We start from the raw sequence: 69,379 nt of genomic DNA on the forward strand, positions 1-69,379 counted from the left end.
AAGAGGGGGTCCCTCATGTCTCCTCTGTCATCCCTGGACCAGGCCATTGCCCTCATGGCCTACACGGTGCCAACGGACTTGCACAAGACCTTCAACCCGGCCGTGCGCGAGGCTGGGTCTTCCGGCAAGAAATACCAGGACAAATTCCACTTCAAAATGCTGCATTTCCTGCTGACCGACGCCCTGGCCACGCTGAGGGTCACTCAGGGGCAGCAGTGTCGCCATGTGTTCCGGGGGGTGAGAAAAAAATTGTTCAAGGCAGAGAAGGGCGATACAGTCCGGTTCGGTCAATTCGCATCAACGTCGCTGAGCAAAGAGGTCTCCGAGGGATACGGGACGGACACGATGTTCCAGGTCTACACCTGCCAGGGCATGGACATCCAGGATTTCTCCTTCAATAAAAGCGAGAAGGAGGTGCTGATCCCACCCTTTGAGACCTTCAAGGTCACCAATGTCACCAACAAAGGGGGCAAGATGCAGATTTGGCTCAGCTCCAGCGGGAATTTCAGCAACTACAACTGCGAGTGGCTGAAAGGTGACATCATGTGGGCAACCTGTTGGTCTGAGGACATTTAATGAGGGTTGGGGACAGAGACAGCCTGGGGGGAAACCCATGGCCAGGAGAGGACGAGGACACCCACTGTGGACAGAGGGACAAGGAGAGCCCATGCTGGGGAGACCCACTGAGGGTGGGGGGACAAGGACACTCATGGCTGGGGACAATCGGCCGGGGCCCCATTACGGCCCCCTTTCAGCCCTGACCCTCTCATGGCTCCCCTGTCACCCCTGTTGACCCCCAACGCCCTCAATGTCCCCCCTCATGTCCCTCTTTCTACCCACAGGTGGAACCATCCCCAGGGACACCCCTGTCCTCGGAGGGCTCCTCTTGGTCACAGCAGCCCTGGGAGTGGCCACCGGGATCTTCTAAGCCACAAGGTCACCGTGGTTACTGTGGTCACCATGGCCACTATGACCACTGTGGCCACCGTGGCCGCCATGGTCACCAAGGCCAGCAGAGCAACGAGGTCGACTTAGGCTACCAAGGCCACCTCTACCTCTATTATCACTTTGGCCACTATGACCACCATGAGGCCACTGGGACCACGTCTGTCACCATGATCGCTATGGCCAGCATGCCACTCTGGCCACAATGGTCACTGTAACCACCAAGGCCACCAGGGCCACAAGGGTCACCAGGACCCCCTGAGCCACAAGGCCACCACAGCCACTGTGACCATGGTGGCTACCAAAGCCATTGAGCAAAGCAATTCTATTAAATAATTCCAATAAAGCAACTCTATTAAATCATTCTTACAGAGCAATTCTATTAAATCATTCTAACAAATAAATATTTTTATTGAATAATTCTGTCAAAGCCAGCAAGAAGACCCAATTCTTAAGCAGAGCTCGATGTCACTCCCCACACCAACACTCATAGGAAGGTCTCTTTCTCAGCCTTCAGAAGAATCCATGGAGAACATCTCCTTCCTGAAGGAGGAATCTCACACCCATTTCATTCCAAGCAGGAATATGGGAGAGGAATCTCTGTCTGAGAGGGGATTGGATTTTTCCAGGGTCAGGTGATCAACTGTCCTGCCTGGCTCTGGTGCTCTTTTTATCCTAATTTCCCAGCCTCATTTCCCTTTCTCTTTCCCCATTGGCTGAGGTACTTGAGAGGCACAGACTTCCTGAAACACCTAATGCAATCCCCCTTCTAATACACATCCCCCCTTTTTCTTATGTCTCTGTTCTTGTAGTTCATAAACACCATCTAAGGCAAGTCAATCTGTGGAATTCCTACGGAAATCCTTCCCATTGTTTCTTCTATCTCTCAGTATTGGTCTTATCTTACCAGCAGATTCACAGTTTATTTGGAAAGACATTCCCTTATTCCTTTCACAGCATTTTCCCGTCTGGGATTTTGGGAATCTGGGAGTTGTAGTTTGGGAATTTTCCACCGGAGGGCACCAGCGAGCACGGGGAAAACAGCCACACTGTCCATGCGCCACATGCAGCTGCAGTTTGGTGCTGCCAACACCAGGCGGCAGCACTGATGGCACTGCCAAGCTATCACCCCGCCCCATGCCGGCTATGGGGCTCTGGAATGGTTTGGGAGTAAGTGACATTAAAGCGACATTAAAGCAATATTAAAGCGATATTAAAGCGATATTAAAGCCATCCAGGGCCATCCCTGCCATGGACAGGGACACTTTCCCTGGGCCAGGTTGCTCCAAGTTCTGTCGAACTTGACCTTGAACATGGCCAGGGATGGGGCAGCCACCACCTCCCTGGGACAGCAGAACACGGATATAGTCCATAAACAGATTTGATGGATCTTTGTGACCAGAGCTTAAACCTCTCCGTGTTTCCACTGCCAAAAGGATTTGGTTCTGTTATAAATGCATTTGCTTTCATAGGCCAGTTCTGTGTTATGAGATTTACAAATTAGTTGGGTTGTATCGGGGCTGAGTTTGGTTAATTGATTTGATTGCTACTCAATTTAAGTTATCACACATCATGGTCGGGTATAATGCCCCTGTAAGAACACTAGGTGGCAATACTGAATATGGGGAATTGCAATAGGCATTTTCTAGAAGCTGTCCACAGGCTTGACGACATCAACTGGAAAATGGATTGGTGGACCGAATGAACCAACCAGATGGACTTATGGAGAAATGATTGGACAGGAATGCCACAACGAGCCAATCAAGAAACCCCTTGACGAACCAATCGTGTCAAGAATCAAGAAATGGGCCAACCCGTTCTGCAATTCCCTTTCAGAATTTTGGTGGTGCTTTGCACCCCATGTCCTCCTGATGCCCTCGAGTGACTTAGCTTCCTCTGATTTGCCACTGAGACTCTGGAATTATCCCAATTTCTTGTTCCCAGTTGTTCATTTCTTTTTTTTAATGAATTAATGGAGCATAAGTGGTGTCCTGCCATTTATTGCAGGTTGCTTCCACATTTATTTGAACTGATGCCTTAAAAGCTGGTAAAGGTACAAAAAGAAAGGACAAAAATCATCAGGCATCACCACTTCTTCCTAGAATTCCTGCTGAAATTCCTGCTGACATTCAGCTGCTACAGACACAGCATCCCAAAATCACTAAATCCCAAAAATCCCAAAATCCTAGCTGCCACTGAAGCTGTGCAGATTTTTGCATTTTTCTTTTATGCTTCACCTACAAGTTGATTAAATCCTGTTCAGCGTTATTCCTCTTTTAAATTCTTGAGGTTAAATAATAAATTAAGTTTATAAATTCTTAAAATGTATTGTCCAAGTGTCTTGGTTGGGAAGACAGGTGTCTGCTAAGAGAGGCAGAACCCTCTCTTAGAATAGAGAATGTGACCCCACTTCGCCCCAATTTATTTTAACTTTGGAATCAAGGGCTTTCAGGCAAAGGTATGGGGAAGAGGAATAACAGTTCTTTCCTAGTATCCATAGCAGAGTAAACAAGCAATAAGAATGGCAACAACAAACAAAACCAGAAAACTGGTGGCAGACATCTCTGGGCTGCCAAGCACTTTCCCATTTGGTGTAATCTTTTCCCAGCAAACGTTCACCCAGCCAGGAGGAGAAAGCAGAGCACACTTGGATCTCCCGCAGTCGTAGCCAGAAGCCAAAAGCAGTTGCTTTCCTCCCGGTGTCCCCCGAGAGAGTGTCAGTCCGGCCAGAGAGCTTCCTCTCCTCACCACACCCAGCCAGAGTCTTTGTCTCTTACAAAAGACTTAATAGCTCTGAGCACCTAGATACTTGTTTCCTAGTAACAGGATGGAGGAAAATTCTAACCCCCCCAATCTCCAAAATTATCCAATCCAAATTTTTCTCCATTCCAACATGTTACATTGAACTTAAACTTTTAAACCATATACATACATGCTTTTCCCTGATTATATACATTGAGATATGGATACAGGCACAGTGTTATGGGCAATTCAACCCCAAATAAGGTCCCCCTGAGGGATGCATCATGTCTCTCCATCTTCTTGCATCACCCGCCAGGTGCACCCTGAGCGAAAACAACCCCACGGGTGGGTTGGTCTTTTCTCAAAACAGAATTAATCCAAACAGGTTTCCCTAGCATGCCTCTCATGTGTACCACTGGAACCTTATCCCCGTCTGCTGCTTGCAGGGGTTCAGATTGGGCAGGGCCAGCTCAATGGATGGAGCCTCGGGTGTTAACCGGCCAGGTGGCCTTGGCTGAATGTTGTTCCCAACTCTTTGAATACCTCCTGCCTAGAGCCTTCAAAGTGGTTTTTAGCAGACCATTGCATCACTCCACTTTGCCAGCAGCAGGTGCATGATAAGGAATGTGGCACACCCACTCAATGCCATGTTCCCCAGCCCAGGTGTTTATGAGGCTATTTTTAAAATGAGTCCTGTTGTCTGACTGAATTCTCTCAGGGGTATCATGCTGCCACAGGACATGGTTTTCAAGGCCCAGGATGGTGTTCTGGGCAGTGGTGTGACGCACACGGTAGGTCTCCAGCCACCCAGTGCTTGTTTCCACCATTGTCAGCACGGAATGCTTACCCTGGCAGGTTTGGGACAGTGTGACATCATCAATTTCCCAGGCTTCCCCATACCTATATTTAGACCACCTTCCACCATACCGCAGGAGTTTCACCTGCTTGGCTTGCTTGATGGCAGCACACTTCTCACAGTTATGGATTACCTGGGAGATACAGCCCATGGTTAGATCCACCACTCAGTCCTGTGCCAATTACAGGTGGCATCTGATGGCCAGAGCCATCATGGGCCCACCAAGCTGGAAATAACTCTCCTTTGCGCCACCAGTCCCAATCTACCCTTTACACTTTAATCTTGCCAGCCCAACCCACCTGTTCGTTGTTTCAGTGTTCCTCATTAGCCCTACTCTTAGACACATGATGGACTTTCACCATCAGCTTCTCTACCCGAAGCCATTCTTCAGCGGCACAGATTGGTCTTCCCCTAGGCTCCCAGTTGGCCTTTCTCCACCTTTCCTGATGCCTTAGGGTTTTAGCTTCTACATTTTTCGCGGATCTGGAATTTTAGTGTATAACTCTGGACTTTATATAGGATGCTAAAGCTGCTGTGCTCAGCATTTTTAGACAAAACAATTCCTCTAGCATGCTGTGCAATCCGTTTGCTCCATGTGGCATCGGTGGCATGGTGAGTAGAGGGAACCTTTCCCTTGAACATCCAGCCCAGCACTGGTAGTCGGGATGCGAGGAGAAGTTGTTCTTCCATGCCAATAACCTCCAAGGCAGCGTGGACTCCATAGGCTGCCAGGATCTCCTTCTCTGTCAGGGTGTAGTTGGTTTCAGACCCTCTGTAGCCTCAGTTCCAGAACCCCAAGGGTCATCCTCAAGTCCTCCCAGGCGCTTTCTGGCCCCAGGACCCCTTGTGGCCACAGGACACACAGCCAGCCCCACTGCTCACCCACTAGCCCCATCAGGTCCTTCTCCTGAGCTGCTCCAGCCAGGGCTGGCACTGGGGGCTGTCCATCCTTGCCCTTGCCCTCTTGAACCTCCCGATTTTCAGACTTTAAGGTCACCCTGGACTTCAGCACATGGCAGGATGCTCCCTCTGGAATGTGGCCAAGGGTCAATGCACCATTGTGCCCATCAGGGGTGCATTGAGAGGCGTCCTGTGCTGATTTTGGTGCTGAATTGGGCTAAAACCAGTCCAAATCACCAACCCCAAATTAACAGCCGAGGGTGAAGCACCAGAGCCAGGCCAGAGAGTTGATTGCCTGACCCTGGAAAAGTCCAGTCCCCTCTCAGACAGAGATTCCTCTCCCATATTCCTGCTTGGAATGAAATGGGTGTGAGTTTCCTCCTTCAGGAAGGAGATGTTCCCCATGGATTCTGCTCAAGGCTGAGAGAAAGAGACCTTCCTAAGAGTGTTGGTGTGGGGAGTGACACCGAGCTCTGCTTAGGAATTGTGTCTTTTTGCTGGCTTTGACAGAATTATTCAAGAAAAAATATTTATAAAAATATTTATGTAAAAATAATAATAATAGAAATATTTAATAGAATTGCTTTGTTGGAATGATTTAATATAATTGCTTTGATAGAATGATTTAATAGAATTGCTGTGATAGAATTATCTAATAGAATTGCTTTGCTCAATGGCCATGGTGGCCACAGTGATCATGGTGACAGTGGTGGTCCCAGTGGCCTCATGATGGCCACAGTGGCCAAAGTGACAATAGTGGCAGTGGCAGTCTTGATAACCTTGGTCCTGGCCATCTTGGTGACCATGGTGGCCACGGTGGCCATGGTGGCCACAGTGACCACAGTGACCTTGTGGCTTAGAAGATCCCGGTGGCCACTCCCAGGGCTGCTGTGGCCAAGAGGAGTCCTCCGAGGACAGGGGTGTCCCTGGGGATGGTTCCACCTGTGGGGACAAAGAGGGATATGAAGGGGGCCATGGAGGACGTTGGGAGTCAGCAGGGGTGACAGGGGAGCCATGAGAGGGTCAGGGATGAAAGGGGGCCGTTATGGGGTCCCTGTCCTTTGTCCCCAGCCATGAGTGTCCTTGTCCCCCAAACCTCAGTTGGTGTCCCCAGCATGGGCTCTCCTTGTCCCTCTGTCCACAGTGGGTGTCCTCGTCCTCTCCTGGTCATGGGTGTCCCCCCAGGCTCTCCCTGTCCCCAGCTCTTACTGAGTGTCCCCATTCCCCTCAGATTGTCCCCATGATGACACCTTTCAGCCACTCGCAGCTGTAGTTGCTGTGGGTCCCGGTGGAGCTGAGCCGTATCTCCACCTTGTCTCCTTCCTTGGTGACATCGGTGACCTTGAAGGTCTCAAAGGGCGGGATCAGCACCTCCTCCTCACCACGATAGTAGGAGAAATTCTGGATGTCCACACCTGCCACTGTTTCCACCAGGAAAGTCGTGTCCTCTCCGAACCTTTTGGCTACCCGTTTGCAAAGTGACGTCGATGCGAATTGACCGAACCGGACCGTATCGCCCTTCTGTGCCTTGAAGAATTTGTTGCTCACCCCTCGGTACACACAGGGGATTTTCTGTTTCTGAGTTTCCCTCAGAGTGGCCAGAGCGTCGGTCAGCAGGAAATGCAGCGTTTTGAAGTGGAATTTGTCCCGGTATTCCCGGGGGGAGCGCCCGGCCTTTAGCACGGCCTCGTTGAACTCCTTGTGGATGTCATCCATCGTGTAGGCCATGAGAGCGATGGCTTGGGCCGGGGACAACAGAGGGGACATGGAGGTCCCCTTACTGCGCCACACAGCCGCGGCTGCCGTCCAGGCAGTGGCGAACAGAGGATTCTGCTGGAATTCAGACTGATTGAGGGCCGGCAACGCCTTCATCATGGCAGAGCGGCAGCCTTGGTATTGGTCATCGAAGGAGTTCGGGGCCATGTCCAGGGGCACCTCCTCGATAGCCACAGTGGCCACGGTCATTGCCAGCAGTGCCAGGGTGCAAGCCAGGGGGGCCATGGAAGGGAGAGGCCACAGCGAGCAGTGTGGAACACTGAGACCCTGAGGGGACACTGTTGGACACAGGAGGAATAACTAAGGGACATAGGGGGACACTGAGGGACATGGAAGGACACCAGGGGACACAGGAAGGGTCCCTCAATCAGGGGCTGGGAAGATAGAGTGGGGTCAGCCGGGGGGTGGGGGTGGTCAGCCCCATCCAGGAGACCCCTGGACATTTGGGACCCTGATCCCAAATCCTGGGGTCATTCCTGGACTCCCCAGTGTCCTCCAGCCCCCACCAGGAGCTCAATCCCACTCCCACAGTCCCGTGTCCCTCCCCATTGTCCCCTCAGCCCCTCCAGGAGCCCAACCCAAATCCTATGGTCAGTCCCTGTGTCCTCCCAGTGCTGCAGTGACCCCCACCCCCCTCCCTCAGTTCCATGTCCCCACTGGGCCCCCCCAGAACCCCAATCCCATGGCCCCCCACATTGTCCTCCCCAGCAGTGCCCCCCATGACCCCAATCCCAGTCCCCTGTCCCTCCCCCCAGTATGCCCCCAGTATGCCCCCAGTGCCCCATGACCCCAATCCCGATCTGCCCCTGTCCCTCCCCAGTATGCCCCCATTATTGCTAGTGCCCCACACTTGACCCCAATCCGTCCCTATCCCTTCCCCCAGTATGCCCCCCCCATGTCCCCCAGGACCTCAGTCCCACTCCCAGTCCCATGTCACTCTCAGTGATCCCCAATCCCAATCCCATGACATCCCCAGTGTCCCCCCAGAACCCCAATCCCACAGTCCCTTGTCCACCCCCAAGTGTCCCCCATTGTCCCTCCAGCCCCCTGATACCAAAATCGGTCGGAGTGAACTTCCTGACAAAACTGGAGGAATCAGAAAGCAGAAATTCTTTATCAGCACCGGAAGCACAGCAGATCTCTCCTTGTCCTGCACGTCAGGGGAGAATTCACCATAGGCTATTTATCCCCCATGATTATGCATATTCATTAAACTGGGCTTCTTATCTAATCCAAAAACTTCAGTTTCCCACATCAAATTTGCATGGCTCCGCCTGGATGACCTTTTATGGTCTGGGAGAGCCCTGAAAATGGGGTTTCTGGAAGTCGTAGTCCATGAGCGTTTCAATATCACAGATGACCTCGCCTGAACTGTTGCTTTGGGCAGATGCTGCTCCTTCTGTGTCACAGAAATTGTCAAAAACCACCGGAGTTCCCTTTATCTGTTTCTCACAGGTTCCAGTCACGTTCCTCCTGCTGTGTCCACACTTTTACATCCTTTTAATCGGTTTTGCCAGCTCATCTTTAGGCTCAATTCACAGTTCCTGCACAGGAACTGAAACTTTATTTAACTGAACTGTTATTTCCCACCGCCCAGGACCCCAGTCCCACTCCCACGGTCCCTTGTCCCCCCAGTGCCACTCCCCACTGCTCACTGAGTTGCTGTCACACTTCAGATACAAAATGGGGTCCCCTATCAGATGCCACCCCAAGCCTGGGGATGATCTCTTTGGGGAGTGACTTCCCTGGCCTTGTTGGTGTGGCAGGAGAAGCTTCTGGAGCCCCAGAAAAGGGATCCACCAACCTCAGGAGATACCTGAATCCTCCTTGGTGTGGTAGCTCAGAAAATCCATTTGCCACTGTCTTGGTTTCAAAGGTGTCTGCTAAGGAAGTTGAAAACCTCCCTTAGAATAGAGAACGTGTCCCACACTTCCCTCTGAATTATTTTAACTTTGGAATCAAGGGCTTTCAGGCAAAGATATGGGAAAAGAAATAACATTTATTAATCTCTATAACGAGGTAAACAAGTGACAACAACAGTAGCAATAAAAAAAACCCAGAAACTCGGTGACAGATGTCCCTGGGCTGCCAAGCATTTTCCCATTTGGTGACATTCTGGGGGTCACTCTCTGTCCCCCATTACCCCAATCCTGCTCCCATGATGCCATGGTGACAGATATCCCTGGGCTGCCAAGCATCTTCCCATTTGGTGGCATTCTGGGGGTCTGTCCCTGTCCCCCTAGCAGTGTCCCCCTTGACCCCAATCCTGCTCCCATGATGCTGTGGTGACAGACCTCCCTGGGCTGCCAAGCATTTTCCCATTTGGTGACGTTCTGGGGGTCACTCCCTGTCCCTCCCAGCAGTGTCCCCCTTGACCCCAATCCTGCTCCCACGATGCCACGGTGACAGATGTCCCTGGGCTGCCAAGCATTTTCCCATTTGGTGACATTCTGGGGGTCACTCCCTGTCCCCCTAGCGGTGTCCCCCTTGACCCCAATCCTGCTCCCATAATGCCACGGTGACAGATGTTTCTGGCCCAAGCATTTTCCTGTTTTGTGAAGTTCTGGGGGTCACTCCCTGTCCCTCCCAGCAGTGTCCCCCGTGACCCCAATCCTGCTCCCATGGTGCCTTGGTGACAGATGTCCCTGGGCCAAGGATTTTCCCCTTTGGTGCAGTTACAGTCACAACCAGCAGAGGATAGGTGCAATGATTCCTCCACAGCTGCAGGTGGCGCTGTGGCGGGAGGTCAGGTCTGTCTCAGGTGGGTAACATGCTGGACAACAGGGTGTCACACAGCAGGACAGAGCACAGAGGTGTGATAAATGAGTGAATAGTAAATTCTGGCTTTCCCCTACATTAATTTAATATTTACAAGTGATAACGTGCCACTGTTGAACCGCTAGCAGAGTGTAAGAACCGAGCCAAATCAAATGTGGCGAATTTCTTATTTATTGAATTAATACTAAAACTTATATAGACTTTCAAAGATCATCCGGATTGGGTTAGTCCAAAACCTCCCCCTAGGCCCATTGGCCAGGCTTGAACTGTCTAACTTTCCAAAGACCATTTCAATAACATCCAAACTTTATCTTTGTTTATAGAACACAAGAAGAAGAAGAGAAAAATTCCCATGGGAAAGAATCTGTGTTGCCACAATAACGTACTGGGTAATCGGGATAAAATACAGTTAAGTAGAAACAAGGTTAGGGTGAATTACAACTTCGAAATAGTAGTAATATGTCAGAAAACATAGTAAGAAATACATGGTAATAAATGTCTTTTAAGCTGATAAGCCACAAAGTCAGAGATCAAGACATCCTAAAGAAATGAAAAAGATAAACCACATCCATCCCAGAAATTCTGTTATCTCCATTCACACCTCCCTGAGGAGCTGTCAGCTATAAATTAAGTTGGAGCTGAGGAAACATCGAAGGAGAATTTCTACCTTCAACTCTGAGACAATCCAGAAGACCCAAAATGGTGCCGCGATGGCAGAAAGGGGCAAAGATCGGAGAGGGAGGAACTAAGGAAAGTGGAAATGGTCCTCAGGGCTTAATGAATATGTAACAGTGAGAGAAAGTACCTAAGTTCACAGTAAAATGAGTAGAATTGTGCTTCTGGCAAAATTGATTAGCACCTGATTTCTCAGATATTTTATACAGTAAAAATACATAAAAATATATTCAGTCAGCGTTCATTGGTTTAAAGTTGAGCAAACCTTCAGTATTCAGTTTCCCGTTGGATTTAAATCTCCTTGCCTCTGATGTTAATTAGATTTTTCATTCTTTAATTTTCCTATTTAATTTTAATTTTAAAATTAATTTTTTAATTTTCCTATCAGTCTTTTCCTGACCAAATATCTTCACCCCTGCTGGAGACAGATATTTGTAGATAATCACTGATGTTCCACTGATAGCTTTTTATCTTTTGGGTTATTTTATCTTTATTTTTTTTACTTTTATTTTTGGGTTACTTTATCTTTTACCTTTATTTTTGGGTTCCTCCCAGTCTGTTGATATGCTGAGTCCACCAAACCTCACCTGGTGGAAAAATGTCCTGGAAGAAACCTAAAATTCCTTTTCCTGGGGTAAAGACAAAAAAACCCCCTTTGACTAAAGTTATACAAAAATTTTTAACTGCTGTATTTTCTAACATCCTCAGTCCCTGATCCCAAATCCTGGGGTCACTGTGTCCACCCGGCCACACCCCATGACCCTGACCTCAAATCCTGGGGTCTCTCCTGTCCACCAGTTCTGTGTCCCTCCAGGACCCCAATCCCAAATCCTGGGGTTATTCCTGTCCCCCCAGTGTCCCCCATTGATTTAGGGTAAAATATAAATTATTAATTTAAAAGAACTAGAAGCTGGATAATAATAATAATAACTTTTGAACTGATTTAGAAGGCCAGAGATTGGATAATGATTTACTATGATTTGCCTGCTGAAGACAATTTATTATTCGCTTAATGATTTTGTGCCTACCTAGTATCAGGGAGGATAGAGAGAAGAGAGTCAAATAATTGAGAAAAACCACTGAGTGTGACCAAACATCCTGCCCTTGGACCCCGAATGGTACAGGTGGGTTCTTGTCAGGGTTTGACCCTGACTAAACGCCAGGCACTTCGACTTTCTCTTGCTGCAGGAAAAAAACTGCAAAACCACACACCAATCTCATGAGTCAATTGAGATAGGACACTGGTAGGAGGACGCACAGAAGAAAAAAAAGGGGCAAACAGGCTCTAACTTAAAGTTGCAAAAAGTGATTTAATCACCTAACAGAGTTGGAGGGTAAAGTGCAAGGCAAAAATAAACTTTTCATATACTATATTGTTTACTCACCCCCCTCCCTCTTACAAACCCATTTTATTCACCCCCTTTTTTCTTTTATAACCAACCAGCCTGGGTAGGGAGGCAGGGTGTGGGGTATTTACTCAGTCCACAGAGCAGATCCATAAATCTATTCATCACCACAATTCTTCTACTACAAATACTCTTTATTTCTACTTATTTCTCTCTCTCTCCAGACAGTTTTTCTGCTCTCACCCCGCACCCTCTTAAGAAGCAGTCTCTGCACTCACCCCCCTTCCCTCTTTCCAAACCAACAGCACGGGCAGGGGGCAGGGTGAGAGGTTTGTTGTCTGGTCTGTCCATCAGGGAGAAAGGTTCTCTACTTAGCCACAGGGTCTTTCCCACAAGAGACAGTCCTCTGGGAACTTCTTTGCCGTGGCTCCGATCTCACGAGCAACATCCTGCCCAAATTCTGCTGCAACAGGAGTCCTCTGGTCCATAAGGTGCTGTGCAGACTCTCCCAAGCTGAGGCCAGGCTGCTTCCATGCCAGGAGCAAGGAAAAGGCCTTTCTCTCCCTTGCAAGGCCTTTGTAACTTTATCTCTTTCAATGAGACTCCAAACTGGATCACAGCTTTCTCCAGGCATCCACCTGCTCCTCTGGCGTGGGCTGTGGGTGGATTTCTGCATCTTTATGGACTCCATGGGCTGCAGGGGAACCTCCTGTTCCCCCCATGGCCTTCATCACGGCTAGCAGAGGGTTTGCAGCTCCGGTGCCTGGAGCACCTCCTCCCCCACCTTCTCCACTCACCTTGGTGTCTCCATGTTTGTCGCTGTTGAGCCGCTAGCAGAGGAAAGGACCCAAGTTCTCAGTGTGGCAAGAAAGAGCGTTTCTTATTTTGATTTCAATATATATATAGACTTTTCAGAGGTCACCCAGATTGGTCAGCCAGAAACCTCCCCCTAGGCCTGATTGGCCAGGCCTGAACTGTCCAAATCTCGAGACACTGTTTTAAAAAACATCCAAACTTTATCTTTGTTTATAAAACACAGCGGAATGTTCTCACGAGAAAGACCTGTGCTAGCCACACATGTTCTCCCTTCACATATTTTTACCTTCACCTCCTCCTCCTCTAACTACAAAGAAGTGTGTGCCTACCTTGTTTTGATTTCTTCTTAAACATGTTTTCACAGAGGCGTAACCAGCACCTCCAATTGGCCCAAACTTGGCCAGCAGCATGTCCATCACTCTCAGAGCCGTCAGAGATTGGGTCTGCTAGACTTGATGTAAAAACTTCCAGAACTTTTACTCAGGACACACAGGAGCCATCTTTGTGCCACACCTCCCCAGGCCTACCACAACAGCTTCTGAGGGGTCTAAATTTCTCTTAAATGTTAAAAATACTTTACTGATGTTTTGAGCCAATCAAAACCACCGCAATTATTCTCCAAAATCTGCAGGAACTTCCCAGATTCTGATTCTCATTTGTCACTTCAGAGCCTGAAATTCCAATGTCCAGTTCCAGCAGTGTGAGGAAAAACCCCTGGAATTGGTGTTTTCCTACAGTGGGGATGAAGTTCTACAATTATTAAACTGGATTTAGCCCAGTTCAGGAGTTTCCTTCTCATTTTCCCTCACCTGATCCTGCTCTGGTGACTTTGGACAGGATGCAGGGCCAGGATAAGGGGGAATGGAATTTGGGCAATCACAAAAGGCAGAGATAGATGGGATTTTGGGAAGGAATCCTTCCCTGTGAGGGTGGAAAGGCCCCAGAATGGAATTCTCAGAGAAGCTGTGGCTGCCCCTGGATCCCTGAAGTGTTCAAGGCCAGGCTGGACAGGGTTTGGAGCAACCTGGGACAGTGGAAGGTTTAGGAAGAACACAATCCTAAAGTCCCTCCAAACCCAAACCACCCCAGGATTCCATGAAAATGGGGGAAAAAGTGCTAAGAGGATCAAACTGATGTTAAAGTTGAGGATAATGGGATAAACTAATGGATAAAGGGATAAACCAATGGATAAACCAATGGATACAGAGATGAACCAATGGATAAACTAATGGATAAATGGATGAACCAATGGATAAAGAGACAAACCAATGGATAAACCAATTGTCAAACCAATGGATAAAGGGATAAACCAATGGATAAAGGGACAAACCAATGGATAAACCAATGGATAAAGGGATGAACCAATGGATGAAGAGATAAACCAATGGATAAACCAATGGATAAAGGGATAAACCAGTGGATAAACCAATGGATAAAGGGATGAACCAATGGATAAAGGGATAAACCAATGGAAAAACCAATGGATAAACCTGAGGATAAAAGGATAAACCTGATGATAAAAGGATAAACCTGAGGACAAAGGGATAAACCTGAGGATGAAGGGGGGCTGAGGCACCCCAACCCATGGGGTCAGGCCAGGACTCCCTTTCCCCATGGTAATCCCGGGAGGATTCCCCATGAATTGGGGGCAAATCCCAGAAATCCTTTACTGGCAGGACACCGCAAGGAGCTGGAATTCCAGCTTTCCGGGGGGAGTTTAACGGGGAATGAAGGAGCTGGGGGCGATCCCCCCTGGGGAATTTGGGGGAGGAATTCCCCTGAGGAGTTTGGGGGAGCACAAACCAACTTCCAGGAGCTGGGAGAGCTGCTGGTGGGAACAGTGGGATCCCCACGGAACTGCTCCACTCCTGGGGAGCAGGAGAGGTTTTTGGGGGGCTCAGTGACCCCTCCTTGTGCGTGGTCAGCTGGACCCTGAATCCGGAGAGGGAATAGGGCTGGAATCAGAGCCAAGAATCCAGAGGCTGGAGTGGTCAGGGGGGTGGCAGGCAGGACCCACCCTCATTTTAGGGCTCAGCTCCCTCTCAGAGGGGCAGGTGGGACCTCTCTGATCCAGATCCCAAATCCCAGTGCAGGTACAGGTGAGACCCTCTGCTGTGGATCCCAAATCCCAATGCAGGTACAGGTGGGACCACCATGGCTCTGGATCCCAAATCCCAACACAGGTACAGGTGAGACCCCCTGATCCAGATCCCAAATCCCAGTGCAGGCACACGTGACACCCCTCTGATCTGGATCCCAAAACCCAATGCAGGTTCAGGTGGGACCCCCTGATCCAAGTCCCAAATCCCAAAGCAAGTACAGGTGAGACCCTCTGGCTCTGGATCTGAAATCCCAGTGCAGGTACAAGTGGGACTCCCTGACTCTGGATCCCAAATCCCAATGCAGGTACAGGTGAGACCTCTCTGCTGTGAATCCAAAATCCCAGTGCAGGTAAAGGTGGGATTCCCCTGCTCCAGATCCCCCTCAGGATGAGAGTGGAACTCCCCTGCTCCAGAATTCCATCCAAATTCAATTCCCACAGAGGTACAGTTGGGACTCCTCTGATCTGGATCCCAAATCCCAACGCAAGTACAGGTGAGACCTCTCCTGCCCCAGATCCCAAATCCCAATGCAGGTACAGGTGAGACCTCTCCTGCTCCATATCCCAAATCCCAATGCAAGTACAGGGGGGAGCCCCTGCTCTAGCTCCCAAATTCCAACACAGGTACAGGTGAGACTTTTCAGATCCAGAACCCAAATCCCAGTGCAGGTACAGGTGGAACCTTTCAGATCCAGATCCCAAATCCCAATGCAGGTGGGACCCCTCTGATCTGGATCCCAAATCCCAAGGGAGGTACAGGTGAGACTTCTTGGATCCCAAATCCCAAGGGAGGTACAGGTGAGACCCTCTGGCTCTGGATCCCAAATCCCAAGGGAGGTACAGCTGGGACCACCCTGCTCCAAATGCCCCTCAGGATGTGGGAGGAACCCCCCTGCTCCAGAATTCCATTGGAACTCAATTCCCACAGAGGTACAGGTGAGACCCCCCTAGCTCTGGAACCCAAATCCCAATGCAGGTACAGTTGGGACCCCTCTGATCCCAAATAAAAAGGGAGGTACAGGTGGGACTCCCTTGCTCTGGATCCCAAATCCCAATGTAGGTACAGGTGAGACCTTTCAGATCCAAATCCCAAATCCCAATGCAGGTACAGGTGGGACCCCTTGGTTCTGGATCCCAAATCCCAGTGCAGGTACAGGTGGGATTCCCCTGCTCCAGATCCCAAATCCCAACGCAAGTACAGGTGAGACCTCTCCTGCTCTGGATCCCAAATCCCACTGCAAGTTCAGGTGGGAGTCCCTGCTCTGGATCCCAAATCCCAACACAGATACAGGTGAGACCACCCTGCTCCAGATCCCAAATCTCAATGCATGTACAGGTGAGACCCCTCTGATCTGGATCCCAAATCCCAGTGCATATACAGATGGGACACCCTCCTCCAGATCCGAAACCCCAGTGCAGGCACAGGTGAGACCTTTCAGATCCGGATCCTAAATCCCACTGCAGGTGGGAACCCTCTGATCTGGATCCCAAATTCCAACACAGGTACAGGTGAGACCTCTTGGATCCCAAATCCCAAGGGAGGTACAGGTGAGACCTCTTGGATCCCAAATCCCAAGGGAGGTACAGGTGAGACCCCCCGATCCAGATCCCAAATCCCAATGCAGGTACAGCTAGGACCACCCTGCTCCACATCCCCCTTAGGATGTGGGAGGAACCCCCCAGCTCCAGAATTCCACCGAAATTCTCTCCCCACAGAGGTGCAGGTGAGACACCCCAGCCTTGGCCGCCAGGCTCACCTGGCCCAGGTGAAACCCCACCAGGAAAAGCAGAGCCAGAGCAGGCGGAGAGCAAAGCCAAACTCTTGAAACACACGGACTCGGGATGGGGGAGGGAGGAGGAACAGTTTTTGGGGTGGGATTTGGGATTTTCCCCCCGGGCGGTGCCGGGATGGACGGATGGAGCCCGTCAGGAGTCTGGACAGGTGGGATTGGGATCAGTGCAGGAGCCATAAAGTGCAGCGAAGCTTCCCGGAGCTCCCGGGGGTCCGGAGGGTCCGGCAGCGGCTCCGGGATTCCTGGGGGGCTCCAGTGTCCAGGGGGGGTCAGGGGACACCGTGACAGGGGGACACAGCTCAGGAGGGACCGGCAGTGCCGGGACAGTGCCGGTGACGTTCCCGGTTCCATTGCCGGTTCCACTGCCGGTGCCATTCCCAGTTCCAATGCTGGTTTGGTTGCCAGTCCCAGTTCCGGTGCTGGTTCCATTCCCAGTCCCGTTCCCGGTGCTGGTTTGGTTTCCAGTCCATGGCCAGTCCCATTGCTGGCTCCGGTTCCGGTTCTATTTCCATTACCGGTTCTTTTTCCGGTTCTCTTTCCATTTCCGGTTCTGTTTCCGGTTCCATTCCGGGTTCCGTTCCCGGTGTGTCGGATCCAGTCAGGAATCTCACATGCACATCACCTGCAACCTGGAATGAGGCCAAGGGGATGTCCTGGGGTTGTACCTGCCTCACCTGTGGCCACACCCACATGTGGCCACACCCACCTGCGGCCACACCCACCCATGCCCCCACCTCATGCCCCACCCTATCCCACCCATGGCCACACCCACCTGTGTCCCCAGCCATACCCATCAGTGGCCACACCCACCCATGACCCCACCCCATGCCCTGCCCATGCCCACCTGTGGCCCCACCCTGTCCTCACCCATGCCCAATGACCACACCTACCCATGGCCCCGCCCCTGCCCCACCCATGCCCACCTGTCCTCCTCGATGCCGCCACCCTCGGTGTCCCCGCTGTCCCCCTTCTCGGTGTCTCCTTCCCCCAGGTCCATGTCCAGCTCGTTCCCCGTGTCCGAGCGGGTGTAGGCGTAGCCGCTGCGGGAAAGGCCAGCAGGATCTCAGGAATTCCAGGGCTGGAATTCCGGGAAACCCCTCGGGAATCCCTGGGGAAATCCCTGGGAAATCCCTGGGGAAATCCTTGGGGAATCCCCCGGGAATTCCTCAGGAAATCCTCAGAAATCCTTGGGAAATCCCTCAGGAAATCCCTGGGGAATCCCTCAGGAAATCCTTGGGAAATCCCTGCGGAAATCCCTCAGGAATTCCAGGACCAGAATTCCAGGAAATCCCTGGGGAATCCCTCAGGAAATCCTCAGGAAATTCCTGGGAAATCCTCAAAAAATCCTTGGGAAATCCCTCAGGAAATCCCATGGCTCACCTGATGGAGCGGCAGGTGAAGAACACAATTCTCTTCAGCCGCTTGTTGTAGAAGAAATAATTGAAGGACCAGAGGCTGCCGTCCTCTCCGAAGGGATCCGAGTCCAGGTCGGGGTTGTAGCTGCAGGAATGGGAAAAGTGGGAATCGCCCCAAATCCTGGGAACAGGGGAGAGCTGAATACCCCGGAGGAACTCCCAAAGGTGGGAATTCCAGGGCTTTTGGGAATTCCAGGGCTTGGGAATTCCAAACAGGTGGGAGGAGATGGCAACTCCAGGTCCCCAACAAGGCAGCAACTCCAGCCATGCCTCACACCCAAAACACCACTTTTTTAGGGGAAAAAAGCGCCAGAATTCCATGGACAAGGGCCGGAATTCCATGGGAAAGGCTGGAATTCCATGGAAAATGCTGGAATCCCACGGGAAAGGCCGGAATCCCACAGGAAAGGCTTGAATTCCAAGGGAAAGACTGGAATTCCACAGGAAAGGCCAAAAAAAGGCCAGAATCCCACAAGAAAGGCTGGGATCCCACGGAAAAGGCCAGAATCCCACAGGAAAGGCTGGAATCCCATGGAAAAGGCTGGAATTCCACGGAAAAAGCCAGAATTCCAGCCGCTCCGGTACCTGTAGATGTCACACTCGGCCAGGCAGATCTCCTCGTCCACTGCGTCCCACAGGAGAGGCTTGAGAGCCTTGAAATCCTCACGGACAGCAGAGAAGAGGCTGCAGTTGACAGCGTTCACCACCTGGGAATATTGGGAATATTTATTGGGAATATTTATTGGGAATATTTATTGGGAATGTGGGAATGGGAACAGGGCTGCAGTTGACAGCGTTCACCACCTGGAATGGGAATGTGGGAATATTGGGGATGTGGGATATGGGCATGTGGGAAAGGGAATGTGGGAATGGGAAGGTGGAAATATGGGAATGTGGGATATGGTAACAGGGCTGCAGTTGACAGCGTTCACCACCTGGAATGGGAATGTGGGAATGTGGGAATATTGGGGATGTGGGATATGGGAATGGGAACAGGGCTGCAGTTGACAGCGTTCACCACCTGGAATGGGAATGTGGGAATACTGGGGATGTGGGATATGGAAATATGGGAATGTGGGAATGGGAATATGGGAATGGGGGACAGGGGAATGGGAAGGTGGGAATGTGAGATATGGGAATGGGGGAATGTGAGAATATTGGGAATGGGAATGGGGGACGGGGGAATGGGAACAGGGCTGCAGTTGACAGCGTTCACCACCTGGAATAGGAATGTGGGAATATTGGGAATATGGGAACAGGGCTGCAGTTGACAGCATTCACCACCTGGAATGGGAATGTGGGAATATTGGGGATATTGAGAATATGGGAATATGGGAACAGGGCTGCAGTTGACAGCGTTCACCACCTGGAATGGGAATGTGCGAATATTGGGAATATTGGGGATGTGGGATATGGGAATGTGGGAAAGGGAATGTGGGAATGGGAAGGTGGGAATATGGGAATGTGGGAATATTGGGGATGTGGGATATGGGAACAGGGCTGCAGTTGACAGTGTTCACCACCTGGAATGGGAATGTGGGAATATTGGGAATATTGGGAATGGGAACAAGGCTGCAGTTGACAGTGTTCACCACCTGGAATGGGAATGTGGGAACGTGGGAATATTGGGGATGTGGGATATGGGAATGGGAATGTGGGAACAGGGCTGCAGTTGACAGCATTCACCACCTGGAATGGGAATACAGGAATGTGGGAATACTGGGGATGTGGGATACGGGGATATGGGAATATGGGAATGTGGGAATGGGAATATGGGAACAGGAATGGGGGACAGGGGAATGGGAATGTGGGAATGGGAATATGAGACAGAGGAATGGGAATATGGGAATATGGGAATGGGAATGGGGGAATATGGGAATATGGGAATGGGGGACAGGGGAATGGGAATGGGGGAATGGGAACGGGAATATGGGACAGAGGAATGGGAATATGGGAATGGGGGACAGGGAAATGGGAACATGGGACACGGAAACTGGAATATGGGGAATAGGAATATGGGGCACGGGAATGTGGGACATGGGAATGGGAATATGGGACAGGGGAATGGGAATGTACGGTATGGGAATGGCAATATGGGATATGGGAATGGCAATGTGGGAAAGGGGAATGGAAATATGGGACGCGGGAATGGGAATGTAGGACGGGGAATGGGAATATGGGGCATGGGAATTGCACTGTAGGACAGGGAATGGGAATATGGGAGCAGGAATGGGAATATGGGACATGGGAATGGGAATGTGGGAGTGGGAATATGGGGCACAGGAATGGGAAGATGGGAACATTTCTTTGCTCCCAGTAATGCCTGATGATTGTTACCTCTATTTTTTATATACCCTTTTTATGTTTTTATACCCTTTTTGTATTTTCTGTTCCCTTTACACACTCTTTGCACCCCTAACCCTACGTGATTGTAATTTTTACAACCCAATATTTTAGATTAGTTTTGGGGTCCTGCAAGGCACACAGACTAAAAATTCACAGCAGGAGTCCAGAAATCTCCATTTTATCTCAAAACTCAAGGCTTCTCTCTGGAATATATTTTGTAAGTTGGACTTTGACTTCATTTAAAGGGCAATACTTAAAATAGAGAGACAATTACATCATTTATTAAGTTTCTTATCGGGGGATTTTAGGTAGATATGCTAATTTGCAAAATCCATAAATTTGTATTATGCATTAAATGGGGTGAGTGCATCTCAGCATGTTCCACCTTTGAATATCTGTGCAGCTAAAATCCAATTAAAATACCAAAATAATACACTTTTACCCCTTTTAACTGATTTGGGGTTTTAAATTTTGGTGTAGTTCTTGGTTTGCGGTTGGGTTTCTTCTTATTATTATTATTTCAATTCACTTTAATTTCATTAATTTTTCATTAATTTTACTATTTAAATTATTTCATTATTCTATCACTATTCTAAAATCAGCCAAAATGCAACACCAGGAGCATCCAAGGCCAGGCTGGATGGAGATTCCAGTGGCTGAAGGATCTCCAAGGGAGTGGACAAGGCAGGGAGTGACCACAAGTGACCACAAGGAATTGTTGCCAACTGGAACAGTTGGAAATGGGATATGGAGAAGGAATTCCTTGCTCTGAGGGTGGTGAGGGGCTGGAATGAATTCCCAGGGAAGCTGTGGATTCCCCATCCCTGGGAATGTCATGGATGGGTTTGGATCCACCTGTTCCGGTGGGAGGTGCTGAGGGAATGAGGTGGTTTTGAGGGAACGAGGTGGTTTAGAGGGAATAAAGTGGTTTTGAGAGAATAAGGTGGTTCTGAGGGAACAAGGTGGATTTGAAGGAATGGTTTTGAGGGATCGAGGTGGTTTTGAGGGATTGAGGTAGTTCTGAAGGAATGGTTGAGGGAACAAGGTGGTTTTGAGGGAATGAGGTGGTTTTAAGAGAATGAGGCTTTGAGGGAATGTGGCAGTTTTGAGGGAATGAGGTGGTTTAGAGAGAACAAGGTGGTGAGCAAATGAGGTGGTTTTGAAGGAATGGTTCTGAGGGAATGAGGTGGTTTTGAGGTGGTGTTGAGAGAAGAAGGTGGTTTAGGAGATACCAGGTGCTTTTGAAGCAATGGTTTTGAGGGATCCAGGTGGATTTGAGGGAATGAGGTGGTTTTGGGGGAACGGTTCTGAGGGAACGAGGTGGTTTAGAGAAAACTATGCAGTTTTGAGGGATTCAGGTGGTTCTGAAGGAATGGTTTTGAGTGAACCAGGTGGTTCTGAGGGAACGAGGCGGTTTTGAAGGAATGGTTCTGAGGGAACGAGGTGGTTTAGGGGGAATGATTTTGAGGGAACGAGGTGAATTCACAGGAACGAAGCGGTTTTGAGGGAACGAGGTGGATTTGAAGGAATGGTTTTGAGGGAACAAGGTGGTTTGGAAGGAATGGTTTTGAGGGAACAAGGTGGTTTAGATAGAGGGAACGAGGTGGTTTTGAAGGAACGAGGTGGTTTTGAGGAATTGAGGTGTTGAGGGAATGAGGCAGTTTTGAGGGAATGAGGTTGTTTAGAGGGAACAAGGTGGTTTAGAAGGAACGAGGCAGTTCTGAGGGAATGAGGCAGTTTAGAGGGAACGAGGCAGTTTAGGGGGAACAAAGTGGTTTTGGGGAACGAGGTTCTGAGGTAACAAGATGCTTTTAACAGAAAAGGGCAGTTTAGAAAGAATGTTTTTGAGGGAACGAGGCAGTTTCAAAGGAACAATGCTGAGGGAACAAGGTGGTTCTGAAGGAACGAGGTGGTTTCGAGGGATCAAGGTAGTTTTGAAGGAATGGTTTTGAGGGAACAAGGAGGTTTTGAGGAAACTAGAAGGTTTTGAGGGAACAAGATGGACTTGAATGAATGGTTTTGAGGGAAGAAGGTGGTTTGGAAGGAATGGTTTTAAAGGAATGAGGTGGTTTCGAGTGAATGGTGTTGAGGGAACGAGGTGGTTTTGGGAGAACGAGGTGGTTCTGAAGGAATGGTTTTGAGGGCATGAGGTGGTTCTCAGGGAATGGTTCTGAGGGAATTAGATGGATTTGAGGGAACCAGGTGGTTCTGAGGGAACCAGGTGGCTCCGAGGGTCCCTCCCACTCCCCCAGTGCCCCCAGGCCGTACCCAGTTGAGGCTGGGCTCGCGGCTGAACTCGTGGCTCTTGGCGGCGCTGAAGTCGTAGTCGGGCCGGAAGGACTCGTTGAGCGTGGCGATCAGGTAGAAAAGGGTTTTGCGGCTGCATGTGTCACTCAGAGGTCCCTCGTCGTCCCCTCCCTGGCTCTTCCCCAGCCTGGCAACGGGAATGGTGTGTCAGTGGCACCGCAGGGACACCGGGACATTGGGACATGGCAGGACAGTGGAACACTGGGACATGGAGGGACAGTGGGGGACAGCAGGACATAGGGACACAGTAGGACATTGGGACACAGTGGGACATTGGGACACAGTGGGACATTGGGACACAGTGGGAGACAGCGGGACACAATGGCATGGAGGGACACACTGGGACACCCTGGGACACAGCAAGACATGGTGGGACGTTGGGACATGGCATGACACAGTGGGTCATGGCGGGACACCGGGACACACCAGAACATGGCAGGACACTGGGACACAGGGACACAATGGGACATGGCAAGACACTGGGACATTGTGGGACACACTGGGACACAGCAGGACATTGAAACACGGTGGGACATGGCAGGACACCTGGACACACCAGGACACAGCAGGACACAGTGGGACATTGGAACACAGCAGGACACTGGGACTTCGGGACACAGCAGGACACTGGAGGATACAGTGGGACACAGAGGGACATTGGGACATGGAGAGACACAGAGGGACACAGTGGGACACAGCCACCCCCAGGGCTGGGAGCAATCCTGGGCAATTCCCCATGGAAAGGGCAGTGGGGTTGGGATTCCCAGGGGGATCTGGGATCCCGGTAGAGGTGGCACTTGGGGACAGGGCTGGGGTGGCCTTGGTGGCACTGGGGGAGAGGAGGGGATTGGAGGGATTTCAGTGATTCCAGGACCCCGTGATGCATAGGATTGGGATGGGATGGGAAAGGGATGGAATAGGGATGGAAATGGGGACAGGACATGGGGATGAAAAAAAAGAAGGAACAGCAAGAGAGAGGCTGAAGATGAGGATGAAGAATGGAGGATGAAAATGGAAGATGAAAGAGAGGAAGACTGGCAATGGGGTGAGGATGGACAATGGAAATGAAGGACAAAGGATGGAAATGGAAAATGAAGGAGGAAGAAGAGAGAGACTGGAAAGGGGATGAGGATGAAGAAGGGGAATGAAGGATGGAAATGGAAGATGAAGTAGAGAGAAGAAGGCTGGAGAAGAGGTGAGGGTGAAGGATGGAGATGAAGGATGGAGAATGGAAAACAGAAAATGGAAACAGAAGATGAAGAAAAAGGAGGAAGAGGGAGATTGAGAGTGGAGAATGTTAAATGGAAATGGAAGACAGAGAAGAAATAGGAAGAGCAAGGCTGGAGATGGAATGAGGATAGAAAATGGAAATGAAAGATGAAGGATGGAAGATGAACGAGGAGGAAGAGGAAGGCTGGAGATGAGATGAAGATAGAAAATGGAAATGAAGGATGGAGGATGGAAGATGAAAGAGAAGGAAGAGGAAGGCTGGAGATGGGATAAGGATGAAAAATGGAGATGAATGATTGAGGATGAAGGATCAAAATGGAAAATGAAACAGGAAGAGGGAGAGGGAAGTTGGAGATGGGATGAGGATTGAAAATGGAAATGAAGGATGAAAATGAGAGATGAAGGTGGAGGAAGAGAGAGAGGCTGGAGATAGGATGAGGATGGAAAATAGAAATGAAGGATGGAGCACGAAAAATGGAAAATAGAAGATGAAGGAGAAAGGGGGAGAGAGAAGCTAGAGACAGGATGAGGATGAAGAATGGAAATGAAGGATGGAGAATGGAAACAGAAGACAAAAAAGGAAAAAAAGAGGAAGGCTGGAGGTGGGATGAGGATGGAGAATAGAAATAAAAGATGAAGGAAAATGGAAATTGAAGATTAAGAAGAAGGAAGAGAGAAACTGGAAATGGGATGAGAATGGAGAATGGAAATGAAGGATAAAGGAGAATGGGGGATGAAGGATGGGAATGGAGAGGGAGAACAGAAATGAGGATGGGACAGGGATGGGAATTCCAGGAGGGATTTACAATCCCAGTGGATGTGGGACATCCACACATGGGGACATGGCCAGGTGACCTTGGCTCTGCCGGGGGAATTGGCATCCAACCCCCAAACTGCTTCCCAACAGATCCCACACCTCGCGGGGCCAATCCCGGGCCTGATCCCATTATCCCAGAGCTGATCCCATTATCCCCGGGCTGATCCTGGGGCTGATCCCAGAGCCGATCCCACAATCCTGGAGCTGATCCCAGAGCTGATCTCACAATCCCAGGGCCGACCCCACACCCAATCCCACAACCCCAGGGACAATCCCACCCCCAACCTCACAATCCCAGTGCTGATCCCACAATCCTAGAGCCGATCCCACAATCCCACAGCCAATCCCACATTCCCAATCCCACAATCTCTCAATCCCACAATCTCTCAATCCCACAATCCCAATCCCAATCCCCCAAACCCAATCCCCCAGTCCCAATCCCAACCTGCCAGGGTTGAGGCCGGAGGTCTGGGGAGGTGACAGTGTCTCCAGCACGTGACCCACAATCCCAACCCCACAATCCCAATTCCAATCCTGATCCCACAATCCCAATCCCACAATCGCAATCCCCCAATCCTGATCCCACAATCCCATAGCCAATCCCAATCCCAATCCCAATCTCTCAATCCCACACTCCTGATCCCACAATCCCGATCCCAATCCCAATCCCACAATCCCAGAGCTGATCCCACAATCCCAGGGCTGACCCCATTATCCCAATCCCAATCCCAACCTGCCGGGGCTGAGGCCGGAGGTCTGGGGAGGTGACAGAGCCTCCAGCACGTGATCCACAATCCCAACCCCACAATCCCACAATCCCCCAATCCCCCAATCCCAATCCCTCAATCCCACAATCCCAATCCCACAATCCCAATTCCAATCCCACAATCTCTCAATCCCACAATCCCAATCCCACAATCCCAATCTCTCAATCCCACAATCCCAATCCCAATCCCACAATCCCAGGGCTGACCCCATTATCCAAATCCCCCAGTCCCAATCCCACACCTGCCGGGGCTGAGGCCGGAGGTCTGGGGAGGTGACAGAGCCTCCAGCACGTGGGGTTGTCCCTCCTGGCAGAACTGCTTGAAGAGCTGCTTGTCAATCCCAGCCAGCTTGCAGGAATAGCTCTCGATCCTAACGGGAAAACAGGGAATGGGAATGCTGGGAATGCTGGGAAAATTGGGATAAACTGGGATAAACTAGGGCAAACTGAGGTCCAGAGGATGCAGGGATTCCAGGTGGCTCTTCCCTCCAAAACCCCATTAAATATGGAAATAAATCCATAAATCAGCTCCAAAACCCTATTAAATGTGGAGATAAATCCCTAAATCAGCTGCCAACAGGAAAACACGGAATGGGAATGCTGGGAAAACTGGGATAAACTGGGGCAAACTGGGGTCCAGAGGCTGCAGGGATTCCAGCTGGATCTTCCCTCCAAAATCCCATTAAATCCCTAAATCAGCTCCAAAACCCCATTAAATATGGAGATAAATCCCTAAATCAGCTGCAATCAGGAGAACAGGGAATGGGAATGCTCAGAAAACTGGGAAAATTGGGATAAACTGGGACAAACTGGGGTCCAGAGGCTGCAGGGATTCCAGCTGGATCTTCCCTCCAAAACCCCATTAAATCCCTAAATCAGCTCCAAAACCCCATTAAATATGGAGATAAATCCCGAAATCAGCTCCAAAACCCGATTAAATATGGAAATAAATCCCTAAATCAGCTCCAAAATCCCATTAAATATGGTGATAAATCCCTAAATCAGCTCCAAAATCCCATTAAACACAGAGATAAATCCCTAAATCAGCTCCAAAATCCCATTAAATATGGTGATAAATCCCTAAATCAGCTCCAAAACCCCATTAAATATGGAGATAAATCCCTAAATCAGCTCCAAAATCCCACTAAATATGGAGATAAATCCCTAAATCAGCTCCAAAATCCCACTAAATATGGAGATAAATCCCTAAATCAGCTCCAAAATCCCACTAAATATGGAGATAAATCCCTAAATCAGCTCCAAAATCCCACTAAATATGGAGATAAATCCCTAAATCAGCTCCAAAATCCCATTAAACACAGAGATAAATCCCTAAATCAGCTCCAAAATCCCATTAAATATGGAGCTAAATCCATAAATCAGCTCCAAAATCTTGTTAAATATGGAAATAAATCCCTAAATCAGCTCCAAAATCCCATTAAATATGGAGCTAAATCCATAAATCAGCTCCAAAATCTTGTTAAATATGGAAATAAATCCCTAAATCAGCTCCAAAATCCCATTAAATATGGAGCTAAATCCATAAATCAGCTCCAAAATCTTGTTAAATATGGAAATAAATCCCTAAATCAGCTCCAAAATCCCATTAAATATGGAGCTAAATCCATAAATCAGCTCCAAAATCTTGTTAAATATGGAAATAAATCCCTAAATCAGCTCCAAAATCCCATTAAATATGATAATAAATCCCTAAATCAGCTGCAAAATCCCGTTAAATATGGAAATAAATCCCTAAATCAGCTCCAAAATCCTATTAAACGTGGAGATAAATCCCTAAATCAGCTCCAAAATCCTATTAAATGTGGAGATAAATCCCTAAACCAGCTCCAAAATCCCTAAATCAGCCCCAAAATCCTCTCCCTGGAATTGTGGATCCTGGAAAAGCAAAGACCCAATTTTTTTTCTTTTTTTTCCCAGTTAATTTCCCTTTTTTTCCAGTTAATCCTGAGGATCCTATAAACCTGGAATGAGATGGAAATGGATTAGGATAATTTCCTGTTATTCCTGGAATTGGGACAGAAACCTTTGGCTCTGGGCATGGAATTCCACAAGAAAAATATTGCTTTTTAGGAAAATTAATCGCAAAATTTTAGTTTTTGGCAATATTTATCCCAAAATTTTGCTTTTGGGGAATATTTAGCCCAAAATATTCCTGTGGGTTCCATAAGATACAATAATATCCACAAGAATTATTAATTAGAAATGGTCAACACTAAATTGAGAAGGTGGAGAATGAAGTCTGCTCATGGTGGAAAACAGGATTAAAAAAAAATAGGATAAAATTCAGGATTTAGGGCAGGAAAAGGGTTGCAAGTCCAGGTGGGATTTTGGAAAATTTTGGGGGAAAAAAAATCAAAAATCCAAGTGGAAAGGATAAACTCAGGGATGGAAATTCCCAATTCCCAGGAAATTCCCTCTCAAGGATTCCAGAATTCCCAAAGAATTCCCAAATTATCCCCAAATTCCCGTTTTTTTAACCCCTCACCTGCCGATGATGTGGATTTCCAAATCCAGGTGGGAATTTGGGAAAATTTCAGAAAATTTTGGGAAAATTTCGGGGAAAAAAAAATCAAAAACGAAAAATCCAAAATGAAAAATCCAAAATGAAAAATCCAAAATCCAAGTGGAAAGGATGAACTCAGGGATGGAAATTCCCAATTCCCAGGAAATTCCCTCTCAAGGATTCCAGAATTCCCAAAGAATTCCCAAAGAACTCTTCCCAAATTCCCGTTTTTTTAACCCCTCACCTGCCGATGATGTGGATTCCAAATCCAGGTGGGAATTTGGGGAAATTTCAGAAAAATTTGGGAAAAATTTCGGGGGAAAAAAATCAAAAATGAAAAATCAAAAATATAAAATAAAAAATAAAAAATCCAAGTGGAAAGGATGAACTCAGGGATTGAAATTCCCAATTCCCAGGAAATTCCCTCTCAAGGATTCCAGAATTCCCAAAGAATTCCCAAATTATCCCCAAATTCCCCTTTTTTTAACCCCTCACCTGCCGATGATGTGGATTCCAAATCCAGGTGGGAATTTGGGAAAATTTCAGAAAAATTTGGGAAAATTCCAGGGAAAAAAAAAATCAAAAATGAAAAATCAAAAATGAAAAATCCAAAATGAGAAATAAAAAATCTAAAATCAAAAATCCAAGTGGAAAGGATGAACTCAGGGATGGAAATTCCCACTCGAGGATTCCAGAATTCCCAAATTATCCCCAAATTCCCTGTTTTAACCCCTCACCTGCCGATGATGTGGGCGTCGCCCGTCTCCACCGTCAGCTGGGAGTTGATTGCTTCGAAACTGGAGTTTTCCAGCAGCTTCATCCTCCCAGGGGAGCCAAATTCCCAGAGAAATTCCCGGGGAAATTCCCAATTTCCGGCAGAATTCCCAGGAAAATATTCCTGGTGCAATTCCTGGTGCAGCAGCTGCTGGGAGAGAGCAGGATGGGGAGGAATGGAATGGATTTTCCAACCCCAAAATGGGAATTGGGAAGTGGGAAGGGAGAAAAGGAGGAAAGGAAGGGGAAAAAGGGGAAAAAAATGGGAAGAGGAAAGGGAAATGGGAGGAGAAAGGGGAAAAAAGGGGAAAAAAGGGAAAAAAAGGGGAAAAAAGGGGAAAAAGAGGAAAAAAGGGGAAAAAAGAGGAAAAAAAGGGAAAAAAGGGGGGAAAAGGGGAAAAAAGAGGAAAAAAGGGGAAAAAGGGGGGAAAAAGGGGAAAAAGGGGGAAAAAAGGGAAAAAAGGGAAAAAGGGAAAAAAGGAAAAAAAGGGACAAAAAGGGAAAAAAGGAAAAAAGGGGGAAAAAGGGGAAAAAAGGGGAAAAAAAGGGGAAAAAGGGGAAAAATGGAAAAAAGGGAAAAAAGGGAAAAAAGGGGGAAAAAAGGGGGTGAAAAAGGAAAAAAAAGGGAAAAAAAGGGAAAAATTAAATGGAAAGAGGGGAGGAAAGGGAAATGGGAGAAGGAGATGGAATGGAATGGATTTTACATCCTAAAGGGTTTCCTGGAAATTCCAGGGATGGAAAAAATGGGAATTGGGAAGTGGGAATTGGGAAGAGGAGGTGGGAGAGGAAGGGAAGGGGAAAAGGGGGAAATACATGGGAAGAAGAGAGGAAAGGGAAACGGGAAAAAAGGGGGAAAAAAAGAAATGGGAATAGGGAAGAGGAGGTGGAAGGAGAAGGGAGGAAAAGGAGGAAGGAAAGGGAAGAAAGGGGGAAAATTAATGGGAAGAGGAAAGGGAAATGGGAGAAGGAAAGGGAAGGGGAAAGGGAAAAAAGAGAAATGGCAAGAGGAGAGGAAAGGAAAGGGAAAATGAGAGGGGAAAAAATAAATGGAAAAAAAGGAGGAAAGGGAAAAGGAAAGGAAAAGGAGAGGAAAAGGGGAATGAAAGGGAAAAGGAAAGGGAAAAGGAAAAGGAAAAGGAAAAGGAAAGGAAAAAGGAAAAGGAAGGGAAAAGGAAAAGGAAAAGGAAAGGAAAGGAAAAAGGAAAGGGAAAGGAAAGAGAAAGAAAGGAGGAGGAAGAGGAAGTGCAGCTCCCAGCGGAGCTACCGCAGCCACCGCAACCAGGGACACGGTGACAGGCGGAGAAGAGGAAGCAGAGAGGGAGGAGGAGGAAGAAGAGGAGAATCAGGAGGAAGAAGAAGAAAAAGAGGGAAGAAAACAAGGAAAAAGGCGCGGGAAAACCTTCGCCGCTCCCGGGCGGCGCCACCGGAAGTGCCATCCCGGCATGCCCCGCGCGCCGGACTACAGCTCCCGGCGTGCCCCGCGCGGCGCCTCAGCAGCCCCCATTGGCGGACTACAGCTCCCGGCATGCCCCGCGCGGGCGCACAGGGGCCGCTACCATCGGACCACATCTCCCATCGTGCCCCGCGGCTGCGCGCACTGCCGGGCCGCTCCCGGGCCGCGCGGGGCATGCCGGGAGTTGTAGTCCGCGGCGCCTGAGGCCGCGCAGGGCAGGGGGCGGCGGGCCGAGCGGGCTTACCGGCGCGTCCTGCTCCCCGTCGGTGCCTCCTGGCCGCGGCGGCGCCTTCAGGCTCGGGGCGCGTGTAAAGGGAGGAGTCTCCGCAGCAAGCTCGAGGAGGGCGCGCGCGCCGCGGCCGCCGTCCGCCGTCTGGCGCCGGCCCAGCGGGCCTCCGCCCACCTCGACATGTCCCCGAGTGCTCGGGACGGCGCGAGCGGCTGAGCGCGGTGCTGGGAGTCCCCCCGGGCTGAGCGGGCTGAGCGGGCGACCTTCCGCTGCGGCACCGGACGGCAACAGCGGCGGCAGCGCCCCGCCCGCCCCGCCCCGCCCGAGCGGCGCCCGCGGCCTGCGATCCCATTGGTGACAATACCTGTCAATCACCGCCACCCTCACCGCTGATTGGCTGAGCGCGCTGTCACTCAGCAAACCCCGCCGCCCCGCCCACCGCGGGGGCGCTCGGCGCGCTGATTGGCTGGCGCGGACAAAGCCGGGGGGAGCGGCTGTCAATCACCGCGCGGGGGGGCGTGGCCACGACCGGAACTCTTCCCTCCGCTCCGCGTTTCCCGCCGGAGCACCGGAAGGGAACCATTTCGCCGCCGCACCGCGCGGGCGGCAGGCCGGAAGTGGCGCGGCCGCCATGGCGGCGCCCGGGCCTAGCCCGGCGGCGAATCCTCCCACGGTGCTGATGGCGGCCCGGGCCGAGCTGGCCGCGCCCTGCCGCCTCCTGCCCGCCGCCGGCGCCGCGCTCCGCCTGCAGCTCAGCGTGGAACCCGCGGGAGACGGGCGGCGGCGCTTCCGGCTGGGGCTGAGGCTGCCGGAGGGGGGAGGAGCGGTGAGGGGGAGGGGAGGGTGGGGGAGGGGAGGGGGAGGGGGAGAGGGAGGGGATTACCTGAGGGGGGTTGGGAGGGAAATTCGGGGGATTCGGGGTGAGGAGGTTAGCGGAGCCCCAGAGTGACCAGGACACCCCGAGAGTGACCAAAGGTGTCCCTAAGGTGTCCCAAGGGTGACCAGGACACCCCAAAGGTGTCCCAAGGGTGACCAGGACACCCCTAGAGTGACCAGTTCACCCTAAGGATGACCAGAACACCCCAAAGGTGATCCAGGAGTGGTCAGTGGCACCCAAAGGGTGACCAGAACACCCAAATAGTGACCAGGGCACCCCAAAGAGTGAGCAAAGGTGTCCCAAGGGTGACCAGGAACCCCCAAGAGTGACCAGGGCACCCCACGGGTGACCCAGGAGTGGTCAGGGGCACTCAAAGGGTGACCAGGACACCCCAAAAGTGACCCAAAGGTGTCCCAAGGGTGACCAGGGTGACCCAGGAGTGGTCAGGGGCACCCAAACAGTGACCAGGGCACCCCAGAAGTGACCAGAGCACCCCAAAGGTGTCCCAAGGGTGACCCAAGGATCACCGGGAACCACCGAGGGTGACCAGGGCACCCCAAAGGTGATCCCAGAGTGGTCAGTGGCACCCAAAGGTGACCAGGGCACCCTGAGGATGGTCTGAGAGCACCCCGAAGGTGTCCCAGGGGTGACCAGGAACCCTAAGGGTGATCCAGGGGTGGTCAGTGGCACCCAAAGAGTGACCAGGACACCCCAAAGGTGTCCCAAAGGTGACCAGGGCACCCCAAAGGTGACCAGGCCCTCCTAGTCAGTGGGTGTAGGGTGTGACCTGAGCCCAAGGTGACCCCGAGGTGACCCTTGGTGACCCCATGGTGACCCATAGTGAGCCCATGGTGACCCAGAGGTGACCCATGGTGATCCATAGTGACCAATAGTGACCCCAAGGTGACCCCATGGTGACCCATAGTGACCAATAGTGACCCCAAGGTGACCCATAGTGACCAATGGTGACCTCAAGGTGACCCTGCTGTCCCCTGTCCCACCTGGCAGCCTGGTGACCCTGTGGTGACCCCGAGGTGACCCCAAGGTGACCCATCGTGACCCAAAGTGACCCTGAGGTGACCCATAGTGACCCATAGTGACCCTTGGTGACCCCATGGTGACCCCGAGGTGACCCATAATGACCTCGAGGTGACCCCTTGGTGACCCTGCTGTCCCCTGTCCCCCCTGGCAGCCTGGTGACCCCATGGTGACCTCATGGTGATCCCGAGGTGACCCATAGTGATCCCATAGTGACCTCAAGGTGACCCTGCTGTCCCCTGTCCCCCTGGCAGCCTGGTGACCCCATGGTGACCTCATGGTGATCCCGAGGTGACCCATAGTGATCCCATAGTGACCTCAAGGTGACCCTGCTGTCCCCTGTCCCCCTGGCAGCCTGGTGACCTCATGTGACCCATAATGACCCCGAGGTGACCCATAGTGACCCATGGTGACCCCGAGGTGACCCATAGTGACCCATGGTGACCTCATGGTGACCCCTTGGTGACCCTGCTGTCCCCTGTCCCCCCGACAGCCGCTGGCTGAGTTTGACCTTCGGGAAATCTCCTACCGAGTGCTCAGTGCCACCAGCCACCAGCTGGAGCTGCCACCAACAGGGACAGCGGGGACAGCAGCAGGGACATCAGCAGGGACATCAGCAGGGACAGCAGGGACATGGGACACAGCGGGGACATCGGGGACACTGGGGACAGCGGTGGCGCTGAGGTTCCCCGAGGAGCGCGAGGCTCAGCAGTGGTGGACAGTGCTGAGCAGCTCCCTCAGGGAGGCACGGAGAGGTGACACGGGGACAGCGTGGGGACAGCGTGGGGACAGCGTGGGGACAGCGTGGGGACATGGGGACAGGGGTGGGACAGGATGGGGACATGGATGGGGACAGGGTTGGGGACATGGGGACATCCTGGGGACAGGGATGGGGACAGGGTTGGGACATGGGGACAGGGTGGGGACAGGGTGGGGACATGGGGACAGGGATGGAACAGGATGGGGACATGGATGGGGACAGGGGTGGGGACATGGGGACATCCTGGGGACAGGGATGGGGACAGGGATGGGACAGGGCTGGGGACACGGGGACAGGGCTGGGGACACGGGGACAGGGCTGGGGACATGGCCGGGGACATGGGGACATTGATGGGGACAGGGGTGGGGACATGGGGACAGGGATGGGACAGGGATGGAGACATAATGGGACAGGATGGGGACAGGGATGGGGACAGGATGGGGACATGGGGACAGCGCTGGGGCCATGGGGACATGAATGGGGAAATGGTTGGGACCATGGGGACAAGGCTGGGGACATGGGGACGTGGATGGGGACATGGATGGGGACATGGGGACAGGGATGGGGACATCCTGGGGACACGGGGACATGGGGACATGGATGGGGTCATGGGGACAGGGATGGGGACATCCTGGGGACATGGGGACAGCGGGTGACAGTGGGGACAGCAGGGGACACTGGGGACAGGAGGGGACAGTGGGGACAGGAGGGGACACTGAGGACAGTGGGGGACACTGAGGACATAGCTGGTGACACTGGGGACAGCGGGTGACACTGGGGACAAGTGGGTGGCCCTGGGGACACTGGGGACAGCAGGTGACCCTGCCATCCCTCCCGCAGCCGCCGAGGGTGACACGGGGACATGGCGAGTGACAGCGGCGGGGACAGCAGCGCCACCCGCAGGTGACACGGAGCAGGACGCGGAGGAGGCGCAGGTGCTGCAGCTGGCGCAGAGAGGTGGGCTGGGAGCGCGGGAATTTCGGGAATTTTGGGAATTTCGGGAATTTCGGGAATTTTGGGAATTCTGGGAAAGGCCTCGGAGTCACACCAAAGCCACCCCGCTGTGTCCCCATGTCCCCAGTGTCCCCAGTCTCGCTCTGGGGAGGCTCTGAATGCCACCCTGGTGGTGGCCCCATGTCCCTGGTGTCCCCATTGTCCCCATTCCCACCCCAGGGTGTCTCTAAATGCCACCCCCCGATGTCCCCATGTCCCCAGTCCTACCCCGGGGTGTCTCTGAGTGCCATCCTGCAGTGTCCCCATTGTCCCCATTCCCACCCCGGGGTGTCTCTAAATGCCACCCCATGATGTCCCCATGTCCCCAGTGTCCCCCATTCCTTCCCCAGGGTGTCTCTGAATGCCACCTTCGTGGTGTCCCCATATCCCCAGTGTCCCCAATCCTACCCCGGGGGTCTCTGAATGCCACCCCACGATGTCCCCCTGCTGTCCCCATTGACCCCATTATTCCCATGTCCCCATTGTACCCATTCCCGCCCTGGGGAGGCTCTGAGTGCCACCCCACAATGTCCCCGTGTCCCCATTGTCCCCAGTCCTACCCTGGGGTGTCTCTGAGTGCCACCCTTGTGGTGTCCCCATGTTCCCATTGTCCCCGTTCCAACCCTGGGGGGTCTCTGAATGCCACCCCCCGATGTCCCCATGTCCCCAGTCCTACCCCGGGGTGTCTCTGAGTGCCATCCTGCAGTGTCCCCATGTCCCCATTCCCACCCCGGGGTGTCTCTAAATGCCACCCCATGATGTCCCCATGTCCCCAGTGGCCCCCATTCCTGCCCCAGGGTGTCTCTGAATGCCACCTTCGTGGTGTCCCCATATCCCCAGTGTCCCCAGTCCTACCCCAGGATGTCTCTGAGTGCCACTCTTGCAGTGTCCCCATGTCCCCAATCCTACCCCGGGGGGTCTCTGAGTGCCACCCCACGGTGTCCCCATTCCTGCCCCGGGGTGTCTCTGATGTCCCCACGGTGTCCCCTCGGTGTCCCCAGAGGAGCTGGCGCTGCAGCTGGCGGAGGCCATCGCGTTTGGGGACGAGGCGGTGGCAGCGCAGAGCGCGGTGGCTTTGGCTCGGCAGCACGTGGAGCTGAGCGTCAGCCTGAGGGACAGCGGGGAGCCTGGCCAGGAGATCAGGTGAGACACGGGCCTTCCTCACCATCCTCATCCTCATCCTCATCGTCATCGTCATCCCCATCTTCATCCTCATCATCATCATCCTCTGCATCATCCTCTGCCTCCTTATCATCATCATCCTCATCCCCATCTTCATCCTCATGTTCATCCTCATCATCCTCTTCATTCTCTGCCTTCCTCTGCATCATCCTCTACCTCCTCATCATTCTCATCCCCATCTTCATCCTCATCATCATCATCATCACCATCCTCTGTCTCTGCCTTCCTCTGCCTCCTCATGCTCTACCTCCTTATCATCATCATCCTCACCCTCATCCCTATCTTCACTCTCATCTTCATCATCCTCACCCTCATCCCCATCTGCATCCTCCTCATCATCATCATCATCCTCAACCTCATCCCCATCTTCATGTTCATCCCCATATTCATACTTATTCTCTGCATCATCCTCATCCTCTGCCTTCCTGTCATCCTCATCCTCATCCTCATCCTCATCCTCATCCTCTGCTTCCTCTATATCCTCCATGTCATATCCCAAATCCCATATCCCATATCCCAAATCCCATAGTTCCCTGTCATTCCCAGCACTCCATATCCCATATCCCATATCCCATAATTCCCTGTCATTCCCAGCACGCCGTATCCTATATCCCATTATCCCCTATCCCAAATCCCACAATTCCCTGTCATTCCGAGCACCCCATATCCCATATCCTCTATGTCATATCCCAAATCCCATAGTTCCCTGTCGTTCCCAGCATCCCATATCCCGCATTCCATATCTCACTATCCCATATCCCAAATCCCATAATCTGTTGTCATTCCCAGCATATTCCCATATCCCCTATCCCAAATCCCATATCCCACAATCCCAAATCCCAAATCCCATATCCCACAATCCCAAATCCCATATCCCACAATCCCATATCCCAAATCCCATATCCCACAATCCCTGTCGTTCCCAGCATCCCAAATCCCATATCCCCTATCCCAAATCCCATATTCCACAATCCCTGTTGTTCCCAGCACACCATATCCCGTTATCCCAAATCCCAAATCCCAAATCCCATATCCCCTATCCCAAATCCCGTATCCCACAGTCCCTGTCATTCCCAAATCCCGTATCCCCAATCCCAAATCCCATATCCCACAATTCCCTGTTGTCCCCAGCCTGCAGGTGGGGGTGGAGGACGCCACCTCCTCGGCCAGCATCGTCCTGCGGGTTCGGCCACACGTCACCATCGCCACGCTCAAGGAGCAGGTACGGGGTCACTGGGGTCACCTGAGGTCACCTGGGGTCATCCATGGTCACCTGGGGTCACTGGGGTCACTGGTGTCACCTGGGGTCATCCATGGTCACCTGGGGTCACTGGGGTCACTGGTGTCACCTGGGGTCATCCATGGTCACCTGGGGTCACTGGGGTCACCTGGGATCCCTTGGGGCCACTGGGGTCACCTGGGGTCAGTTATGGTCACCTAGGGTCACCTGGATCACCTGGGGTCACCTGGGTTCATCCATGGTCACCTGGGGGGAAATGGGGTCATCCATGGTCATCGGGGGTCACCTGGGTCACCTGGGATCATCCATGGTCACCTGGGGTCATCTATGGTCACCTGGGGTCACTTGGGGTTACTGGGGTCACCTGGGGTCACCCACAGTCACCTGGGATCATCCATGGTCACCAGGGGTCACCTGGCATCACTGGGGTCACCTGGGGTCACCTGGAGTCATCCATGGTCACCTGGGGTCACTTGGAGTCATTGGGGTCATCCATGGTCACCTGGGGTCACCTGGGGTCATCCATGGTCACCTGGGATCTCCCCTGGGTTCTCTCCTGGGATCTCCACTGAGATTTCCCCTGGAATCTCTTTTGGGATCTCCCCAGGGATTCCATCTGGGGCTCCCCTGGAATCTCTCCTAGGATTTCTCTGGGGATTTCCACTGGGATCTTACCTAGGATTACCCCTGGGGCTCACCTGGGATTTCCACTGGGATCTCCCCTGGGATTTCCATTGGAATCTCCCCCAGGACTTCCCCCTGGGATTTCATCTGGGATTTCCCTCCGGATCTCTCCTGGGATTTCATCTGGGATTTCCCCTGGGATCTCCCCCAGAATCTCCCCTGGGATCTCCCCCCCAGTCTCCCCCAGGATCTCCCCCAAATTTCCCCTGGGATCTCTCCCAGAATCTCCCGCTGATCTCCCCCGATCTCCTCTGGAATCTCCCCTGTGATCTTACCTGGGATATCACCTGAGATCTCTGGGATTTCTCCTAGGATTTCCCCTGGGATTTTCCCCAGGATCACCCCTGGTGCTCACCTTGGATTTCTCCTGGGATGTCCCCTGGGATCTTACCTGGGATATCACCTGAGATCTCTGGGATCTCTCCTGGGATTTCCCCTGGATTTCATCTTGGATTTCATTCCAGGGATTTCCCCTGGAATCTCCCCCAGAATCTCCCCAGAATCACGCCAGGGGCTCACCTTGCATTTCCCCTGGGATTTTTCCCAGGATCTCCCCTGGATCTCCCCCAGGATTTCCCCTGGGATCTCCTGTGGGATTTCCCCCAGGATCTCCCCTGATTTCCCCCTAGATTTCCCCTGGGATCTCTCCTGGGATTTCACCTGGGATTTCATCTACGATTTCGTCTGCAATTTCCCCTGGGATTTCCCCTGGGATTTCTCTTGGGATTTCTCCTGGGATTTCATATGGGATTTCTCCTGGGATTTCACCTTGAATTTCCCCTGGATTTCCCCTGGGATTTCTCCTGGGATTTCACCTTGAATTTCCCCTGGGATTTCATATGGGATTTTTCCTGGGATTTCCCCAGGATTTCCCCTGGATTCATCTGGGATTTCCCTGGGATTTCTCCTGGGATTTCCCCTGGGATTTGACCTTGGATTTCTCCTGGGATTTCTCCTGGGATTTCCACTGAGACTTCCCCTGTGATTTCCCCTGGGATCTCCCCCAGCATGTCCCCTAGCATCTTCTCTAGAATCTCCCCTGGGATTTCCCCAGGATTTCCCCTGGATTTCCCCTGGATTTTTCCCCAGGATTTCCCCCGTAACCCCCCATAATCCCCCCATCTCCGCGTCCCTCAGGTGTTCCGCGAGTACGGTTTCTCGCCGCTGGCGCAGCGCTGGATCATCGGGCAGAGCCTGTGCTCGGACGGGCGCAGCCTGAGCTCCTACGGCGTGCGGCGCGACGGCGACGCGGCCTTCCTGTTCCTGCTGTCGGCGCGGGCGGCGGGGCTGAGCCGCCAGCAGTACCGCCAGCGCCTGGTGCAGGGCGTGCTGCGGGCCACGGGGCTGCAGGGGGCTGCCGATGGAGCCGCGGAGCCTTCCTCGGCCGGGACAGGTGGGCTTCAGCGGCGTCGGCATCGGTGTTCTTGGCTTCGTGCTCATCCTCATCCTGATCCTAGTGCTCATCATCATCCTCATCCACGTCTTCCTCATCATCCTCATCCTGATCCTCATCCTCATCCTGATCTCAATTCTCATCCTGATCCTCATCCTCATCCTCGTCATTTTCATCAGTGTGCTTGGCTTTGTCCTCATCCTCATCCTCATCCTCATCCTGATCCTCATCTTCATCCTCATCCTCATCCTTATCCTCATCCCAATCCTCATCCTCATCCTGAGCCTCATCCTTGTCATTGTCCTGATCCTCATCTTCATCATCATCCTCATCTTCCTCATCCTCCTCATCCTTGCCTTCATTCTCATCCTCATCCTCATCCTCATTGTCATTCTCATCCTTATCCTCATTTTCATCATCATCCTGATCCTCATCCTCATCCTGATTCTCATCCTTGTCATTGTCCTGATCCTCACCTTCATCATCATCCTCATCTTCCTCATCCTCCTTATCCTTGCCTTCATTCTCATCCTCATCCTGATCCTCATTTTCATCATCATCCTGATCCTCATCTTTATCCTCATCCTTGTCCTCATCTTCATCATCATCATTGTCCTGATCTTGATCCTCACCTTCATCATCATCCTCATCTTCCTCATCATCCTCATCCTTGCCTTCATTCTCATCCTGATCCTCATTTTCATCATCATCCTGATCCTCATCCTCATCCTGATTCTCGTCCTTGTCATTGTCCTGATCCTTATCTTTATCATCAGCCTCATCTTCATCCTGATCCTGATCCTAATTCTCATGCTGATCCTCATCCTCATCCTCGTCATTTTCATCGGCGTGCTTGGCTTTGTGCTCATCCTCATCCTCATTTTCATTTTCATCATCATCCTGATCCTCATCCTCCTCCTGATTCTCATCCTTGTCATTGTCCTGATCCTCATCTTCATCCTCATCCTCATTCTGGTCCTCATCCTCATCCCAATGCTCATCCTGATCCTGATCCTCATCTTCATCCTCATCCTCATCTGCTTAGCTTCATCCTCATCCTCATCCCAATCCTCATCTTCATCCTCCTCATCCTTGCCTTCATTCTCATTCTCATCCTTTTTCATCATCATACTGATCCTCATCCTGATTCTCATCCTCATCATTGTCCTGATCCTCATCTTTATCATCATCCTCATCTTCATCCTCATCCTCGTCCTCATCTTCATCATCATCATTGTCCTGATCTTGATCCTCATCTTCATCCTCATCCTCATCATTGTCTTGATCCTGATCCTCATCTTCATCATCATTCTCATTTTCATCATCATCCTTATCATCATCCTCATTCTCATTATCCTTCTCATCCCAATCCTCATCCTGCTCCTCCTCCCTTATCCTCAGCTTCGTCATCATCCTTACCTTCATCCTCATTCTCATCTTCATCCTTATCCTCATCTTCATCTTCATCCTGATCCTCATCTTCATCATCATCCTCATTTTCATCCTTATCTCCATCATCATCCTCATTCTCATCCTCATCCTCCTCCTGCTTCTCCTGCCTCGTCCTGATTCTCATCCTCATCCTGATCCTCATCTTCCTCCTCATCCTCCTCATCCTCATCTTCCTCCTCATCCTGCTCCTCCTGCCTCATCCTCATCTTCATCATCATCCTTGCATTCAACCTCATCCCCATCTTCATCCTCATCCTGATCCTCATCCTCATGCTCATTATCATTCTCATTCTCATCTTCATCATCATCCTTATCTTCATCCTCATCCTTATCCTCATCGTCATTGTCATCCTCATTCTCATCCTTGCCTTCATTCTCATCTGGATCCTCATCTTCATCTTCATCATCATCCTTATTCTGGTCTTCATTCTCATCCTCATTGTCATCCTCATTATCATCCTCACCCTTCTCCTCCTGCCTCATTCTCGTCCTGCTCGTTCTTCATCATCCTCATCCTGCTACTGTTCCTCCCTCATCCTCATCCTCATCTTCATTCTCATCTTCATCCTTGCCTTCATTCTCATCTGGATCCTCATCCTCATCCTCCTCCTCCTTCTCCTTCTGCCTCATCCATCTCCTCATCATGCTCATCCTCCTCGTTCTTCATCATCCTGCTCCTGTTCCTTCTTCATCCCCATCCCCATCCTCATCTCCATTCTCATCTTCATTCTCACCCTCATCCCCATCCCCATCCTGCTCATCCTGCCTCATCCTCATCCTCATCCTCATCCTCATCCTCATCCTCATCCTCATCCTCATCCTGCTCCTTCTTCCCCTTTTTCCTTCCCATTTCCCTCCCCATTTCCGTGTCCACGGCTCTGATCCCACGGTGTCCGGCTGTGTCCCCAGGCCGTGTCACAGAGCCTCCGGAGCGGATGGACATTGGGGACATCCGGGATCACCTGGACTCGCTGCACCTCTGGGACAGCGCTGGGGCCACGCCCACCGCCCCTGAGCCACGCCCAGCCTCACCTGAGCAGGTACTGAGCCTGATCCCAATACCTGATCCCAATCCCAATCCCTGATCTCAGTATTCCAGAGGGGCTCTGCCCCTGAGCCACACCCAGCCTCACCTGAGCAGGTACTGATCCTGATCCTGATTCTGATCCCGGTCCCAATCTCTGATCCCAATCCCTGATCCCAGCCCATTCCCAGTGTTCTAGAGGGGCTCTGCCCTGATCCCCATTCCCATCAGAATTCCCATTCCCAGGCGGGCTGGCTGTGCCCTTGCCCTATCCCCATTCCATTCCCATTTCCAGCCCTGTTCCCATTCCCATTCTCATTATTCCCATTCCCATTATTCCCATTTTCATCCCATTCCCATTCCTGTTCCCATCCTCATTCCCATTCCCATCCCATCCTCATTCCCATTCCTGTTCCCGTTCCCATTCCCATTATTCCCATTATTCTCATTATTCCCATTATTCCCATTCCCATCCCCATCCTCATTCCCATTCCCATTATTCCCATCATTTCCATTATTCCCATTACTCCCATTCCCATTATTCCTGTTTCCATTCCCATTTCCATTATTCCCATTATTCCCATTATGCTCATCATGCCCATTATTCCCATTATTCCCATAATTCCAATTAATTATCCCCATTAATTATCCCCATTATTCCCAGCTGGGCTGGCTGTGCCCCCACTGCACGTTCCTGTTCCCATCCCCCTTATTCCCATCATTCCCATTATTCCCATTAATTATTCCCATCATTCCCATTATCCCCATTAATTATCCTGATAATTAATTAATTCCCCAGCTGGGCTGGCTGTGCCCCCGCTGCACGTTCCTGAACAAGCCCACCCAGCCTGGCTGTGAGATGTGCAGCTCCCCCAGACCCCATTAATTAATTATCCCCATTAATTAGTTAATTATCTCATTAATTCCCCAGCTGGGCTGGCCGTGCCCCCGCTGCACGTTCCTGAACAAGCCCACCCGGCCGGGCTGTGAGATGTGCAGCTCCCCCAGACTCCATTAACTATCCCCATTAATTAATTATCCCATTAATTATCCCATTAATTAATTCCCCAGCTGGGCTGGCCGTGCCCCCGCTGCACGTTCCTGAACAAGCCCACCCGGCCGGGCTGTGAGATGTGCAGCTCCCCCCGGCCCGAGGGCTATAGGGTCCCCGGGGGATATCGGCCCGACCCCGCAGAGCAGCAGCGGCTGCAGAGGGAGCAGGACGCCATCCGCCAGTGCCAGCAGGTATGGGGTTAATGGGATTGGGGTTAATGGGATCAGTGGGATTGGGGATCAATGGGATCTGCCAGCGCCAGCAGGTACGGGGTTAATGGGATCTGTGAGATTTGGGATCAGTGGGATTGGGGATCAATGGGATCAGTGAGATCAGTGATCCGCCAGTGCCAGCAGGTACAGGGTTAATGGGATATGGGATCAATGGGATCAGTGGGATTGGGGATCAATAGGATCAGTGAGATCTGGGATCCGCCAGTGCCAGCAGGTACGGATGGGGTTAATGGGATTGGGGTTCAGGGGATTGGGGATCTGCCAGTGCCAGCAGGTACAGGGTTAATGGGATTGGGGATCAATGGGATCTGTGGGATCCGCCAGTGCCAGCAAGTACGGGGTTAATGGGATTGGGGATCAATGGGATATGGGATCAATGGGATCTGCCAGCGCCAGCAGGTATGGGGTTAATGGGATTTGGGATCAATGTGATCTGTGGGATCCGCCAGTGCCAGCAGGTACAGGGTTAATGGAATTGCGGGATTGGGGATCAATGGGATCAGTGGGATCAGTGAGATCTGGGATCTGCCAGTGCCAGCAGGTACGGGGTTAAGGGGATCTGTGAGATTTGGGATCGGTGGGATTGGGGATCCATAGGACTGGGGATCAATGGGATCAGTGGGATTGGGGATCCGCCAGTGCCAGCAGGTACAGGGTTAATGGGATCGGGGATCCGCCAGTGCCAGCAGGTATGGATGGGGTTAATGGGATTGGAGTTAATGGGATTAATGGGACCTGTGGGGTCAGTGGGATTGGGGATCTGCCGGTGCCAGCAGTTATGGGGTTAATGGGATATGGGATCAATGGGATCAGTGGGATTGGGGACCAATGGGATCTGCCAGTGCCAGCAGGTTTGGGGTTAATGGGATCAGTGGGATCAATGGGATTGGGGGGCACTGACAGGGGGGTCTCACCCCCACCTGGATCATGGGGTTTCCCATTTCCCTTTCCCAATCCCCTTCCTCTTTCCCATTCCCCCTTTCCCCATTTTCCCATTTCCCATTCCATTTTTCCTTCTCCTTGTTTTATTTTTCTTTTTCCCCTTTTCCCCTTTCCCTCTTCCATTTCCCCTTTCCCCTTTTCCTCCTTCCTTTTCCTTTTCCCCTCTCCCCTTCTCCTTTCCATTTTTCCTGTTTTTTCCATTTTTCCCATTCTCCTGCAAGACCTGGAGGTGGAGTGGCAGCAGAACTTCCAGCAGCCATTCCCATTTTTCCATTTTTCCCATTTTCCCCATTTTTAACCCATTTTCCCACATGCCCTGAAAGCCGAAATGCAGCAGAACTTACAGCAGCCATTTCCATTTTTCCCATTTTCCCATTTTTTCGATTTTTTCCCCATTTTCCCCAGGCCCTGGAGGCAGAAAGGCAGCAGAACTCCCATTTTCCCCATTTTTTAACCCATTTTCCCATTTTTCCCCATTTTTCCCCCAGGCCCTGGAAGCCGAGCGGCAGCAGAACTCCCATTTTCCCCATTTTTAACCCAATTTCCCCATTTTTCCCCCATTCCCAGGCCCTGGAAGCAGAAAGGCAGCAGAACTTCCAGCAGCTGCTGCAGGCCGAGGAGGCAGAGCTGCAGCAGAACTCCCATTTTTTGACCATTTTCCCCATTTTTTAACCCATTTTCCCCATTTTTTAACCCATTTTTCACCCATTTTGTCATTTTTTAACCCATTTCCCCATTTTCCCCAGGCCCTGGAGGCAGAGAGGCAGCAGAACTTCCAGCAGCTGCTGCGGGCAGAGGAGGCAGAGCTGGTGCCAAACCCCGAGCCGCTGGAGTGCAGGATTTGCCTGCAGGAGATCCCGGCGGGGCTGGGCGTGCTGCTCAGGGACTGCCTGCACAGCTTCTGCCGGTACTGGGAGCACTGGGAGCACTGGGACAGCCCTGGGGACACCTGGGACAGCCCTGGGGACACCTGGGACACCACTGGGGACACCTGGGACAGCCCTGGGGACCCACAGGACATCCCTGGGGACACCTGGGACACCACTGGGACAGCCCTGGGACAGCCCTGGGGACACCTGGGATACCCCTGGGGACACCTGGGGACCCACAGGACACCCCTGGGGACACCTGGGACAGCCTTGGGGACCCACAGGACATCCCTGGGGACACCTGGGACAGCCCTGGGGACACCTGGGACACCCCTGGACCACTGGGACAGCCCTGGGACACTCCCAGCATCACTGGGATCAACTTTGGGACCCCTCTGTGACACCCTTTGGATGGCCCTGTGACACCCCTGGGGACCCCTGAGGACCCACAGGACACCCCTGGGACACCCCTGGGACCACCGAGATCGACCCCCAGGACATCCCTGGGGACACCTGGGACACCTTTGGGACCACTGGGACACCTCTGGGACATCCCTGGGGACCCCTGGGACACCCCCAGCATCATTGGGATCAACCCTGGGGACCCCCAGGACACTCCCAGCATCACTGGGATCAACCTCGGGACTCCCCTGTGACACCCTTGGGACGCCCAGGCCACCCCTGGGATGGCCCTGGGACACCCCTGGGACCCCTGAGGACCCACAGAACACCCCTGGGACATTCTTGGGACCCCTGGGACACCCCCTGGGACACCCAGGACACCCCTGGAACCCCTGGGACACCCCTGGGACACCAGGGACACCCTCAGGACCCCTGGGATGGCCCTAGGACACCCCTGTGACACACCTGGGACATCCCTGGGACACTCCTGGGGGCCCCTGGGACAATCCCAGGACACCCCCAGTATCACTGGGATCAACCTTGGGAACCCCAGGACACCCCTGGGACCCCCTTGGGGACCACTGGGACACCTGTGATACCCCTGTGACACCCCTGGGGACCCACAGGACACCCCTGGGACACCCCTGGAACACCCTTGGGACCCTCAGGACACCCCTGGGACACCCCTGTGACGCTCAAAACACCCCTGTGACACCCGTGGGACCCTCAGGACACCCCAGGACCCTCCCCAATATCAGTGACCACCCCAGGCTCCCCCCCCATTGTCACCCCCCACCCTTCCCCTGACCCCCCAGGTGACACAAACCCCCCGCTGTCCCCAGGGAGTGTCTGCGCCAGGTGATCACCTACAGCGAGGAGCCGGTGGTGGCTTGTCCCTTCCGCGATGTCACCTACGCCTGCGGCAGCCACCTGCAGGAGCGCGAGATCCGCGCCGTAAGTGGGGCTGGGGGTCCCTGGGGGTGGCAGTGACACTGGTGTCACCAGGGTGGGTGGCAGTGACCTAGGGGTCACCATGGGTGGGTGGCAGTGACCCTGGTGTCACCACGGGTGGGTGGCAGTGACCCTGGTGTCACCGTGGGTGGGTGGCAGTGACTTGGGTCACCAGGGTGGGTGGCAATGACCCTGGTGTCACCGTGGGTGGGTGACAGTGACCCTAGGTGACCCCAAGAGTGGGTGGCAGTGACCCAGGGGTCACCGTGGGTGGCTAGCAGTGACTCAGGTGTCCCCAAGGGTGGCTATCAGTGGCCCAGGGGTGTCTGTTGGTCACTCAGGGATGGCTGTCAGTAACCCAGGGTGTCCACCATGATGTCCCTAATGTCCCCGATGTCCCCAATGTCACAGCTGCTGTCCCCCGAGGGGCACTCGCAGTTTCTCCAGCGCAGCCTGGCTCTAGCCGAGCACCACAGGGGTGACTGTCAGTGACCCAGGCTGTCCCCAGGGTGGCTGTCAGTAACCCAGGCTGTCCCCCATGATGTCCCCGATGTACCACTGTCACAGCTGCTGTCCCCCGAGCATGCCTGGTTCCTGCAGCGCAGCCTGGCTCTGGCCGAGCGCCGCAGGGGTGACTGTCAGTGACCCAGGGTGTCCCAAGGGTGGCTGTCAGTGACCCAAGCTGTCCCCTCGATGTCCCCGATGTCCCAATGTCACAACTGCTGTCCCCCGAGGAGCATGGCTGGTTCCTGCAGCGCAGCCTGGCGCTGGCTGAGCACCGCAGGGGTGACTGTCACTGACCCAGGGTGTCCCAAGGGTGGCTGTCAGTGACCCAGGCTGTCCCCTCAATGTCCCCACTGTCACAGCTGCTGTCCCCCGAGGAGCACGCGCGGTTCCTGCAGCGCAGCCTGGCTCTGGCCGAGCGCCGCAGGGGTGACTGTCACTGACCCAGGGTGTCCCAAGGGTGGCTGTCAGTGACCCAGGCTGTCCCCTCGATGTCCCCACTGTCACAGCTGCTGTCCCCCGAGGAGCACGCGCGGTTCCTGCAGCGCAGCCTGGCACTGGCTGAGCACCACACAGGTGTCTGTTGGTCACTCAGGGGTGTCTGTCAGTAACTCAGGGTGTCCCTCACGATGTCCCCAATGTCACAGCTGCTGTCCCCCGAGGAGCACGCGCGGTTCCTGCAGCGCAGCCTGGCTCTGGCCGAGCGCCGCAGCCGCAACAGTTTCCACTGCCGCAGCCGGGACTGCCCGGGCTGGTGTTTCTACGAGGACGCTGTCAACGAGTTCCCCTGCCCGGTCTGCGGGGCTCTCAACTGCCTGCTGTGCAAGGTCAGCCCGGGGTGGTTTTGGGGGTCCCGGGGGGTGTTTTGGGGGTCCCGGGGGTCGCAGCGCTGACCACTCGCCCCCCCCAGGCCATCCACGAGGGTCAGAACTGCCGGCAGTACCAGGACGAGCTGCAGCTCAGGGCGATCAACGACGCGGCGGCGCGGCAGACCAGGGACATGCTGCAGGTCTGGGGGGCTCCGGGGGGATTCGGGGGGCTCCGGGGGGATTCTGGGGGCTCCGGGGGGGTCTCTGCACCCCTGTGACCCCGCGGTGTCCCCCCAGACCCTGGTGCAGCGCGGGGAGGCCATGCACTGTCCCACGTGTCACATCGTGGTGCAGAAGAAGGATGGCTGCGATTGGATTCGCTGCACTGTGTGCCAGACCGAGATCTGCTGGGTCACCAAGGGACCCCGATGGGGACCGGGGGTGAGACTGGGGACATTTGGGGGACACTGGGGGGTCCCAGGGGGTTTGGGGTGAGCAGGGATCTGGGGAGATCCAGGGGGATTCAGGGGGATTTGCTGCACTGTGTGACAGACTGAGATCTGCTGGGTCACCAAGGGACCTCGCTGGGGACCGGGGGTGAGACCTGGGGACATTTGAGGGACATCGGGGGTGACACCGGGGTGTCCTGGGGGTCCCAGGGGGTTTGGGGTGAGCAGGGATCTGGGGAGATCTGGGGGGATTCAGGGGGATTCACTGCACTGTGTGCCAAACCGAGATCTGCTGGGTCACCAAGGGACCTCGATGGGGACCGGGGGTGAGACCGGGGGACATTTGAGGGGACATTTGGGGTGTTCTGGGGGTCCCAGGGGGTTTGGGGTGAGCAGGGATCCAGGGGGATCCAGGGGGATTCAGGGGGATTCGCTGCACTGTGTGCCAGACTGAGATCTGCTGGGTCACCAAGGGACCCCGATGGGGACCGGGGGTGAGACTTGGGGACATCAGGGGGACATGTGGGGGGGTCTGGGGGTCCCAAGAGGGTCCCGGAGGTCACAGGGTGACAGGGTCTCAGGGGATTCACTGCACTGTGTGCCACACCGAGATCTGCTGGGTCACCAAGGGACCTCGATGGGGACCGGGGGTGAGACTGGGGGACATTGGGGGTGACATCAGGGGGGTCACCAGGGTGACATTTGGGGGGATCACAGGGTGACAGGGGAGTCACTGCTCTGTGTGCCAGACCGAGATCTTGCTGGGTCACCAAGGGGGGTTTTGGGGACCCCAGGGTCACCAAGGGACACTGCTGGGGACTGGGGGGTCTGGGGTCACCAAGGGCCACACTGGTGGCCAGGGGTGACTGGGGTCCTGGTGTCACCAAAGGGATGGGTTGGGGGTCCAGGGGGGTCAGCAGGACCTTGGGGTCAGTGAGGAGGGGCAGAGGGACCCGAGGGTGAGTGAGGGGACACAGAGTGACCCCAGGGTGGCTCCCACTGACCCCTGCAGGGACACAGGGTGACCTCACGGTGGCTCCCACTGACCCCTGCCCTGTCCCCGCAGGGTCCTGGGGACACCAGCGGTGGCTGTCGCTGCAATGTCAACGGCCAGAGGTGCCACCCCCGGTGCCAGAACTGCCACTGACCCCCCTGGGGACACCGCTGGGGACATCCCTGGGGACATCCCTGGGGACAGCGAGGGAGTGACAGCGCCAGCGCCGCCGGGCTGGGGACGCCTGAGGGCGCCGGGAGGAGCCACGTCCTGAGGGGACAGAGCGGCACGGGGACAGAGCGGCCGGACAGAGGGACAGAGGATGGACAGAGGGACAGAGGAGGGACAGAGGGACAGAGGCGATGGACACTGGGATGGCCTCAGGCCCTGGACAGCTCGGGGGCTCTGCTGGCACTGAGACCCGCGGGGGGCAATAAAGCCACCGAGTGTCACAGCCTGGCATGAAACCGGCATGGGGACAGCGATGGGGACAGGGATGGGGACAGGGATGGGGACAGGGATGGGACACGGGGGTCACCCTTGGCATGGGGACAGCAATGGGACAGGGATGGGACACGGGCGTCACCCTTGGCATGGGGACAGCAATGGGACAGGGTTGGGACAGGGATGGTGACATGGGGGTCACCCCAGGATGGGGACAGTGATGGTGACAAGGGGGTCACACCTAGCATGGGGACAGGGATGGGACATGGGGGTCACCCTTGGCATGGGATGATGATGGGGACAATGACAGGGACAATTATGGGGACAGGGTTCAGCCCTCAGGATGGGACAATGATGGGGACAGGGGGGTCACAAGCTGGGGATGGGGACAATGACAGGGACAATGACAGGGACAGAGGTCACTGCCAGGATGGGTCAAGCGGAGTTAGGCCTGAATGAGACCCCAAAACCAGCAGGGGCAGCACTGGGGACACAGCAGTGACACAGTGTGGCCTGGGGCACAGAGTGACCCACAGAGTGACCCCAGCATGGGCACAGAGTGACCCACAGAGTGACCTCACCGTGGGCACAGAGTGACGCACAGAGTGACCCCACTGTGGGCACAGCCTGACCCACAGAGTGACCCACAGAGTGACCCCAGCATGGGCACAGAGTGATCCACAGAGTGACCCCAGCATGGGCAGAGTGACACAGAATGACCCACAGAGTGACCCACAGAGTGACCCCAGCACGGGCACAGAGTGACCCAGAGTGACCCCAGCTTGGGCACAGAGTGACCCACAGAGTGACCCACAGAGTGACCCATAGAGTGACCCCACCAAGGGCACAGCCCCATGTCCAGCCCCACATCCCGAGCACACCCAGCCCCACACCAAACCCCACACACAGCCACTCCCCGGCTGGCCCCACACCAGGGACACACCCAGCCCCACACCCAGCCCCACACATCATCCTCCAGCCCCACATCTGGCCCCACACACCGACATCCAGCCCCACATCTGGCCCCACACCCCAATATCACTCAGCCCCACATCTGGCCCCACACGAGGGACACACCCAGCCCCACATCTGGCCCCACACCACAATATCACTCAGCCCCACATCTGGCCCCACACATCATCCTCCAGCCCCACACCATGGACACAGCCAGCCCCACACCAAACCCCACACACAGCCACACCCAGGCCGGCCCCACACACCCAACATCACCCAGCCCCACATCCAGCCCCACACACCATCATCCTCCAGCCCCACATCTGGCCCCACACTCCAACATCACCCAGTCCCATATCCAGCCCCACACTGGCTCCACACACTAACACCATCCAGCCCCACATCCCAACATCACCCGGCCCCACACCCGGCCCCACACACCATCCTCCAGCCCCACACACCAACATCACTCAGCCCCACATCTGGCCCCACACACCGACATCCAGCCCCACACCAGGGACACACCCAGCCCCACATCTGGCCCCACACACCATCATCCAGCCCCACACCAGCCCCACACGCAGCCCCCCACCTGAACAGACTGAGCCCCACTCCCCTTTCCCGTGGAATCCCAGACTTTATTCCTGCCCCACACCCCCCGGGAGCCAAGGCCACACCCGAGGTGGGGCAGAGACCCCCAGATGGGGGGCTGGGCAGCCCCCCCGCCTCCCCCAGCCCCGGGGGTCTCACTTGGGGGGTCGATAGACCATCTTCCTGCTCTTGAGCACAGACCATTTGTGTCGCTTCATGTAGTACAGCAGAGGCACCAGCAGCCCCGAGAGCAGCAGCAGCTGGGGGGAAATGGGGGGTCAGGGGGGTCCCGGGGGGCTGTGAGACCCCCTGAGACCCACAGGGACACCCCGGGAACCCCCAGGGACCCCCCCAGGGACCCCAGACCCACCTTGAGCCCCCCAGGGACACCAGACCCACCCAGAGCCCCTCAGGACACCTCAGGACCACCCAGAGCCCCCAAGGGACCCCAGACCCACCTTGAGACCTCCCTGAGCCCCCCCAGGGACACCCCCAGGGACCCCAGACCCACCTTGAGGTCCCCCTGAGCCCCCCCAGGGCCTCAGACCCACCCAGGGACCCCCAAGGGCCCCAGCCCCACCCAGAGCCCCTCAGGGACCCCCAGACCCACCCCCGGGAGCCCAGCCCCACCTTGAGGCCCCCAGGGACCCCCAGAGACCCCAGCCCCACCTTGAGGCCCCCCAGGGACCCCAGACCCACCCAGAGCCCCCCAGGGACACCCCCAGGGTCCCCAGACACCCCGGGGACACCTCCAGGGACCCCCAGGGACCCCAGACCTACCTTGAGGCCCCCCTGAGGCCCCCAGGGACCCCCAGACCCCCCCAGAGACCCCAGACCCACCTTGAGGCCCATCCTCTTGCGGTGGTCGTGCTCCGGCTCGGCCGCCCAGCGCAGGAAGGTGCAAACGTCCTTGGCGATCTGGGACATGGTGGCAGGGGTGCCTGGGGGGACAGGGGGAGACCCCCGGGGACACTGCTGGGACCCTCGAGACCCCAGGGACACCTCTGGGACCCCCTTGGACACCTCTGGGAGCCTCAGGGACACCTCTGGGACCTCTGAGACCCCCAGGGACACTGCTGGGACCCCTGAGACCGCCGGGGACACCTCTGGGACCCCCTGGGTCCCCCAGAAACCCCACAGACCCCTCTGGGACCTCCATGGAGCCCCCAAGAGTCCCACAGACACCTCTGGGACCCCTGAGACCCTCAGGGACACCTCAGACCCCAATGGGACCCCCAGGACCCTTCTGGGACCCCTGAGACCCCTGGGACACCTCTGGGACCCCTGAAACCCCCAGGGACATCTCTGGGAGCCTCGAGACCCCCAGGGACACCTCTGGGACCCCTGAGACCCCCATGGACTCCCCAGGACCATTCTGGGACCCCTGAGAGCCCCAGGGACCCCTCTGGGACCCCCAGGACCCCCCAAAATGTGGAATGGTTGAGGCTGCTCTGGACCACCCTGTGCCCCCCACCCTAAATTCCCGGTGTGGTCAAAGACCCCCAGACCCCTTCAGGAGCCCCCTAGATGGTTCCAGGAACCCCCAGACCCCCCCAGATCACCCCAGGACCCTTGAGATTCCCCCAAATCCCCCCCAGGACCCCCTAAATCCCTTCCAGGACCCCCCAAATTTCCCCCATAAATTGCCTCCAGACCCCTTCAGGACCCCATTAGACCCTTCCAGGAGGCCCCCAGACCACCCCAAATCCCCCCGGACCCCCAAATCCCCCTCCAGGACACCCCAAATCCCCCAGGACACCCCAAATCCCCCCCAGGACACCCTAAATCCCCTCCAGGACCCCCCAAGCCCCCCAAATTTCCCGTACCATCGTCGTACTCGAGCACCTCGTCGTAGATGGGGGGAGCCATGCCGATGGCCTGGCCGGGGAAATAGGGGTTGTAGTGCAGCCCCTCGCGGAGAGAGACCCCAGCGGGGGGATCACAGTAACCAGTGAGGAGAGAGAACACGTAATCCTCACCGCCGTGCCTGAAACAGGGGATTAATTAATGTAATTAATGTAATTAATGGGCAATAGGGGTTGTAGTGCAGCCCCTCGCGGAGAGAGACCCCAGCGGGGGGATCACAGTAACCCGTCAGCAGGGAGAACACGTAATCCTCACCACCGTGCCTGGAAATTAAATTAATTAATGTAATTAATGGGGTTAATGGGAAATGGGGGTTGTAGTGCAGCCCCTCGCGGAGAGAGACCCCAGCGGGGGGATCACAGTAACCAGTGAGCAGAGAGAACACGTAATCCTCACCGCCGTGCCTGAAAAATGTAATTAACTAATGTAATTAATGTAATTAATGGGCAATAGGGGTTGTAGTGCAGCCCCTCGCGGAGAGAGACCCCAGCGGGGGGATCACAGTACCCAGTGAGCAGAGAGAACACGTAATCCTCACCGCCGTGCCTGAAAAATGGGATTAATTAATGTAATTAATGGGGTTAATGGGAAATGGGGGTTGTAGTGCAGCCCCTCGCGGAGAGAGACCCCAGCGGGGGGATCACAGTAACCCGTGAGCAGAGAGAACACGTAATCCTCACCGCCGTGCCTGGAAATTAAATTAATTAATGTAATTAATGGGGTTAATTAATGGGGTCAATGGGAAATAGGGGTTGTAGTGCAGCCCCTCGCGGAGAGAGACCCCAGCGGGGGGATCACAGTACCCAGTGAGCAGGGAGAACACGTAATCCTCACCACCGTGCCTGAAATAGGGGTTAATTAATGTGATTAATTAATGGGGTTAATGGGCAATAGGGGTTGTAGTGCAGCCCCTCGCGGAGAGAGACCCTAGCGGGGGGATCACAGTAACCCGTCAGGAGAGAGAACACGTAATCCTCACCGCCGTGCCTGAAAATTAAATTAATTAATGTAATTAATTAATGGGGTTAATTAATGGGGTTAATGGGAAATAGGGGTTGTAGTGCAGCCCCTCGCGGAGAGAGACCCCAGCGGGGGGATCACAGTAACCCGTGAGCAGAGAGAACACGTAATCCTCACCACCGTGCCTGTGGGGGTTAATTAACGGGGTTAATTAATGTAATTAATTAATGGGGTTAATGGGCAATGGGGGTTGTAGTGCAGCCCCTCGCGGAGAGAGACCCCAGCGGGGGGATCACAGTACCCAGTGAGGAGAGAGAACACGTAATCCTCACCGCCGTGCCTGTGGGGGGTAATTAATGTAATTAATTAATGGGGTTAATTAATGGGGTCAATGGGAAATGGGGGTTGTAGTGCAGCCCCTCGCGGAGAGAGACCCCAGCAGGGGGGATCACAGTAACCCGTGAGGAGGGAGAACACGTAATCCTCACCGCCGTGCCTGAAATTAAATTAATTAATGTAATTAATGGGGTTAATGGGCAATAGGGGTTGTAGTGCAGCCCCTCGCGGAGAGAGACCCCGGCGGGGGGATCACAGTAACCCGTGAGCAGGGAGAACACGTAATCCTCACCGCCGTGCCTGGAAATTAAATTAATTAATGTAATTAATGTAATTAACGGGATCGCAGTACCCTGAGAACACGTAATCCTCACCGCCGTGCCTGGAATAGGGGATTAATTAATGTAATTAATGTAATTAATGGGCAATAGGGGTTGTAGTGCAGCCCCTCGCGGAGAGAGACCCCAGCAGGGGGATCACAGTAACCCGTCAGCAGAGAGAACACGTAATCCTCACCGCCGTGCCTGAAAATTAAATTAATTAACTTAATTAATGGGGTTAATTAATGGGATCAATGTGATCACAGTAACCCGTGAGCAGGGAGAACATGTAATCCTCACCACCGTGCCTGTGGGGATTAATTCATGTAATTAATGGGATTACAGTGCCCTGAGAACACGTAATCCTCACCGCAGTGCCTGAAAAATGGGATTAATTAATGTAATTAATGTAATTAACGGGATTGCAATACCCTGAGAACATGGAAGCCTCACCGCCGTGCCTGAAAAATGGGATTAATTAATGTAATTAATGTAATTAACGGGATCACAGTACCCTGAGAACATGTAATCCTCACCGCCGTGCCTGGAAATGGGATTAATTAATGTAATTAACGTAATTAATGGGATCACAGCACCCTGAGAACATGGAATCCTCACTCCTGTGCCCGGGAAAAATGGGAATGAGATCAATGAGATCAATGAGATCAATGAGATCAATAGGATCAATCGGATCAATGGGATCAATGAGATCAATGAGATCAATGGGATCAGTGTGGGAATGGGGGGGATCAGGACCCCCCAAACCACCCCTAGGACCCCAAAAACATCCCAAATTCTGTCACCTGGCGCTGATGATGTAGCTAAGGTTGGGGGGCAGCGCCCCGTTGTTCAGTGACCCCAAAGCCCCCAAACTGACCCCAAACCCCATAAATCACCCCAAACTGACCCCAGGACACCCCAAACCCCATAAATTCCCCCATAAATCACCCCAAATCCCTCACCTGGTGTTCACAATATAGCTGAGATCAGGTGGCAGTGCCCTGTTGTTCAGTGACCCCAAACCCCACAAACTGACCCCAAACCCCCCAAACTGACCCCAAACCCCATAAATCACCCCAAAAGGCTCACCTGGCATTGACAATATAACTCAGGTCAGGAGGCAGTGCCCTGTAATTCGCTGACCCCAAACCCCATAAATCACCCCAAAACCACCCCAAATCCTCAGCTGGCATTAACAATGTAGCTCAGGTCAGGAGGCAGAGCCCCGTTGTTGGCTGACCCCAAACCCCCCAAACTGACCCCAAACCCCATAAATCACCTCAAACCCCATAAATCACCCCAAATCCTCACCTGGCATTGACAATATAGCTGAGATCAGGAGGCAGAGCCCCGTTGTTGGCTGATCCCAAACCCCATAAATCACCCCAAACTGACCCCAAACCCCATAAATCACCCCAAACTGACCCCAAACCCCATAAATCACCCCAAATCACCCCAAAAGGCTCACCTGGCATTCACAATGTAGCTCAGATCAGGTGGCAGTGCCCCGTTATTCGCTGCCCGCGCAGCCTCGGGGTTGGGATAAGGTTTGGGGAAATAATCCAAGATCTTCCCTGGCAGACCCCAGACTGACCCCAAACCCCAAAAACACCCCATAAATCACCCCAAACCCCATAAATCACCCCAAAAGGCTCACCTGGCATTGACAATGTAGCTCAGGTCAGGAGGCAGTGCCCCGTTATTCGCTGCTCGCGCAGCCTCGGGGTTGGGATAAGGTTTGGGGAAATAATCCAAGATCTTCCCTGGCAGACCCCAAACCCCAAAAACACCCCAAAAACACCCCAAAAACACCCCAAAAGGCTCACCTGGCGTTCACAATGTAGCTCAGGTCAGGAGGCAGAGCCCCGTTGTTCGCTGCCCGCGCAGCCTCGGGGTTGGGATAAGGTTTGGGGAAATAATCCGAGATCTTCCCTGGCAGACACCAGACTGACCCCAAACCCCAAAACCACCCCAAATCACCCCAAAAGGCTCACCTGGCATTGACAATATAGCTGAGATCAGGAGGCAGTGCCCCGTTGTTCGCTGCCCGCGCAGCCTCGGGGTTGGGATAAGGTTTGGGGAAATAATCCGAGATCTTCCCTGGCCGCATGAACATCTCGCCGTTCTCGTCTGGGCCGTCCTGCACCTCCACCTGCGGACAGGTGACACAGCTGGGACAGCGTGGGGACAGGTGGGACAGCGTGGGGACAGGTGACACAGGTGGAACATTGTAGGGACAGTGTGGGGACAGGTGGGACAAGTGAGACATTGTGGTGAGACATCGTGGAGGCAGGTTGAACAGGTGAGACACATGGGGACAGATGAGACATGGTGGGAACAGGTGGGACATCATGGGGACAGGTGGAACACCTTGGGGACAGGTGGGACATCGTGGGGACAGGTGGGACACTGGGAATGGCAGGACAAGGATAGGTGAGACATGGGGACAGCGGGAATGGCACAATGGGGACACTGGGAACGGCAGGACAGGGACAGTGGAACAACTGGGACAGAGCCAGCAGGACATCAGGGGTGGCAGGACAGGGACACAGAGCGCTAGGAATGGCAGGACAGGGACATGGGGACAGTTGGACAAAGCCATCAGGACATCAGGGGTGGCAGGACACGGACACTGGGACGTCAGGAGGAGCAAGGTAGGGACACTGGGACACTGGGATGGAGCCAGCAGGACATCAGAGATGGCAGGACAGTGACACCAGGACAGTGGCAATGGCAGAATGGGGACACTGGGACACCAGCACAGTGGCACTGGGACACTGGGGGAACACTGGGAATGGCAGGAGAAGGACAGTGGGACACTGGGGACAGCAGCAGGTGACAGTGGGACAATGGTGACAGCAGCAGGTGACAGTGGGACAATGGTGACAGCAGGAGGTGACAGCAGCAGGTGACAGTGGGACAGCAGCAGGTGACATGGTGACAGCAGCAGGTGACAGCAGCAGGTGACAGCAGCAGGTGACAGTGTCCCCAGGCTGTCTCACCTCCTCGGCCAGCGCCTTGGCCTCAGCCTCGGTGTGAGTGACACCAATGAGGTTCCTGAAGGCCACAAACTCCATGGAGTGACAGGCAGAGCACACCTGGCGGTACACCTGGAACCCTCGGCGAACACTGTGGGACAGAAAAATCCCAAAAATGTAACCTAAAATATCCCAAAATATCCCAAAATAACCCAAAACACACCTGGCGGTACACCTGGAACCCTCGGCGCACACTGCGAGAGAGAGACCCCAAAATTACCCAAAATTACCCCAAAATAACCCCAAACAGACCTGGCGGTACACCTGGAACCCTCGGCGCACACTGCGAGAGAGAGACCCCAAAATTACCCAAAATTACCCCAAAATTACCGCAAAATAACCCAAAACACACCTGGCGGTACACCTGGAACCCTCGGCGCACACTGTGGGACAGAGAGACCCCAAAATTACCCAAAATAACCCAAAATTACCGCAAAATAACCCAAAACACACCTGGCGGTACACCTGGAACCCTCGGCGCACACTGTGGGACAGAGAGACCCCAAAATTACCCCAAAATAACACCAAACACACCTGGCGGTACACCTGGAACCCTCGGCGCACACTGCGAGAGAGAGAGACCCCAAAATTACCCAAAATTACCCCAAAATAATCCCAAACACACCTGGCAGTACACCTGGAACCCTCGGCGAACACTGTGGGACAGAAATAACCCCAAAATTACCCAAAATAACCCAAAATTACCGCAAAATAACCCCAAACACACCTGGCGGTACACCTGGGACCCTCAGCGCACACTGGGAGAGAGAAATCCCAAAATATAATCCCAAAATAACCCAAAATTACCCCAAAATAACTCAAAATACACCTGGACATACACCTGGAACCCTCAGCGCACACAGTGGGAGAAATAACCCCAAAATTACCCAAAATTGCTGCAAAATAACCCAAAATACACCTGGAGATACACCTAGAATCCTTGAAGCACGCTGGGAGAAAGAAATAACCCCAAAATTACCCAAAATAACCCAAAATTGCCGCAAAATAACCCAAAATACACCTGGTGGTACACCTGGGACCCTCAGCGCACACTGGGAGAGAGAAATCCCAAAATGTAACCTAAAATATCCCAAAATAACCCAAAACACACCTGGATGTACACCTGGAACCCTCGGCGGACACTGAGAGAAAAGAAATAACCCAAAAATGTAACCAAAAATATCCCAAAATATCCCAAAATATCTCAAAATATCCCAAAATATCCCAAAATACACCTGGCACCCTCGGCGGACACTCGGAGAGAAAAATCCCAAAAATGTAACCAAAAATATCCCAAAATTACCCAAAATACACCTGGCGATACACCTGGAACCCTCAGCGGACACTGAGAGAGAGAAATCCCAAAATATAACCCCAAAATAACCCAAAATTACCACAAAATAACCCGAAATACACCTGGCAATACACCTGGATCCCTCTGCGGAGGGTTCTGTGGGGCTAGAAACCCCAAAATATAACCCCAAAATAACCCCAAATAACCCCAAACACACCTGGAACTCCCTGCAGAGACCTCAGGACAGAAAGAGATCCCAAAATAACCCTAAAACAACCCAAAATAACCCAAAATACACCTGGAGATACATTTGGAACCCACTGCAGACACTGCGAGAGAGAAATCCCAAAAAAATCCCAAAAAAATCCCAAAAAAATCCCAAATAACCCCAAACACAGCTGGGCACTGCGGGGACACAGAGAGACCCCAAAACAACCCCAAAAATAACCCCAAACACACCTGAAACCCACTGCAGACACTGCAGGGAAAGGAGGCTTTTTGACCCCCAAAAAACCCCAAAATAACCCCAAAAAACCCCAAAATAACCCAAAAACACCTGACAATACAGCTAAAACGCTCTGCAGATACTGCAGGGTTAGAAACCCCAAAAAACCAAAAAAAACCCCAAAAACACCTGACAATACACCTAGAACCCTTTGCAGATACTGCAGGGTTAGAAACCCCAAAAAACCCCAAAAAACCCCAAAAAACTCCAAAAAACCCCAAAATAACCCCAAAAAAACCCCAAACACACCTGACAATACAGCTAAAATCCTCTGCAGACACTGCAGGGTTAGAAACCCCAAAAAACCCCAAAATAACCCCAAACACACCTGACGACACACCTAGAACCCTCTGCAGACACTGCAGGGTTAGAAACCCTAAAAAACCCCAAAAAACCCCAAAAAACCCAAAAAAAACCCCAAAAAAACCCCCAAAACCCTAAAATAACACCAAACACACCTGACGACACACCTAAAACCCTCTGCAGACACTGCAGGGTTAGAAACCCCAAAAAACCCCAAAAAAACCCAAAAAAACCCAAAAAAACCCCAAAAAAACCCAAAATAACCCAAACACACCTGACAATACACCTAAAACCCTCTGCAGATACTGCAGGGTTAGAAACCCCAAAAAACCCCAAAAAACCCCAAAAAACCCCAAAATAAGCCCAAACACACCTGACGACACACCTAGAACCCTCTGCAGACACTGCAGGGTTAGAAACCCCAAAAAACCCCAAAAAACCCCAAAATAACCCCAAAAAATCCTAAAATAACCCCAAACACACCTGACAATACAGCTAAAACCCTCTGCAGACACTGCAGGGTTAGAAACCCCAAAAAACCCCAAAAAACCCCAAACACACCTGGTGATACACCTGGAACCACAGGACCCCCTAAACAGCCCCCAAACCCTCCCCGAAGCCCCCACCCCATTACCTGGCGTGGTCCAGGACCATCTCAGGACCCCCTAAATACCCCCTAAGACCCCCCAAAGCCCCCCAAAGCCCCTCTCCCCATTACCTGGTGTGGCCCAGGACCCCCTCAGGATGCCGTAAATGCCCCCAGAGCCCCCCAAAACCCCCCACCCCATTACCTGGCATGGTCCAGGACCCGATCCCCCAGGACCCCCAAAACCCCTCTCCTCATCACCTGGCATGGTCCAGGACCCTCCAACCCCCAAACCCCCTAAACCCCATTACCTGGCATGGTCCAGGACACCCCAAACCCCCAAAAGCCCCCAAACTTCCCCAAAACCCCTCTCCCCATTACCTGGCGTGTCCAGGACCCTAAATCCCCAAAAGCCCCAGGACCCCCCAAACGCCCCTCCCCTTACCTGGCGTGGCCAGGACTCACAAATTCCCCAGGACCCCAAACTTCCCCACCTCATTACCTGGCATAGTCCAGGACCCCTAAATGCCCCAAAGACCCCCAGGACACCCAAAACCCCCTCCCCATTACCTGGCATGGTCCAGGACCCCCAAACCACCCCAGATCCCCCAAAATCCCCCACCCCATTACCTGGCATGGTCCAGGACCCCCAATCCCCAGGACCCCCAAGCTCCCCTCCCCATTACCTGGCGTGGTCCAGGACCCCATAAATACCCCTAAACCCCCCAAACCCCTCTCCCCATTACCTGGTGGCCAGGACCCCCAGCCCCTCCCCAGGACCCCCAAACCCTCCCCAGGACCCCCTAAACCCCAGGACCCCCAACCCCCAGGACCCCCAAAAGCCCCCCAAATCCCCTTACCTGGCGTGGTCCAGGGAGGACAGCGCCCCGCTGTGGCTCCAGGGGAAGTTGGGGGGATGCAGCTCCAGCTCCCCTGCGCTCAGGGGACTGCCGAGGGACAGCGACAGTGCCAGCGAGCCACCGCCCACCAGCACCCCCAGGGCCATCAGAGCCCGCCGGGACCGCGAGCGGCCAGGGAAGGAGGACAGGGACACCTGAGGGGACATCAGGGGGAGTTAGGGTGACAGGGACACCTGCGGGGACATTGAGGGGAAGTTAGGGTGACACCTGGGGGTACAGGGACAGAGAGCCACCGCCCACCAGGACCCCCAGAGCCATCAGAGCCCGCCGGGACCGGGAGCGGCCGGGGAACGAGGACAGGGACACCTGCGGGGACAGCAGGGGGTTAGGGTGACAAGGACACCTGCGGGGACATTGAGGGATTAGGGACACCTGGGGGTGACAATGACAGGGACAGAGAGCCACCCCCGACCAGCACCCCGAGAGCCATCAGAGCCCGCCAGGACCGGGAGCGGCCAGGGAACGAGGACAGGGACACCTGCGGGGACATTGAGGGGGAGTAAGGGACACCTGGGGGGACATCGTGGGTCAGAGGTGACAATGACAGGGACAGAGAGCCACCCCCGACCAGGACCATCAGAGCCCGCCGGGACCGGGAGCGGCCGGGGAACGAGGACAGGGACACCTGCGGGGACATCGGAGAGTCAGGGTGACAGGGACAAAGAGCCACCCCCGGGATTGGGAACAGCTAGAGAACAAGGGCAGCGACACCTGGGGGGACACCGAGGGGAGTTAGGGGTGACAGGGACACCTGCGGGGACACCAGGGAGGATTTAGGGACACCTGTAGGGACACCGGGGGGAGTTAGGGACACCTGGGGTGACAGGGACACCTGGGGGGACATCGGAGGTGTAGGGGTGACAGGGACAGAGAGCCATCCCTGGGACCAGGAACGGCCCGGTAATGAGGACAGGGACACCTGCGGGGACACCGAGGGGTTAGGGACACCTGGGGGTGACAGGGACACCTGCGGGGACACCAGGGAGGATTTAGGGACACCTGTAGGGACACCGCAGGGAGTTAGGGACACCTGGGGGGACATCGGGTGGTTAGGGGTGACAGGGACAGGGAGCCATCCCTGGGACCAGGAACGGCCCGGTAAATGAGGACAGGGACACCTGCGGGGACACCTGTGGGTGACAGGAACACCTGGGGTGACAGGAACACCTGAGGTGACACTGGGGAGTGACACTGAGGTGACACCGGGAAGGATTTAGGGACACCTGTGGGTGACAGGAACACCTGGGGTGACAGTGACACCTGCAGGGACACCGGGAAGGATTTAGGGACACCTGAGGTGACACCGAGATCCGGGGGGAACGCGAGCAATGGGGGCGTGAAGAGCAGAATCAGCGGGAATAACGGGAATGGGAACACCGGGAATACCGGGAATATACCCGGAAATACCGGGAAAACCGGGAATATCGGGAGGATACCGGGAGCATCGGGAACACCGGGAACGGGAATCCCAAAATACCGAGGATGCCGGGAACACCGGGAACGGGAATCCCGTGAGGATCCAGACGATACCGGGAATACCGAGGATACCGGGAGCACCGGGAAGGGCGGGCAAAGGACACCGCGGGGACAACGGGGACACCGGAATGATCGGAGAGCAGTTACCGGGGAAACCGGGAGCACCGGGGGAGGGAACGGGAAAGGAACCGGAGAGCGGCAGTGGGGCTTGGGGGTACCGGATACACCGGGGGAGGGAACGGGAAAGGAACGGGAGAGCTCCGGTAGGGCTTGGAGGTACCGGATACGCCGGGGAGGTAACGGGAAAGGAACCGGAGAGCTCGGGAGGGATTTGGGGTGTACCGGATACACCGGGGAGATAACGGGAGATGAACCGGAGAGCTCAGGAGGGATTTGGGGATACCGGATACACCGGGGAGATAACGGAGCACACCGGGCAGGGCTGGGAGCACCGGATACACCGGGAGAGGAGAATCGCGACCCGGGACAGACCCGTGAGGAACCACGAGCCACTGAGGGGACAATCCCGGGCTATCTGAGGGGACAATCCCGGGATATCTAAAGGGACAATCCCGGGCTCTCTGAGGGGACAATCCCGGGCCATGTGAGGGGACAATCCCGGGCCATGTGAGGGGACAATCCCTTGCTCTCTGAAGGGACAATCCCTCGCTCCCTGAGGGCACACTCCCGGCCTCCCGCCCCGCCGCCCGCCGTGACCTTCCGCTGCCCCCGGGCGCGCTCACCGCAGCGTGGCCGCTCTCCGCGCCGCCCCGTGGCCGCAGCAGCGCGCGGGGAGGCAGGCCGGGCCCGGGCGGGCTCGGGAGGCGCCGCAGCCCCGGCAGGCCCCGCAGGCCCCGCAGCGCCGCCATCGCCGAGGTCGAGGGGACGCGCCGCGACGCCCCGGAAGTGACGCGAGGGACGGCGGGAGTGACGTCATCGCGCACAAGTGATGAGGAGGAGGGTTTTATTGCGGCGCCGCCTGGTGGTGGGAGGGGGAAGTGCGCCTGGATAGGCCACGCCCACTGCGTAAACCACGCCCCTTAGTGCTCCAAAACCACGCCCACTACACAAACCACGCCCCTTGGTGCATCCAAACCACGCCCACAACACAAAGCCACGCCCTTAGTGCACCCAAACCACGCCCATTGTATAAACCACGCCCATTGGGGCACCCAAACCACACCCATTGTATAAACCACGCCCATTGGTGCACCCAAACCACGCCCATTACACAAAGCCACGCCCTTTATTTAACCCACACTGTATTATACAGCCACGAAGCCACGCCCCTTAATAAACCACTCCAGCTGTACAAAACCACGCCCCCTATTTAAACCACGCCCTGTTGTAGCCACGCCCCCTCCCACCTGCCCGTTGGGGGTCCTTGGGGACACAGGGATGGCAGTTTGGGACTTCCTGGTGACACACCAGACTGGGAATGGGAATGAGCTCTGTGAGTTTGGGGGGACAGGGGGGGCTTGGGGTCCATCTGGGGGTCAGTCTGTGGGGTCAGTCCATGGGGTCTGAAGGTCCATTTGGGGGTCTGTCCACTGGTCTGTCCATGGGGTCTGTCCACGGGGTCAGTCTGTGGGTCTGGTGGTCCATCTGGAGCTCTGTCCATAGGTCCATCTGAGGGTCAGTCCACAGGTCAGTCCATGGGTCTGGAAGTCCATCCAGGGGTCTGTCCATGGGTCTGTCCATGGGTCTGTCCATGGGTCTGTCGGTCCATCTGGAGCTCTGTCCATAGGTCCGTCCATGGGTCAGTCTGTGGGTCTGGAGGTCCATTTGGGGGTCAGTCTGTGGGTCTGTCCGTGGGTCTGGGGGTCCATCCAGGGGTCTGTCCATAGGTCCGTCCATGGGTCAGTCCGTGGGTCTGGAGGTCCATCTGGAGGTCCATCCAAGGCTCTGTCCGTTGGTCCATCCCTGGGTCACTCCAGGGGTGTCACTGTCCTTGGCATTGTCCCTGCTGAGCATCTGTCCCTCCCATGTCCACCCTGTGTCCATCCCGTGTCCACGTGTCCATCCCATGTCCATGTGTCCATCCCGTGTCCATATGTCCACCCTGTGTCCACCCCGTGTCCATCTGTCCACCCTGTGTCCGTCTGTCCATCCCGTGTCCATCACTTCCAGAAGAGCACATTCCAGAGCAGCAGCCAGCAGGGATAAGCCCCCAGGGCGAGCAGGGGGCTCAGGTGGGCTCCGTACAGGTGAGGCTCAGGTGTCCGTGTGTCCATCCATGTCCATCCCGTGTCCATCCCATGTCCATCCATGCCCATGTGTCCATCCCATGTCCACCCCATGTCCATCACTTCCAGAAGAGCACGTTCCAGAGCAGCAGCCAGCAGGGGTACGCCCCCAGGGCGAGCAGGGGGCTCAGGTGGGCTCCGTACAGGTGGGGCTCAGGTGTCCATATGTCCATCCATGTCCATCCCGTGTCCATCCCATGTCCATGTGTCCATCCCATGTCCATCCCGTGTCCCTCACTTCCAGAAGAGCACGTTCCAGAGCAGCAGCCAGCAGGGATACGCCCCCAGGGCGAGCAGGGGGCTCAGGTGGGCTCCGTACAGGTGGTCCTGCAGCAGCCCCTGGCCCAGCGCCGCCAGGAATCGCTGCCACGCCTCGCCCAGCCCCGCCGGAGCCTCCAGCAGCTCCCGCTCCAGCAGCACGGCCAGGAACAGAGAGACCCCCGGGGTGGTCAGCACCAGGAGCAGAGCCAGGGGGAGTCTGGAGAGGGGAGGGGCAGTTAGAGACCCCCAGGGTCACCCAGGAACCACCCTGGGACCCCTGAGACCCCCAGGGACACCTGAGAGCCCCAGGGACACCCAGAGACCCCTGAGACACCTCAGAGCCCCAAAGATCCCCAGGAAAAATAAGACCCCCAGGTATCTCACCTGTCCCCTCAGGTCTCACCGGTCCCAGCTGTCTCACCTGTCCCTAAGGTGTCTCACCTGTCCCCCCAGGTGTCTCACCTGTGTTGCCCCGGTCTCATGGCAGCCGCAGGTGGCACTAAGGTCACTCCCAGATGTCTCACCTGTCCCTAAGGTGTCTCACCTGTCCCCCCAGGTCTCACCTGTCCCCCCCAGGTGTCTCACCTGTCCCCAAGCTGTCTCACCTGTCCCCCCAGGTGTCTCACCTGTCCCCTCAGGTGTCTCACCTGTGTCCCCAGTCTGTCTCACCTGTCCCCCCCAGCTGTCTCACCTGTCCCCAAGCTGTCTCACCTGTGTCTCCCCGGTCTCACGGCGGCCGCAGGTGGCACTAAGGTGACAGCCAGCAGGAAGCCCAAGGAGAAGTTGAGCAAAGCCAGGCAGGTGAGCAGCAAAGCCAAGGCCAGCAGGGCCACCAGCTTGAGGGTCATCCAGCCGCGCTGGCCACCGCCGGACAGAGCCCTGGGGACACAGTGACACCTGGGGTCACCTTGGGGACACACCCCAGTGTCACCCAGGGTCATCCAGCCGCGCTGGCCACCGCCGGACAGAGCCCTGGGGACAGAGTGACACCTGGGGTCACCTTGGGGACACACCCCAGGGTCACCCAGGGTCACCCAGGGTCATCCAGGGTCACCCAGGGTCACCCAGGGTCATCCAGCCCCGCTGGCCACCGCCGGACAGAGCCCTGGGGACAGAGTGACACCTGGGGTCACCTTGGGGACAGACCCCCAGTGTCACCCAGGGTCATCCAGGGTCACCCAGGGACACCCTGAGACCCCTGGGGTCACCCAGAGAACACCCAGGGTCACCCAGGGCCACCAGCTTGAGGGTCATCCAGCCCCGCTGGCCACTGCCGGACAGCGCCCTGGGGACAGAGGGACAGCTGGGGTCACCTTGGGGACACACCCCAGTGTCACCCAGTGTCACCCAGGGTCACCCAGGGTCATCCAGGGTCACCCAGCCCCGCTGGCCACTGCTGGACAGCGCCCTGGGGACAGAGGGACAGCTGGGGTCACCTTAGGGTCACTCAGTGTCACCTGGGGTCACCCCCAGTGTCCCCAGTGCTCACCAGCTTTGGGGTCACTCAGCCCCACTGAGCTCTGATGGTCAACAGAACCCCAGAGACCCCAAGAGGCACTCAAAGCCCCACAGAGCCCTTTAGGGACCCCAAGATCCCTTTAGGGACCCCAAACAACCCCAAACACCTCCAGAGCCCTTTAGGGACCCCAAACATCCCCTAAGGCCTTTAGGGACCCCAAACAAACACCCCATAAACTCCATAAACACCCCATAAACCCCATAAATCCCATAAACCCCATAAATACCCCAAATCCCCCCAAACCCCATAAACACCTGTGTGTGCTGTGGGGCAGAGCCATCCCGGCCATATAAATCCCAATCAAGGCCAGCATCACACACCCCAAACAGACCCCAAACACCCCAAACCCCATAAACCCCATACCTGTGAGTGCTGTGGGGCAGAGCTATCCCAGCCACATAGATCCCAATCAATGCCAACACCACACACCCCAAACACCCCATAAATCCCATAAAGACCCCAAATCCCCCATACCTGTGAGTGCTGTGGGGCAGAGCCATCCCAGCCACGTAGATCCCGATCAGTGCCAACACCACACACCCCATAAACACCCCATAAACCCCATAAACCACATAAAAACCCCAAATAAACCCCAAATCCTATAACTACCTGTGAGTGCTGTGGGGCAGAGCCATCCCAGCCACATAAATCCCGATCAGTGCCAACACCACACACCCCAAACACCCCATAAATCCCATAAAAACCCCAAATAAACCCCAAATAAACCCCAAATCCTATAACTACCTGTGAGTGCTGTGGGGCAGAGCCATCCCAGCCACATAAATCCCGATCAGAGCCAACACCACAGCCTCAGCCTCGCCCACCGGGAAGTGCTGAGTGGCCACAGCCTGACCTCTGACCGGCAGCAGGTACAGCGCAGTGCCAGCGGCCACTGACACCAGCACGGGGGGGACCAGCCAGAGCAGAGAGCCGCGGGGCTGGGGACAGAGTGACATTGGGGACATCAGCCACCGAGACCAGCACGGGGGGCACCAGCCACAGGACACTGCCACGGGGCTGGGGACAGAGTGACATTGGGGACATTGGGGACATCAGCAGTGCCAGCGGCCACCGAGACCAGCACGGGGGGGACCAGCCAGAGCAGAGAGCCGCGGGGCTGGGGACAGAGTGACATTGGGGACATTGGGGACATTAGCCACTGAGACCAGCACGGGGGGGACCAGCCAGAGCAGAGAGCCGCGGGGCTGGGGACAGAGTGACATTGGGGACATTGGGGACATCAGCCACAGCAGAGAGCCGCGGGGCTGGGGACAGAGTGACATTGGGGACATTGGGGACATCAGCAGTGCCAGCGGCCACCGACACCAGAACGGGGGGGACCAGCCAGAGCAGAGAGCCACGGGGCTGGGGACAGAGGGACATTGGGGACATCAGCCACAGGACACTGCCGCGGGGCTGGGGACACACAGGGACATTGGGGACATCAGCCACAGGACACTGCCATGGGGCTGGGGACACACAGGGACATTGGGGATATTGGGGACACAGAGGGACATTGGGGACACAGGGGACACTGGGGACACAGAAGGACATTGGGGACATTGGGGACATTGGGGATATTGGGGACACTGGGGATATTGGGGACACTGGGGACACTGGGGACATTGGGGATATTGGGGACACAGGGGACACAGAGGACATCAGCCCCAGCAGTGCCAGCGGCCACCGACACCAGCATGGGGGGACCAGCCAGAGCAGAGAGCCACGGGGCTGGGGACACACAGGGACATTGGGGACATTGGGGACACCAGCCACAGGAGAGAGCCATGGGGCTGGGGACAGAGCGGGACATTGGGGACAGTGGGGACACTGGGGACATTGGGGATATTGGGGATATTGGGGACAGTGGGGACACTGGGGACATTGGGAACAGAGGGGATATTGGAGACACCAGCCAGAGCAGAGAGCCGCAGGGCTGGGGATAGAGGGGACATTGGGGACACTGGGGACACTGGGGACACAGGGGACATTGGGGACACCAACCCCCAACACCAGCACGGGGGGGACCAGCCAGAGCAGAGAGCCGCGGGGCTGGGGACAGAGTGACATTGGGGACACGGGGATCAGGACTGGGGTCCCAAATGTGAGTATTGGGGTCCCAGGGGTGACAAGTGGGGTCTCAGGGGTGAGGCTGGGGGGCACAGGGTGACAACTGGGGTCGCACAGGTGAGGATTTGGGTCCCAAAGGTCAGGACTGGGGTCCCAGAGGGGATGACTGGGGTTCCAGGGTGGCCCAGGGGGCAGGATTTGGGGTCCCAGAGTGGTTTGGGGATCCTCAGGTGGTTTTTTTGGGGTCCCAAGGTGGTTTTGGTGTCCCAGGGTGGTTTTGGGGTAATTTTGGGGTCCCAGAGAGGATTTGGGGTGGTTTTGGGGTTGTTTTGGGATGTTTTTGGGGTGATTTTGGGGTATTTTTGGGGTAATTTTGGGGTAATTTTGGGGTGATTTTGGGGTAGTTTTGGGGTAGTTTTGGGGTGTTTTTGGGGTCCCAGGATGGATTTGGGGTGATTTTGGGGTATTTTTGGGGTATTTTTGGGGTGTTTTTGAGGTGATTTTGGGGTGGCAGGATCAGGATTTGGGGTGCCAGGATGGATTTGGGGTAATTTTGGGGTGTTTTTGGGGTGATTTTGGGGTATTTTTTGGGGTGATTTTGGGGTAATTTTGGGGTGATTTTGGGGTAGTTTTGGGGTGATTTTGGGGTGATTATGGGGTGGTTTTGGGGTGTTTTTGGGGTATTTTGGGGGTATTTTTGGGGTAATTTTGGGGTGTTTTTGGGGTGGTTTTGGGGTAATTTTGGGGTGATTTTGGGGTTGTTTTGGGGTAATTTTGGGGTATTTTTGGGGTGATTTTGGGGTGATTTTGGGGTGATTTTGGGGTACTTTGTAGTGTTTTTGGGGTGATTTTGAGGTAATTTGGGGTAGCTTTTGTAGATTTTTGGGGTGTTTGGGGTGATTTTTAGGTATTTTTGGGGTGTTTATGGGGTATTTTTGGGGTGATTTTGGGGTATCTTTTGGGGTGATTTTGGGGTGATTTTGGGGTGATTTTGGGGTATTTCGAGGTGATTTTGGGGTATTTTGGGGTGGCTTTTGGGGTGTTTTTGGGTAGATTTTGGGGGTGATTTGGGTTGTTTTGGGGCATTTTAAGTGTTATTCTTTGGGGTATTTTGGGGTGTTTATGGGGTGATTTTGAAGTATTTTGGGGTGATTTCGGTGGTTTTAGCGGCATTTTTGGGGTATTTTTGGGTGATTTTTTTGGGATTTTTGGGGTGAATTTTGGGGTGATTTTTGGGGTATTTTTGGGGTG

General features: G+C 54.3%; 6 protein-coding genes across 9 annotated transcripts in view; 2 read left to right on the forward strand and 4 right to left on the reverse strand.

Annotated features, from left to right (window-relative positions):
- The window catches only part of LOC146420489 (NAD(P)(+)--arginine ADP-ribosyltransferase 2-like), a 3,502-nt gene extending 1,566 nt beyond the window's left edge, over positions 1-1,936 (forward strand). For both annotated transcript variants that reach the window (XM_085048218.1, XM_085048217.1), the window contains 2 exons: positions 1-535; positions 843-1,936. The exon at positions 1-535 is cut by the window's left edge. In XM_085048218.1, the coding sequence (XP_084904344.1) occupies positions 1-535; positions 843-928 (621 nt within the window). In that variant the 3' untranslated portion in view covers positions 929-1,936. The remainder of the gene's footprint in view (positions 536-842) is intronic.
- A 4,294-nt stretch (positions 1,937-6,230) lies between these two features.
- Positions 6,231-8,426, reverse strand: LOC146420490 (erythroblast NAD(P)(+)--arginine ADP-ribosyltransferase-like). The gene is made up of 3 exons (XM_085048219.1): positions 8,274-8,426; positions 6,694-7,497; positions 6,231-6,385 (listed from the first exon to the last, which is right to left on the reverse strand). The coding sequence occupies exons 2-3, from the start codon at positions 7,442-7,444 to the stop codon at positions 6,300-6,302; spliced, it is 837 nt and encodes a 278-aa protein (XP_084904345.1). The 5' UTR covers positions 7,445-7,497; positions 8,274-8,426; the 3' UTR covers positions 6,231-6,299.
- Positions 8,427-16,739: 8,313 nt separating this feature from the next.
- LOC146420491 (repressor of RNA polymerase III transcription MAF1 homolog) lies at positions 16,740-30,910 on the reverse strand. 2 transcript variants are annotated; one of them, XM_085048214.1, is made up of 8 exons: positions 30,605-30,910; positions 28,871-29,055; positions 25,852-25,980; positions 22,758-22,923; positions 18,729-18,850; positions 18,109-18,228; positions 17,652-17,768; positions 16,740-17,357 (listed from the first exon to the last, which is right to left on the reverse strand). In XM_085048214.1, the coding sequence occupies exons 2-8, from the start codon at positions 28,951-28,953 to the stop codon at positions 17,336-17,338; spliced, it is 759 nt and encodes a 252-aa protein (XP_084904340.1). In that variant the 5' UTR covers positions 28,954-29,055; positions 30,605-30,910; the 3' UTR covers positions 16,740-17,335. The 2 variants fall into 2 exon arrangements, with proteins under 2 accessions (XP_084904340.1, XP_084904341.1); XM_085048215.1 differs by having other exon boundaries at positions 28,871-29,058.
- Positions 30,911-31,176: 266 nt separating this feature from the next.
- Positions 31,177-48,893, forward strand: LOC146420492 (ranBP-type and C3HC4-type zinc finger-containing protein 1-like). Of its 2 annotated transcripts, XM_085048212.1 has the most exons (14): positions 31,180-31,415; positions 32,998-33,259; positions 34,105-34,221; positions 35,259-35,400; positions 36,571-36,661; positions 38,501-38,756; positions 41,118-41,248; positions 42,304-42,477; positions 44,208-44,368; positions 45,575-45,686; positions 46,835-47,014; positions 47,098-47,196; positions 47,294-47,437; positions 48,512-48,893. In XM_085048212.1, exons 1-14 carry the CDS (start codon positions 31,221-31,223, stop codon positions 48,590-48,592), a joined length of 2,145 nt encoding a protein of 714 aa, XP_084904338.1. In that variant the 5' UTR covers positions 31,180-31,220; the 3' UTR covers positions 48,593-48,893. The 2 variants fall into 2 exon arrangements, with proteins under 2 accessions (XP_084904339.1, XP_084904338.1); XM_085048213.1 differs by lacking the exons at positions 46,835-47,014; positions 47,098-47,196; positions 47,294-47,437; positions 48,512-48,893 and adding an exon at positions 46,550-46,675 and having other exon boundaries at positions 31,177-31,415.
- A 1,561-nt stretch (positions 48,894-50,454) lies between these two features.
- Positions 50,455-62,925, reverse strand: LOC146420493 (cytochrome c1, heme protein, mitochondrial-like). The gene is made up of 7 exons (XM_085048216.1): positions 62,776-62,925; positions 60,497-60,690; positions 56,913-57,039; positions 55,905-56,062; positions 52,255-52,415; positions 51,269-51,369; positions 50,455-50,688 (listed from the first exon to the last, which is right to left on the reverse strand). Exons 1-7 carry the CDS (start codon positions 62,899-62,901, stop codon positions 50,584-50,586), a joined length of 972 nt encoding a protein of 323 aa, XP_084904342.1. The 5' UTR covers positions 62,902-62,925; the 3' UTR covers positions 50,455-50,583.
- Positions 62,926-64,495: 1,570 nt separating this feature from the next.
- GPAA1 (glycosylphosphatidylinositol anchor attachment 1) overlaps positions 64,496-69,379 on the reverse strand; it is a gene marked incomplete at its 5' end in the record, with an annotated part of 11,461 nt that continues 6,577 nt past the window's right edge. The window contains 3 exons of the mRNA XM_085048211.1: positions 64,496-64,756; positions 65,251-65,418; positions 66,803-66,996. Of these exons, the coding sequence (XP_084904337.1) occupies positions 64,513-64,756; positions 65,251-65,418; positions 66,803-66,996 (606 nt within the window). The remainder of the gene's footprint in view (positions 64,757-65,250; positions 65,419-66,802; positions 66,997-69,379) is intronic.

This window comes from Lichenostomus cassidix, unplaced genomic scaffold (assembly GCF_008360975.1).
Source record: "Lichenostomus cassidix isolate B80296 unplaced genomic scaffold, HeHo_3.0 HiC_scaffold_771, whole genome shotgun sequence".
NCBI lineage: Eukaryota > Metazoa > Chordata > Aves > Passeriformes > Meliphagidae > Lichenostomus > Lichenostomus cassidix.

Coding starts and splice junctions, on each gene's coding strand:
- LOC146420490 (XM_085048219.1), bottom strand. CDS start 7,444: ATGGCCCCCCTGGCTTGCACCCTGGCACTGCTGGCAATGACCGTGGCC. Junction 6,386..6,693: donor CAGCTGCGAGTGGCTGAAAG/GTGTCATCATGG, acceptor TTGTCCCCACAG/GTGGAACCATCCCCAGGGAC.
- LOC146420491 (XM_085048214.1), bottom strand. CDS start 28,953: ATGAAGCTGCTGGAAAACTCCAGTTTCGAAGCAATCAACTCCCAGCTG. Junction 22,924..25,851: donor TCCGGCCTCAGCCCCGGCAG/GTGTGGGATTGG, acceptor TCCCGTTGCCAG/GCTGGGGAAGAGCCAGGGAG. Junction 17,358..17,651: donor GGCGGCATCGAGGAGGACAG/GTGGGCATGGGT, acceptor GCCTCATTCCAG/GTTGCAGGTGATGTGCATGT.
- LOC146420492 (XM_085048212.1), top strand. CDS start 31,221: ATGGCGGCGCCCGGGCCTAGCCCGGCGGCGAATCCTCCCACGGTGCTG. Junction 45,687..46,834: donor AGGAGCGCGAGATCCGCGCC/GTAAGTGGGGCT, acceptor CCAATGTCACAG/CTGCTGTCCCCCGAGGAGCA. Junction 47,438..48,511: donor GACCCCGATGGGGACCGGGG/GTGAGACTGGGG, acceptor CTGTCCCCGCAG/GGTCCTGGGGACACCAGCGG.
- LOC146420493 (XM_085048216.1), bottom strand. CDS start 62,901: ATGGCGGCGCTGCGGGGCCTGCGGGGCCTGCCGGGGCTGCGGCGCCTC. Junction 51,370..52,254: donor GGTGCTCGAGTACGACGATG/GTACGGGAAATT, acceptor CTGTCCCCCCAG/GCACCCCTGCCACCATGTCC. Junction 50,689..51,268: donor GCAAGAGGATGGGCCTCAAG/GTGGGTCTGGGG, acceptor ATTTCCCCCCAG/CTGCTGCTGCTCTCGGGGCT.